This window comes from Hemiscyllium ocellatum, chromosome 35, assembly GCF_020745735.1.
Source record: "Hemiscyllium ocellatum isolate sHemOce1 chromosome 35, sHemOce1.pat.X.cur, whole genome shotgun sequence".
Classification (NCBI taxonomy): Eukaryota; Metazoa; Chordata; class Chondrichthyes; order Orectolobiformes; family Hemiscylliidae; genus Hemiscyllium; species Hemiscyllium ocellatum.
Window position 1 is genome coordinate 46,186,004 of NC_083435.1, and position 72,089 is coordinate 46,258,092.

The following is a 72,089-nucleotide window of genomic DNA, read 5'->3' on the forward strand; positions in this document are numbered from 1 at the left end:
TTCCCACATCCCACACTGGCTGCCAACCCAGCAACGCAGATGAGAATATCAAACAGAGAGAAACTGTGGGTGTGCAGATGCATTCAATGGAAACAACAATGAAAGGAGCTTTAACACACCAGCTCACGAGATGAAGCTGCTATTTCACTAGTTCATGAATAAGGACATTAGGAGTCATGTCTGATGGTTTTTGCATTTTCCATACAACAGTATCTCAAACCTTTCTGAGAGATCCACATTCCCCTATTGCAAATTTATCACTTGGGAAGAATTAGTATCAAGCCAATCCGCTGAGAAGCTGTCCAGAGGGCCCTTCTTATTCAGCAGTACGCCAAGTCACGTTCACAGACTACAGCTTGAGTTGAAGTTTATTGTTAAATATTTAATTTCCAAAATCCATCTGATCACTTTTTGCTCAACATGAAGCTAGCAGGAAAGTTGTGTTCCTCTGGGTTATTTTGTGCTGTTCCATCATCGTCTCTCAAAGTGATCCTGTCATGGAGTGGAGTGTTGAACTAATCACAGTGCTCCCTGTCCAGGTAATAGTATTTTACAAAGATGGCAATGGCTGTACCTATCATCTTAAAGTTATTCAGAAAGTCCAATGATTTCAATCCGCAAGAACTGTAAATGCTGTGCTCACCCTATAGGCTGTGGAAACAGAGTGTTTTGCCAATGAAGGACAAAAATTAAAAATTACACGAAATCCTCTTAAATTGAAGAGTATTTTATGATCATTTATTTGTGTTCATTTTGCAGCTAATTTTCTGACAATCGCTATACTCTCCAGAGGAAAGTGTGGTCTATCAAAATGCATCACCCGTTACCTGGTGGCCATGGCAGTAGCAGATCTAATGGTTCTGATATTTGAAGTAATTCTGTTTGAGATTGAAGATGCTTATTTCCCAGATACTTTTCTGAACTATACCCCTCTTTGTAGCCTCAATGTGGTATTTCTTTTTATCTCTATTGATTGTTCTGTTTGGCTAACTGTGACTTTCACCTTTGATCGATTTGTTAGCATTTGTTATCGAAAGTGGCAACCCAAATATTGCACTGAGAAGAATGCCACGTTGGTGATAGCAGTGGTATGTGTTTTATGCGTTCTGCAAAATTCTCCATTCTATTTTATATTTGAGCCTGTGGAAATAATTGAAAATGTCCCATGGTTCTGCTCTGTAAAAGCAGACTTTTATGTCTTACCACAATGGGCAGCTATTTTATGGGTTGACACAGTTTTAACCCCATTCGCACCATTTGTTTTAATCGGGCTGCTCAACATTCTGACCATCAGACACATTGCAGTAACCAATAAATTGAGGAGTAAACTCCAAGGAAAGCGGGATACTCGTGATCATACTGACCCTGAGTTGGAAAACAGAAGGAAGTCCATCATTTTACTTCTCGCCGTATCTGGCACTTTCTTACTGTTATGGATGGTTATATTTATGTTTTTTATATCTGTGCAGTTTACAGACACACAATTTTTAGAAAAAAATTACAATGACCCTTACACCATTTCTGAACAATGTGGGTATATGCTTAGGAATTTGAGTACTTGTACAAACACCTTCATTTATGGAGTTTCACAGGGAAAGTTCCGAAATGAGTTGAAGAATTTTGTTCATCGTCCTCTGGCAATCATTTTTAAAATAAGGAAGTAAGTCAGTAGATTTAATATAGAAAGGTCTTTGATTGCAATCGCAGTGTTCGTATCGCTAAGCCAGGAGGCCTGTGTTCAAGTGCTACCTATTCCAGAGATGTGTTATAACAGCTCTGATCAGTTTGATGAGAAGCATGTAGAAATTAAATGCAACTGCATCCATTAGACTTTGCTCCATGGAATCACAGACTGGAATGGACAGAGTACGAAACTATCTATTCCCTATGTCAGTCGTCACAATGTTGTAGCAAAAGCAGACTTCATCCCATTATTCAAAATCGTATACAGTGGCAATTTTTGATACCAAAATCATCACTTTTCGCACCTGACATAAAATATACAAGATCTATAATCAACCAAGTCTGACTGGTCTCTTCTTTGCATTTGTTTTAGTGACACCTTCCAACAGTAACCTGCTCGAAGAAGTTTATTTCTTTGTTGAAATTGCCAACTGTTCCATTCAATTCATGAATATTCTTGAAGCATTGATACTGTTTAAGTCAGCGTAAAGGTCCTGCCTGGCCTAAAATATTCTTACCAATTTGCAGTTTTCCCCCAAGGTAAAGAGTAAGCTGCACTGACAAATAATATAACTGAACTAATTTGGTTAGCGTCTTGCTGGATTGTTCTCAGTCGTTTGGTTTGTTCCATATGTCATCATTTCAATGGGATCTGTTCCTCTTCCTAAACTGATGGCATTAACAGTGATCATTGTTAAGGTTCAAGACTGTTTTAAATTAAGACTCAATTACAGAATACTTACAGCACAGAAATCCATCTATCAGCTCTTATTGGCTGTACTGGCTCTCCCTAACGGCATTTCACTTCGTATTCTCCGGCCTACTGTCGGTAGCAATGCAGATTGTTGTCTTTAAACTAATTGTTGCCACTTGAATGCCTCACTAAAAACTGTCTCCACCTTAATCTCAGAGAAAATATTCCAGACCTTCACTATGTGCTCCATCTGAAACCAAACTAACGTCTCAGACAAATTCAGTATATTCGCCCTTCCTATTCAATTGTATGCTCCTATTAATCAAGGTTATGATATTGTACTGAGAGAAAGTGAGGACAGCAGATAGTGGAGATTAGAGCCAAAACGTGTGGCCCAAAGCACTGCTGGCCTGGCAGCATCTGATGAGCAAGGGAGTCATTGTTTCGAGCATAACCTTTGCATCAGGAATGAAGAGCAGGACTCCAGCTCCTCCGGTGCTGCTTGACCGTTTGTGCTTTTCTAGCACCACACTTTTTGGCTATGATGTTGTATCCCGGTTCGCACTGACATTTTGCATTGCCTCCGCTTCTAGCACTGTCAAGGGCAGTAAGGTTCTGAGTCAAAGTCAATGTGCGCACTGCGTGTTTGGCAGAAATTATCCAGTCCTCTTTCAACACAGGATCAGTCCGAGGTGACTGGAAGATTACAAATGTGACTCCATTGTTCAAGTAAAAGGCAAAGATAACCCGGGATCGACAAACCCGATGCTTTGAAGAAATTATTGGGAAAATGTACGTTTTGAGAGATGTAAGGTAACATAAGGCAGTCAACATGGCTTTCTCAAGGAAAGTCATGCCTGACAAAGTTGATTGCGTTCTTTCATGAGGTGACACAGATATTGTCTGAGGGCACTGCTGAGAATGTTGCACATTTCGACAAACAAAACAGAAAATTTGCAGCCCAGGAACAGGCCTTTCGGCCCCCCAGGCCTGAGCCGATACAAATCCAGCGTCTAAACCAATTCCTAAGCATGTGTCCCTCTGCTCCCCACCTATTCATTCATCTGTCCAAACGCATCTTAAATGAATCTACTGTGCCTGCCTCTACTACCTCTGCTGGCAACGCATTCTAGGCACCTACCACCCTCTGTGTGAAGTACTTCCCGCGTTTATCCTCCTTAAATCTTTCACCTCTCAACTTGAATGTTCAGAAAGCATTTGATACAGTGCCACATGGCAGACTGGTGAGTGAGGGACATAGATAAGCTGCAGAGCTGGGCTGAGAGGTAGAAAATGGGTTTAATATGGCAAGTTTGAGGTGATTCAGTTTGGAAGGACTAACAGAAATACAGAGTACTGGGCTAATGGTAAGATCTTTGGTAGCATGGATGAGTAGATATATATCGGTGTCCATGTGGATAGATCGCTGAAATTCGCCACAGCACCAAATGTTTTGACTCTGAACTCCAGTCCTTACTTTCACCCAGATTGATAGGGTTGTTAAGAAGGCATATGGTGTTTTAGCTTTTATCAGTAGAGGGATTGAGTTTCGGAGCCAAGAAGTTATGTTCCAGCTGTACAAAACTCTGGTGTGGCTACATTATAGAAAGGATGTGGAAGTGTTGGAATGGTTTCAGAGGAGATATACCAGGATCTTGCCTGGTATGGAGGGAATGTCTCATGAGGAATGACTGAGGAACGTGAGGCTGTTTTCGTTAGAGAGAAAAATGTGAGAGGTGACTTAAAAGAGACATATAATATGATCAGAGGATTAGGTAGGGTGGACAGTGAGAGTCTTTTTCCTCAGATGTTGCTGGCTAGCACGACCGGACATAACTTTAAATTGAGGGGTGATAGATAAAGGACAGATGTCAGAGATAGGCTGTTTACTCGGAGAGTAGAAAGGGCATGGAAAGTCCTGTTTGCAACAGTAGTGGACACGCCGACGTTAAGGGCATTTAAATGGTCATTGGATAAACATATGGGTGATAATAGAATAGTGTAGGTTAGACGGGCTTCAGATTGGTTTCACAGGTCGATGCACTGGAATTTTCTATGTTCTACAGAAACCGGTCAGTGTGTTCTGTTAGCCTGACTCCACCAGACAGGTAAAGTGGGGACTTGGTTGACTTTGAATCAGACTTTAACTTGTGTGAATACCCGGGATTAGTGGGCTTGTGAATTAATGCATTTTCCCATTTGGGTCATCACAAGAGATTGGGTCTTTTAGTCAGAATTAGTGAAACAGAGATAACGGGTTTTTGTGTGGAAACAGCTCGTGATAAGTTTATAGGAGACCCTAGTTTCGGTACTGTTCCAATCTAGCACCTTATCCTGTATTATTTATCTTTTCTGAGCCAAACCTCTGTAGTGATTGGAATGGGGGCCATGTGGATCTCATTGACTATGAGATCTTTGATTGATGTTGTTAACCTGGGTCAAACAGGGAGTCCTGGATGACAGGTAAAAACAGGAGATTGAGGGAATTCTTATTCTAGGGACTTTCTCTGAGCTGACTGGTCAGATAGGATATGCAGTCCTTATATAAATGAATAGTGTCTTGGTGATGGGATAGCTGTCTCTGTGCATATATTTCAACATCTCACTGGTACTGCTTAATACTTATTTAACACTTGTGGCTCCCTCCGCCACTCGGGTCACTACTACAGGTAATGAACTGAGTGGTGTTACCCTTTCACCAATGCCCACAGGTATTGGTCCGATATAATGTTTAATGTTGTAAAGTCCATGTCTGGGCATACCATCAGTTCTGGGCTGAACAACACACCTCTTGCCTCGTGTATTAGTCTCACTTTCTCCTAATCCCATCCATTTATTTACTCCTGTGTGACATTTCGGTTGTTGCTACAGTGTGCAATGTGTTCTCTTCATTTGCTCAGGCCCTTCCCGGGTACATACAACATGTTTAGACAAATGCAGGGTTACGTGGAAGAACTGGTTCAGATACTGTGTCAGGTTTTCCTGAATGTCTTCAGCAATTATTGCATCATTTTATAATTTTGCACAGCTGTTTTTGGTTGGAAATGGGACGAAAGACTATTTTAAAGCCAAGGAATTGCTGCACTCTAGGAATAGCAGGCCTTGATTTCCAGTACATTTGGATGCTCTTGTCGATGAAGAATTCTGAAAGGAAACAATGAGGATTTGGTTGTGAAATTAGTAAATGACAACAAAGGTAAAGGACACCTTGTGAACTGTGCTGAGGAAATGGCACTGGAAACTACAAAGTGTTTCCTGCAGGTGGCAGTCTTGTGCCTGATACTCATCGGTCAACTTTCAGAACCCAGCCGAATAAAATTAGTTGGTGAACTGGAGGAAGCATGGCTGTCAGAGCTGGGAAGGCAGAAACGGTTAAGGTAACTGGCATGACATTTGGATTTAACTGAAATGCCAGGGCAACCAGGAAATACGGATATTGGCCAATCGAGATTAGGATTTCGATTTATGGTGAAATTAAAACTTTGGACCAGCACTTTTCATACTCAGTCGATGGGTGTGGTGCTGGAAAATCATAGTCGGTCAGGCAGTATCTGAGGAGCAGGAAAATCGACATTTTGAGCATAAGCTGTTCATCAGGAATGTATGTCCTATTCTGTATTTTGGATTCCACCTTCCTGCTATTTCCTTTCAGACTCAAATGAGTTTTTCAAGATCCATTCAGAAGATTGTCTGTAGATTGTACAAGACCATTACCGAAAATGAAATCAGGTCACCTGGTTATCCTTCCAGGTGTATATGTGACAATCCAATATCCAGAAACTATTCCTTTTCAGGATAATCAAAGCTAAGGCAAAAGATTGAAATATGTCTTGGTCTATTTTTAACTCGTTATGGACCAGAAATTGAACTGCAATCTGATCAGGGCCTCTAATTCATGTCAAAAGTGTTACATGGCATAAGTGCCATTTTCGGTTTAATAAAAAGTCTTCTATGTGTCATCCACAAACATAGGAAGCTTTGGCCAGATATCACAAGGATCTGAAAAAATCAGTTGAAGTGTGAAAATACCCACATGATGAGGAAAAGTATTTACTGTTTGTTGCCAGCGATTGTCCAAGTGAATGCACTGTGTTCAATCATTTCAAATAGATTTATGGGCGATCTGTTAGTAAGTTGTTGATTAAGGACCCATGATGAGTGATTTTGCATTTAGTTGGCAATGCTCCCACTACATGCCAGTCGATGACACAATTGTCCAATTAAATTGGTTAATGGGTGCGAACCAAGTGGGCTGCTTTGTCCTGAATGCTGCAATCATTCTGTGTGCTTTAGGTGATGCACTCTTGCTGCATCCAGTCAGACTCCTGAGTTGACACTGATGGATAAAACACATGTGAGAAAATTGATGTGTTCCTCGTTGCAGAGTCGAAAGTGTGTTGGTTGCGAAGTAAAGCACGTTGGATAGCATCCGAGTTGCAGGAGAGTCGACGTTTCGGGCAAAAGCCCTTTGTCAGGATGAAGCATTCCTGATCAAAGGATTTTTCCTGAAACGTTGACTCTCCTGCTCCTCAGATGCTTCCTGAGTTGCTGTGCTTTTCCAGCACCACACCCTCGACTCTAATCTCCAGCAGTCCTCACTTTCGACTCGCTGCTGAATGCTTAGACTTTGATGAGCTTTCATAATCAAATTTATATCTTTTGGTCTTGTTCAGTTTCCAGATATTTATTGTGTGTGCAACAGTAATGTCCTGTGAATATCCCCCCGCCCATCCCAGGAGGGGGCATGTGAAGTCTTTGGCAGGTAGGATCATGGAAAATTTTAAAGATTTCTAGATGTATGTCAGGAATAAAGGAATGACCAGAGCAGGATTAGGGCGTATCAAGGGCAGTAGTGGGAAGATGTGCATCGAGTCTGAAAAGATCAGAGACGTGCTGAATGAATATTTTTTGTCTGTACTAACACAGGAAAATGACAATGCTGTCGAGGAGAATACAGGGATACAGGTTTTTAGACTGGAAGGGATTGGGGTTCATAAGGAATTAGCAATTCTAGAAGGTGTGAAAATAGACAAGTCCTCAGGCCAGATAGAATTTTTCCCAGGATTCTCAAGGAATCTAGGGAGGAGATTGCAGAGCCTTTGGCATTGAGTTTTGGGTCATCATTGTCTTCAGGAATAGTGCCAGGAGACTGGCGAATAGCAAATGCTGTCTCATGATCAAGAAGGGGACTAGAGACAACCCTGGAAATGATAGACCTGTGAGCGTTATTTCTGTTGCGGATAATAAATTGGAAAGAGTTACAAGAGTTGGCATTAATAATCATAAAGAAAGGAATAAATTTATTTGGGATAGTTGACATGGTTGTGTGAAGGGTTGGTCGTGCCTCATAAACCCTGTTGAGTTCTTTGAGAAGGTGGCCAAACAGGTGGATGAGGGTAAAGTGGTTGCAGAGGTTCATATGGATTTCAGTTTGATAAAGTTCCCCACAGTAGGCTATTGCAGAAAATACAGAGAAATGGGATTGAGGATGATTTAGCGATTTTGGATCAGAAGTTGGTGAGCTGAAAGAAGACAGAGGGAAATGCTCATCCTGGGGTTCTGCAAGGATTTGTTTTTGGGCGAGTGCTATTTGTCATTATTATAAATGACCTCGACGAAGGTGTAGAAGAATGGGTTTGTAAATTTGCGATGACGCTGAAGTTGTTAGAGTTGTGGATAGTGCTCAAGGATGTTGCAGGTTACAAATGGACATAGATAAGTTGCAGAGCTGGGCTGAGAAGTGACAAGTGTAATTTAATGTGGAAAAGCGTGAGGCAAATCAGTTTGGCAGGAGTAACAGGAGGGAACAATATTGGGCTCATGGTAATATTCTTGTTTGGATGAGCAGAGCGACATTGGTGTCCATGTGCATAGATTGCTGAAAGTTGCGACACAGATTGATAGGGTTGTTAAGAAGGCTACGGTGTATTAGCTTGTTTTGGTAGAGGGATTGAGTTTTGGAGACATGAGATCATGCTGCAGCTGTAGACAAAATCTTTGAGGTGGCCGCACTTGTAGTATTGCATACATTTCTGGTCGCTGCATTAAAAGGAATGATGTGGAAGCATTGGAAAGAGTGCAGAGGACATTTACCAGGATGTTGCCTGGTATGGAGGCAAGGTATAATGAGGAAAGGCTGAGGGACTTGAGGTTGTTTTCATGAGAGAGACGTGACTTAATCGAGAAGTACAAGATGATCAGAGAATTAGATAGGGTGGAGAGTGAAACCCCTTTCCCTTGGATGGTGATGGCTAGCATGGGAGGAGACATAGCTTTTAACTGAGGGGTGATAGATATAGGATAGATGTCAGTGGTAGGTTCTTTACTCAACGATTCTTAAGGGCGCAAAATGCCCTGCATGCAACAATATAAGAATCACCAACTTTAAGGCATATAAATGGTTATTGGATAAATATACGGATGAAATTGGAATAGTGTAGGCTCGATTGGCTTCAGATCGGTTTCACAGATCAGCACCAAATCAAGGGCTGAAATCCCTGCACTGCGCTGTGTTGTTTGATGTTGTATGATCTCCACAAACACAAATCTCCTGTTATGGTCTGCTCTCACAATTTTGTTTGTTTTTTTTGAGGAAATTACGAAGATGATTGATGATGGTAGAACAGTGGATATTATCTGCCTTGATCTTACTAATGCACTTGGCAAGGTCCATCATGATGGGTTGCTCCTGGTGAATAAATCCTATTGGATCCATGGCGAATTGGTAAGTTGGATACGAATTTAGCCTGGTCATAGAAAACAGAGTGTAGTCGTGGAGTGGTGTTTTCAGACTGTTGGTCTCCCACGAGGATCAGTGCTGGGACCCCTCTTATTTGTCCCAGCTTAAAGGAGGCAAATGTAAAGGAGGCAGACAGCAGAAGAGATTCAAAGACTTTTAAAATGCCAACATGAAGAACCGTAACATTGACATCAACAACTCGAGAGAAATGCCAAGGACAGGAAATTTTGGCAAACCATCATCCGAGAAGGAACAGCAACTTTCGAAGCCAACATATGGGCAGAACAAGAAGAAAGGAGAAGAAAACGGAAACGGAGTCAGCTACAATCAAAGCCCGATATGTAACTGCTGTCCAGAATGCGGAAGAACTTTCAAAGCGAAGATTGGACTCTTCAGCCACCTGAGTGCCCATGTATAAATCAATGGAACGAAGACCATCATCCTCGATCTCGAGGGATAGACACATTGTTGTTTGTCAAATATATAAGTGATTTGGATGAATTTTGATGGAGTGACCAGGGAAGGCGACATTGCCATACAGTGGACATACTCCATATGAATTTCAGTGAGGCCTTTTTTTAAAGATTTGTTGCGATTCCCTACAGTATGGAAACAGGTCATTCGGCTCAAAATATCCATACAGATCCTCCACAGAGTAACCCACCCAGACGCATTGTCCGACTTTATATTTATTCCTACCTAAGGCACCAAACGCTATGGGCAATTTAGCATAACCAACCCACCCAACCTGCACATCTTTGGATTGTGGGAGGAAACCGGAGCAAACCCATACAGACACAGGGAGAATGTGCAAACTCCACACAGACTGTCACCTGAGGTGGGAAATCGAACCTGGGCCCCTGGCACCGTGAGGCAGCAATGCTAACCATTGAGTCACTGTGCTGCCTTTGATATAGCTCCATATCATAGGATGCTCTGGAAGGTTAGATAGCATTGAATCCAGGGGGAGCCTGGCAAATTGGATACAGAATTGGCTTGATGGGAGGAAGCAAAATGTAACCATGGAATAAGGCTTGTTGGACTGGTGGACGGCTTTAGGGTTTGGTCTTGGTCCTCTTGATGTTTGTTATCTGTACAAATGATTTGAATGAGAATATACAAGGCATGGCTAATAGTTTTACAGATGACATTAAGATATGAGGTATCGTGGATAATGAGGAAGGCTTTCAGAAATTGCAGCAGGATCTCAATCTGCTGGGGAAGTGGGCCGAAAAATGGCAAATGGAATTAAATATAGGTAAGTGTCATTTTGGAATGTCAGATCAAGACAGGAATTTCATGGTGATTGATTGGGCCATAAGGAGTATAGTGGAACAGAGGGACCTTGGAGTTCAGGTGCATGGTTCTCTGAAAGTGGAGTCACGGGTGGACAGAGCAGTGAAGAAGGCATTTTGGCCATTGGGCTTCATTACCTTCATTGAGGATAGAAGTTGGGAAGTTATGTTGTGGTAGTATAGGATGTTGGTAAGTCTGCACTTGGAGTTTTGTGTTCAGTTTTGGTCACCTTGCTATAGGAAGAATGTGATTAAACTGGAAAGAGTACAGACAAAATTTACAGGGATATTGTCAGGACTCAAGTGTCTGAATTGTCGGGAAAGGGTGGGAAAACCCGGACATTTTTCTTTATATTGAATGAGACCAAGTGAGGATCTTGTAAAAGTGTTTAGGTTCACGGGGTGGCATGGAGAGAGTGAATGTGCTCAATTATCGTCTCAGAGTTGGCGAAATCAAGATCGAGAGGGCATCAGTTTAAGGTTAGAGTGGAAAGAGTAAAAGGGGACCTGAGGGACAGCTTTTTGATACAAAGGGTGGTATACATGTGGAATGAACAGCGAGCGGAAGTGGTTGAGGTGGTTACATTAATGATATTTAAAACTTATTTGGACAAATACATGGATAGAAAAGATTTAGAAGGATATGGGTTAAGTGCAGGGGATTGGGGTGAGCAATGATGGACATTTTGGTCGGTATGGAGAAGGTTGGGTCAAAAGGCCTGTCTCCATGCTGACTCTATGAATGTGCATGTTTGCAAATAATATGATAATTGGTAGAGTTGTGCATAGTGAGGAGGATTGTGAAAGGATACAACGTGAGATAAATCATTTGGAAAGTTGGACAGAGAAATGGTGGATGAAATGTAATCCGGACAATAGTGAGATGTTGCGTTTTGGGAGGTCAAATGCATGAGGACAGTTGTACAGTGAATGACAGGTTCGGGAGGAGCAAGTCTACAGCTCCCTGAAAGGAGCAAAATAAGCAGATTACGTGGTAAAGAAGGCAATGACATGCTCGCCTTTATCAATTCAGCGTTGAAAATAAAATTTAGTCAGTCATGTTACAACTTTGTAAGACTTTAGATCAGGAACGTTTGTAAAATTGTGTGCAATTCTGGTCATCAGATATTCTGGAAGAATATGAAAGCTGTGGAAATGATTCAAAAGAATTGATGAGGATGTTGCCTCAATTAACTATAGGGAGAGATTGGCCACACTTGGATTGTTCCTGCTAGAGTGTGAGATACCGAGGAGTGACCTGATTGAAGTATACAAAATAATGAGACAAATGGACAGAGGAATAATCAGAGTCTTTTTTCCTGACGGTGGACATATTTAAAGTGAGATGGAGAAAGTTTATATGAGATGTGCAAGGATACTTTTTCACACAGAGAGTGGTAAGTGCATGGAGTGCATTGCCAGAGGCGGCAGGAGAAGCAGATACTTTGCCATTGTTTAAGGGGTACCAATATAGACACATGAACAGAGGGGGAGTAAGGGATACAGATGACGTGAAGCAGCTGTGAGTATTTTAGTGTGGCATTGTGGTTGGTGCAGACATAGTGGGCCGAAGGGCCTGTTCCTGTACCGTTCTATGTTCTATATTCCAACATTCTCCCAGGCAACGCAATGCAAACCTAAAAAGTTCGGACGAAAGAAATGCCTCCTCACCTCACTCTCAGTAGTCTTGCTGACAGCATTGATATTGTGAACCCCCAGTTTTTTTTTTACATACTAATGAAACAATGCCCTTCTTGATCCTGTCAAATTATTTCGAAGTTTGAACATCTCAATAAGATCACTCGTTCATCTTCTCTGCTCTTGTGACATGAAGCCCGAACTGTCTGAACATTCCCGGAATCTAACATCCCTATTACTGGTATCTTTTTAATGAATCTCCTTTGTTCTGTCTCCAAGGGCTTCAGCCGGCTTTCTTTAATAATATGTCTAGAACTGAACACGAATGTGGTCTGACGGATGATTTGTAGAGGTGCAGCATTACCACCTTACTTTTATATTCTGTGCTTCTATTTATAAACCCAAGGATCCTATAACCTTATTACATACTGTTTCAACTAGCCTGGCTGCCTTTAGAGAGTTATGTTCGTGGACCCTGAGGTCTCTCTCCCACCTTTTCTCGAACCTCCAATTCATGCTGCCCAACAAACACAAATATATCTAATTTTCTAACCACCTTGCAATGTAAGGTGCATTGTAATTCTACATGAATTCTTTCTGAAAATCCCAGTATGTACACATCCGCATTACCCTCAGCTCCTGCCTGTGTTACTTCGTCAAATAACTCCGTTACACTTCCCAGACACGACCTGCCCCTTGCAAAGTCACTTTGACTGCATAAGATTAATTTGTTTTTCTCTCAGGAAGTGTTTATTGCGTCCTGCATTATAACACCTACCAGTTTCCCCATTATTGACGTTAAGCTGACAGATTTGTAGTTTTCTGGGTTGTCCGTTGCCATTTTCTGAAACAACAAGTTCACATTTGAAATCCTTCCAATCCTGTGTTTCGAACGGCTGGAAAAGTTCTGCCAATGCCTTGCTTCTTTTGCTTCTTTACCGCTCTCAGTAATTTCGGATGAAAGCCATCTGAGTCTCGTGACTTCTCTGCCTGGAAAGCTGTCAGCCATTTTGTCTTCCTCTTCTTGATCTTTTACTTCACATGAACATAAATAAGAATAACCACATTGATAATGTTATGGTATCAGTAGGATTATGCGTGATCCAAACTTCCTCACATCCACTTTTTTGAATTGTCCCTAGAATCCTTGATTCCTCCACTGATCAAGAATCGCCTCACCTTAGCACTGAATTTACACAATGATTCTGCCCGTACAACTATTGGAGTTAAAGAGTTCCAAAGTCTCTCCACCCTCTGAAAGAGAACTTTCCCTTCATCTCAGTCTTAAATTATTGCCTCTTTATTTTGACGCATCAATGATGAGAGAGATGAGACAGCAAATCACTGAGCCGTCTACAGATATTTCCTAGGCCTGTCTCAGCACAGAATTGGCAGATTGCACATGTGATACTGTTGTTTAAGACAGGGACAAAGGATATGTCTATTGTCCCTAGTGTATCTGTTAGGTTGTGTTTCAATGTGATAGCTTTGCATCCAGCTGTAATTCCAGTGATTATTCCCCAAACCTGTTTAGTTTTTACTCAGAAGACTCCTCACCTGGGTCATTTTAGTGAAAATTGTCTGAACTGCTTCCAATTAAATAACATAATTCATTCAATAAACCAATTGAAATCTCTCAAGGCAATCCCGAAATAGTCTCACCATAATATGCGGTCAATATATAGTTCACAATAGCACAGTCTTTTTTATTTTCAGACATCATTATGGACAATAGGGATTGGAGGGGCCGGGGGTGGGGTGGGGAGTGGGGGTGGGGGGGTGGTGGTGGTGGTGGGGGGGGGGGGGGGCTTGGGGGGTGGTACCGGGGGTGGGAAGGAAAAGGATAATTTGACTTCTCAACATGATCATACCGACAGGCACTCGCAAGTGATCTTTTTGAACTTTTTTCAACATGGACGAGCTGATTCTCTGAGTCAATTGAACCATGGCATCTGGAATGTTGAGGATTTCCAGGACAACTTTCTTCCCAATCTATGCCTCGGTGCCATCACACCCAATGTCTCTGTCTTGCCAGTGGAACAGTAATGGTACTTGGTGAAAGGTTATTGCTTGACTCGTCTATGGATTACACACCCAGTCTATCGCTCTCTTTGTACAACAGTTATGCCACTTCACTGGAAGCATTTCTGAACTTGAATTTTCGGTAAAGTTCATTTATTTATGAATTAGATAATAATTGCACTCATTCTTTGAAGTTTCTGAGTTTCCAGTATACCTACGCCTCTCTGCTCCCACTCCAACCCCAATGCATACCAATTGCTTAGTGTCCAAAAAGAACCCTGGTTATGCATAGCACAGATGCATGCATTCACCCAGCCTGGAATGAAAATTAGAAAGAGAACCGTGGGCTTCCTGAACAATATCAAAAAGGGAACAGAGAAGGCCTATGGAGACATGCGTTATGGAGTCATAGAATTATAGAAACATACAGTATGGAAACAGACCCTACCGTCCATCTCATCCATGGTGACCAGAAATCCTATTCTAATCTAGAACCATTGGCCAACATTTGGCCCATATCTCTCTGAACCATTCCTATTCATATCCCCATCCAAATACCTCTTCAATGTTGTAATTATACCAGCCTCTGCCACTTCCTCTGCCAACTCAGTCTATGCACACATCACCTTCGTATGAAAAAGTTGCTCCGTAGGCCCCTTATAATTCTTTCCCCTCTCACCCTAATCCTATGCCCACTAGTTCTGGACTTGCCCACCCCGGGACAAGACCTTGTCTGTTTACCTTATCCGTGCTCAGTTATGATTGTAGAAACTGCTATGAGATCACATCTCAGCCACTGTCGCTCCAGAGAAAACATGCCCAGCCAATTCAGCTTCTCTCTATAGCTCAAATATGATAAATAATAAAAGCTTGAAAGTCGGAAGAAAAAAATCAATTTGTTAGTTGAAATATTGACATTTGGACTTGACCAATTACATTGCATACTGATAAACGCAATATTTGAGCTGCATCAAGTCCCAACCCGTTCACACCTGAGGCACTGTGAATATTTCTGGCACCAAATGCTTGATTTTTAAATTAGATTTGGATGGAATAAAGTGAGAATTACCAAGGATTAATAGGACAGCAGATACAGGGGAAAAGCACTACTTGTTTTTTTCCAAGCCACTCAACTCCATTGATGGGGTGATATCACTGGCTAAGCAGCACAAAAGGTATGTAATGGTTTAAGATGAGAGATCAAGCTCACCTTCGCAAGGACAACTGGGGATTGGCAATACATGCTGGCCCAGTCAGCAGCAGTTGCATCCCATAAATAAATTTCTGTGTCTTCCAGGTTTTGTGAGGAACAAGTGAATTGTTGACACTGTACCACACAGTTGTGAATCGACAAACGTGAGGATTGGAAGCATTATCGAATTCAGCAAATTCAGACAGTTTTTGAGTGCAAGTGTGAACTGGATTGTGAGAGTGAATTGCAGAGAACATGTAAACTGATCATAACAGCTTCATCATGATGTGAAGACAAAAAGACTAGTAGTGTTAAATGTAAGTGCTTTAGAGACATAGAGTGACAGAGATGTACAGCACGGAAACAGACCCTTCGGTCCAACTTGTCCATTCCGACCAGATATTCTAACCCAATCTAGTCCCAACTGCCAGCACCCAGCCCATATCCTTTCTCACCCTCCCGATTCATATAACCATCCAGATGCCTTTTAGATGTTGCAATTGTACTAGCTTCCATCACTTCCTCTGGTAGCTCATTCTCTGCATCAAAAGGTTGCCCTTTAGGTCTCTTTTATATCTTTCCTCTCTCACCCTAAACCTACGCCCTCTTGTTCTGGACTCTATCACCCAGGGAAAAGACTTTGTCTATTTATCCTATCCATGCCCCTCATAATTTTATCAACCTCTATCAGGTCATCCTTCAGCCACCAAAGCTCCAGGGAAAGCAGCCCTAGCCTATTCAACTTCTCTCTATAGTTCAAATCCTGCAACCCTGGCAACATTCTGTAAATCTTTTCTGAATACTTCCAAGTTTCACAATATCTTCCGCGCAGGAAAGAGACCAGAATTGTATGCAATATTCCAACAGTGATCAAACCAATGTCCTGTACAGCCGCAACATGACCTCCCAACTCCTGTACTTAATACTCTGACCAATAAAGGAAAGTATATCAAATGCCTCCTTCATTATTCTATCTACCTGCGACTCCATTTTCAAGTAGCTATGAAACTGCACTCCAAGGTCTGAAACGGCATGGAATTTCCAATGGGGAACAAATAAATGACAGATACATTGAAAGTTGAATTTCGTTTTGTCTCCATGAAAGAGGGCGCAAACAACATCCCAGAATTATTCACGAGCCAAGTTTAGTAATAAGACTGAAAAGATGAAACCAGTATGAGTAAGAAAATGGTGCTGAGGATATTATTGAGGTTCATGGCTGGCAAATCATCAGGTCCTGGTAATCTAAATGACATAGCAGGAAAGGAAAGGAAGCGATCCTGAAAATAATAGATGCATTGGTGGTCATCTTCCAAACTTCTATCGAATCTGCAAGGTTTCCTACAGATTAGAGAGTAGTCAATCTAACAAAAAGTGAGGGGTGGGGAAAACACAGACATTACTGACCAGTCAGTCAAACATCAAGATGGGGAAAATGCTCAGGATATTATAAAAGTTTGACTTCAGAATATTTGGGAAGTGTTAACTGGATTGGACAAAGTCAGCTTGGATTTGTGAAAGGAAAATCATGTTAACAAAATTATAGAATGTTTCTGATGATGTAACCAAATCGAATGGCGTTCCAATGGATGTGGTTAGTTTAGATTTTCGCATGGGATTTAGTAAGTTCCCTCATTTGTTGTTAGTGGGAGAAGTTTAAGCACGTGGGATAGGGAGTAATCATGGATGAATAATTGATTGACAAACAGGAAACAAAGAGTGCGAATATATGGGCCTTTTTCCGAGCGGTAGGCAATGGCACAAGGATCTCTGCTTGGGTCCCAGATATTCCAGATATATTTAAATGACACCGGTAATGGAGCCAAATACAACATTCTCAGGATTGCTGATGCCAAATGTCTGGGCAGGCTATTGAATTGTGTGTAGGATGTAAGGAGGTTTCAAAGTTACTGAGACAAGTTGTCTAACTGTCCTATAATGTTTCTGTATTGGTTTGACTACTATTTTCACCTTTGTTTCAAAATCCTGGATATCCCGTTGTTGCTGTTTCGCTAGCATCACCTGTCTGATACCTGGAGTGCCCAAGCGTCATCTCATTTCATCCATTCCACTGAGTTTCTCAATCCACATGGTGCCAATCTCCTGATCCAGACTCATTTTCTAGTTAGGACTGAGAAGGAGATGGTGTATGCATTGTCATACAGGCATTACAAAAGGGTGGTTGGTCGCTGTTGTTGGTGTTGTTGGGGGTTGGGCAAGGAAGGGTTGATCAAACTTAGAAATGGACCTTTCAAGAGAGAAATTCAGAAGTGTATCAGTAAATTCCTGAGGCAAGGCATCGGTTTACGTTCTATTCCGCGTCTTCAGTTTCACAAAGGTCCATTCTCCTGCTCATGAAAACACTCTCCTTCCAGGTTACAGAACTTCAATGAACTCAGCATCTGTTTTGGGTTTCCATAATGTTGTTTGAACTAAAAAAAAAGTGACTCCCTTCACAAATATTGGTGCCCACATTTCAAAAGATGCTCCTGTGAAACTTCGAATGTTTAACTGATATTAACATTTGGGAATTGAATACTTGAATGTGACATAATTGTTCAGAAGTCGAGTATTCTGAGACAAGAGAGGTACCGATACAGCTTTTGATCTTGCGGTCAAGAGGAGGAATGAATGATATTTATGTCACGATGAAATGAAAGCAAAAGATTTGAGAAGGATATATCTTTAAACATTCTAATTAAGATTTACTCATAATGTTACAGTATTGTCAATAAATATCAAATAAAAACTAGTGAAGTTTGATTACCAGTAGAAACTTTTCTTTCAGGACTGGCAAGGATTATTAACAGTAATCAATTTTATTTCCAGTGATAAAGGTTTTTAAAAACGAGGTATGTTGATGGTAGAGGAATGACAGGAATCCACCAACATCTAGAAATGCACATACTGTGCTAATGCCTGTCTCAGCCTCGAATAGAGTGAATAGCTGATAGAAATAGAATTAGGGAAGGTGTTCTGTTGAGGTAATAAGCAGTTATGGGGTAAAGTAGAAAGCAAAATAAAAATGCAATAGCCTCTTCATAACTACATAAATGAACAAGTTGGCACAGGGTGTACAAGATTGAAGAGGTAAACACGTGGCTCAGAGATTAGTATTGGAGGAATGTGGTGGGATTCATGAGACATTGGCACCAGTACTTGAGGAAGGATGGAGCTATTCTGTTGGAATGGGCTCCATCTGAGTCATGTTTCGGGCATAAGCCCTTCATCATAGCTTATGCCTGATACGTCGATTCTCCTGCTCCTTTGAAGTTGCCTGAACGGCTGTGCCTTTCCAGCATCGCACTTTTTGACTCTGATCTCCAGGATCCGCAGTCCTTACCTCCACCTGAATCATGGTGCTTTCAGAGTTTTTGTGAAGTACATAGCCAGGGCTGTGGATAGGACTTTAACATGAACAACAAGGGGAGGGGGAGTTCAGTTGCACGGAAAATTATGGAAAGAATGAATGGGGGATGACGGGGAGTGCTGAGCAGAAGCAGAAGTTTCCAGAATATGTAATTGGACAGAGTGTATGGAAATGTTCAGGAATGTAACTTGAGGCATTGCAGAGACGGGGACAACAATGAGAACGGGAGATGTTAAAGCAAGACTGAGCGACGTGTACCTAAATGCATGCAGCATATGAAACAGGATATATGAGTTTGTGGTGTAGATTGAAATTGGCGGGCATGATGTTATAATATCACAGAGAGGTTGTTGCAAAGGTGTCAGGGTTGGGTACTAAATATCCAAGGGTTCAAATTCTATCGAAAGAACCAGCTGATGGGCAGAGGTGTCGAGTTGCCTCGTCAGTGAGAAATAAAATTAAATCTCTCGCAAGAAGTGACATAGAAGGCGTAGAATCTCTTTGGTTAGTGTTGAGGAACCACAAAGGAAAAAAATACCATGATGGGAACCGTATATTGGCCTCCTGGCAGTACTTAGGATGTGGGGAGGAAAATAAATTAAGACATAGAAAAAGGATATCAGAAAGTCACCGTGACAATAATCATGATGGGCTCCAATATGTAGATATAGTGAGAAAATTAGGTTGCTAACAGATTTCAAAGACAAATAATTCGTGGAATCTCGATGACGTTTTCTGAAAGCAACTTGTGGAAGAGCTCAAATCAAAACTGGCATTTTTGGATTGGTGATGTATAATGAGGCAGAATTGAATTCGGGGGCTGAAGGCGAAGGAACTCATTAGAGACAGTGTCCTTCGTATGGTAGAATTTACCCTATGCGACAACCGAGTAAATATATCGACAAAGACATGAGGGAGCAGTTGGCCAGAGTTGATTGGAAGGGAAGGCTAGCAGGAAGACGGTGGAGCAGCAATGATGGTGGTTTTGGAGTAATTCAGGAGGCACAGCAGAGATATGAGTAAGCCAGCTTGTAATATTAAAGAAGATGTAAAACGTTTTTTTAATGTCTAAAAGGCAAGACATAGGCTAGGGTTGACATTGGATCACTGAACAATGACAGATGTAATCATGGGGAATAAACAATTGGGGGAAGGAACTGGATATATACTTTGCATCAGTTTTCAAAGTGGAAGACACAATAAAATGACTTGAAGAGAGTCGGGGGCAGAGGTGAGTATTGTGGCCAACGCTAAGGAAAAGGTGCTGGTGAGCTGAAAGTCTGAAGGTACATACATCTGATGGACCTGGCGCAATGCAAAGCATAGTTCTGAAGGAGATAGCCGAGGAGATTGTGGAGGCAGTGATGGCAATCTTTCAGATATCACTGGAGTCAGGGTGAGTCTCAGACCACTGTGACATAGCTAATTCAATACCCTGTTTAAGAAAGGAGAGAGGAGATAGGAAACTATTGGCTGGCTCGCCTGTCCTCAGTCATTTGTAATAGTTTACAGCTCATTGTTATGGATGAGATTGTGAAGTACCTGGAAATACACTGGGAAAATATGGTTGAATGAACGTGGCTTCATCAGAGACCTTGCCTGACAAATCTGGAAGAATTCTTTGAAAAAGTTATGAGCATGTTAGACAATGGAGAATCAGTGACCAGATGTATTTTGATTTCCAGAAGACTTTTACCAAGGTGTTGCACAGTAGCTTGCTGAATAAAATGAGAGCACAATGTGTTATGGACGAGCTATTTGCATGGATATAGAATTGGCAGACTGGTGGAAGGGGGACTGTCAAAGTGAACGTGTCTCTCTCAGGGTGGTCGCTGGTGACAAGTGGAGTTCCATAGGGGTCTATGTTGTGAGCACAACTATTCACATTATACATTAATGATCTGGATGAAGCAAGAACAGGCATTACAGCTATGTTGGCAGATGATATAAGCATAGCTGGAGGGATAGGTAGATTTGAAGAGTTGGGGAGATTGCAGAAGGAGCTGTTCAAGCTTGGACAGTGAGCAAAGAAGTGACAGATGGAATACAATGTGGGAAAGTTTGAGGTTATACATTTTTAGTAGGAACAATGCAGGCATAGAGTATTTTCTAAATGGGGAAAGCTTTCAGAAATCTTAACAACAAAGGGGCTTAGGAGTCCTTGTTCAGGAATCTCTTCAAATTAACAAGCAGTTGTACTTGGCAATTTGGACCCAAATGCAACATTAGCATTGCTTTTGAAATGGCTGGAAGGAGAAAACGGAAACCTTTGGCAGAAACCTGCTTACAGACAGGAGAACGTGCAAACTCCACACGGACAGTCGCTGGCGGCTGAAATCAAACCGGGGTTCTTGGTGGTCTGATAGAGTTAGTAAGGCCACCGTGATAGTCACAGAGCCACTAAAATGCTTTTCTGTTATATCCTTTCAAATGTACTACACATGTTTTTTTCCATTGAAGAACCTGATAATAAGGAACATGTCGCCATCTATTCTTCATCTCCACTCAATTTTGAATAATGCCCGTCTCAATACTCATAAACATCGAAGGATGTTGTAGAAAATTAACCGCAATCCATCCACAATCTCTGAAGATATTTAATTGTCAGTCCATGGAGTGTGTCAAAGCATTCTGTCAGTTGTTTCATTATGGGGAAAGTACTACCGGATGATGGTAAAAGAACAGGACTCTGTATCACAAGACATATAACATTAATATGGTGGATGCATTTGGAAACGTGTTCTCTGCTTAACCTTGACAGGTCTCATTAATTGATGGGATACATTTACATTGAGGGAAGTGAGAATGGAAATCAACTTTCAGTCTTTCTTGCAATTGGGGGTAGTTGGCAGAGTACTGGGGAGTTGGATGCATCACCATCCTGTTCAAAAATGATAAAAGAAAACAAAGTATTCACCTGAAAATGAGAGTTTGGGAAACTCTGATAAGGAGTAAGTCAGAATAAAAGTCATAGGCACATGGAGTTCAAGAGAGTTAATTAGTGGGAGACAACGTATCTTTCTCAAAAGCTTGTTAAACTACCTGACTGGAGTCACTCAACGAAGCAAGAATGATGAGGGATATATTGAGTTTTCTGTGAATTTCCAGTCAGGCATTTCACACACTGCTGGGTAAGATACTTGTCAACAAAGTGAGACAGAATACAATGGGCAGTAGCATCAGGGATGCAAATTGTATTAGTGGCAGTACATAGAGAATGGTTAATGGGTGGGGAACTTTGTCTGTGGTCTTTACTTAATGTCAGTTTTGGGAAGCTACTTTTTCCCTGAGATATCAGATATTTTTGTACAGGATGCAGTTTTAAAGTTTTCTGATTGCACTCGAGCTGGAAGCACTGTGAACTGTAAGGTAGGCAGGGCCAATTTCAGAAGGATATAGGCAATCTGATGGAGTGGGCAGCAGATGGAATTTAACACAGAGATGCTGTATTTGATTGAATCAGATTAGGAAAAACGTTCTGAGTCCCCTATGGATAATAAATGATGAGAAAGATATAAGCAGATGCATTTACAAAGTGGTATGATGGAATAGCGTAGTGATTTGAATGGGAGCCTTCTACGAAAATTGTTTGAGATAATGAAGCATACAGAGCTATTAGGGAAAGTTGTTTCTCGAGAGTGTTCAACAAAACTTTCACAACAATTTGTTTCCCTCTCATGGAGATATGGGACATTTGCATACCTAATTCTGTGAATGATTCGGATCAAGTGAATTAATTGAGAGTCCGGAATGTTTAGGGAACTTTGATCCTTTGGGAAAAAGAAAAACAAGGAATGCTGAACTGTGGAAGGAACCACTGCAGTCCTGCAGAATGCCCGGAGAAATTCACGGTATTAATAATAGATAACTGAGAAGTAGTTATGGGCTCCCTCTAAAAAAGATATACTGTGGAAACATCCTGCAATAGGAATGTGCAAAATAGTCTAGAGACTTTTGGCTGAAAGATGGCTGAGTTGCTGTTGGTAATTTTCAATGTCTCGGTAGGAACTGAGTGAAAATCACACAACACCAGGTTATAGTCCAACAGGTTTAATTGGAAGCACAGTAGCTTTCGGAGTGACACTCCATCATCAGGTGGTGTAGCGTGATTTTTAATTTTGTACACCACAGTCCAACACCGGCATCTCCAAATCAGGTAGGAACTGATCATGAACTTTTTTTTAGGTTGCTCCCAGCCATTTCATCTATTTCCGTAGCTTGGGAAGTAAAGCCAGAGGATATTTAAACAGTATCTTTAAGTCCTCCCTGAATTTAGCCTGGGAGGCTACATAGATTATGGTGTTTGTGCAGGAACTCAAATCCTGTAGCATATATCCAGTTTGTTCCAGGATGGCGAAAGGGTTACTGTAGTTTGTCTGCAAGAATTCAACTTCAGTTATTTGTGCACAAATAAAATGAATAAGAATGACCATCCACAGTAGGATAAAATTTGCAGATATGAGCAGTAGTAACATAATGGATTTCTTTCTGTTCTCCAATTCTGAGTCATTATCACTGCTTCGAAGAGCCTTCCTGATCCGACTTGTCAGTAAAATGTGTTTGATGGTTAGACCATTAAACAGCAGAACCAAGAGAAATGGAATAAACGTTAGGAAGATGATATCAATCCATAAGTATGTGATCCATATCAGTTCAGTATAGCGGCTTGCTTTCACAATGCAGAACCACGCAATATTGTCAATGATCACCTGAGGTTCACTCACAAAATACCTTGGTATATTTTCCAAAATGCTCAGCCCCCAAATTGTTGCGACAACGACCTTTGCAGATTTTTCTGTGCAATATCGTGTTCTTAATTTTTGGCAACAAATGGCAACATATCGGTCAAAGGTGAAAGCAACAGTTAACCAGACAGAACATTCCACAGAGACGAAAATTAAGAAGAAATTCATTCTGCAGATGGCTGTGTAATCTAAGAATGAATCAGGGTAATAAATTCCATGGAGCTCAAAGAGAATGACATCAAATACGAGGCACAGCAGATCTGCCACTGCCATGGCAATCAGGTAAACAGTGATGCATTTGGAAAGGCCGCACTTTTGTCGCAAGAGGATCACAATGGTTACAATGTTGGCTGCAAATGAATGAGAGGGAGAGAGTGTAGTAAATGGAATTGGAGGAATTAAATGAAGTCAATCGAATGGAAATAAAAATAGTTTGAAAATGCAATTAGAAATTTGGAAACATGATGCAACTCTGGACTAAGAAATTCACATTCATGACAAATGCATTTCACCTTTTGTAACATCACTTTGTATATGAAATCAAGGTGAATTTACCATCGACAACTTAATTACATTTTTGCAGTGTGAAAATCCAGTGTTAGATGCATATTTATTGATTTAATCATGCCACTCATCACTTGAACAATCAATAAATGAATCAATACGTTCAGGCATATACTTCTGACTTTTAACCAACCTGGATCCATGCAGATTGATACGTTGTGCACTTGTCTCCAATGTGGAAAATTACCCAGATATATACTAACAACGAAAAGCAGGAATCAGACCAAACCAGGATCTGGGAAATCTCTTTACTAGCCATAATAGGATAGGGGAAAGCCTCCTGGTATTGTTGCTAGTTTATGAATCCAGAGACCCAGGTAATGTCCTGGGGGCATAGCTCAAATCCGATTGGCAGCTGTTGGAAGTTGAATTCCATAAAAATGAAAATCTGGAGCTAAGATAATACAATTGTTACATTTTCGAGGCAAGCCATTTGGCCCATCGAGACCACGCTGACCTCAGAAGAACGAGACCTTACACCCTCCCAGCCCCCAGACCCACCCAATGCATGCAATGCCAAATTTACCATGGGGAATCCAGTTCACCACACACACACAGTTGCCCAAGGTTGGAATCGAGCACATGTCCCTGATGCTGTGAGGCATTAGTCCAGCCACTGAGATACTGTGCCACGTCTATGTGTCAGTGTCTAATTAGATTAGATTACTTACATTGTGGAAACAGTCCCTTCGGACCAACAAGTCCACACAGACCCGCTGAAGCGCAACCCACCCATTCCCCTACATTTACCCCTTCACTTAACATTGCGGGCAATTTAGCATGGCCAATTCACCTGGCCTGCACATCTTTGGACTATGGGAGGAAACCGGAGCACCTGGAGGAAACCCACGCAGACACGGGGAGAACGTGCAAACTCCACACAGTCAGTCGCATGAGTCAGGAAATGAACCCGGGTCTCTGGCGCTGTGAGGCAGCAGTGCTAACCACTGTGCCACCATGCCGCCCACATGTATACCATGAAGCCATTGTTGGATAAACCTCGCCTGTTTCATGAAAGCCCTTTAAGGCAGGAAACAGCTGTTTTCACTTGGTCTGGCGAACACCTGAACCCAGACCTATAATAATGTGATTGGCTTTTTCACAGCACAGTACACAATTAAGGTTTGGAAGTGAATGCTGGCCTGGCCAGCAATGCTCACATCCTGTGAATGCATTAAAAGAAGCGTTCCAACAATCTGTCCAATACAACTCAGGATGCTCATCCTTTTTTAGTTGACAGCGTCAATACTGCTCAGGAAACTTGATGCCATCCACAACAGAATTGCTTGATAGCCAACCTAGCCACTGACTTTAACATTTTCCCCTCCATCACTATCTCACAGCGGCACCAACCAATGTTCACCACCTACTGCAGGAAACGTCTTTTGAATTTTCAGAGGGTATCTTGCATGTCCATGGCTATCAGCGATGAGGTTAGCGCAGAAAACTCAAGAGGAAAAAATAAACTTCACAATTAAGACTTTCTGTGCCAGATTACTGATGATGGAAAAGTGCAAGCATTTTGGCGTTCACTCACGATTACAATGTCAAAACATCAGGTCTTCCATTCTAATCAGAATCTGGTAACTCAAAACCATGCACTGCAGTGACTCACACTGGAAACGTATTCACATTCTCTCAAGATTATTCAATGAAAGAGAAAAAAAAAGCGTTTTATATGGCAGTGATGATCAAATGAATAAATTTCATCAAAATGATGTTAAGAAACTGGATTTAATGTTAAGTGTATGAGAGCGAGGAAATAAAGATAGGATGTCTTTAGATTTTCCGGCAGTTGACAAAAATGCGAACATTATGCATAAAGCTGGCAGCTCGGAAGATTGCAGTCTTTTATGATTAATGCCAAATTAATGCCAAAGTTAACATGAACTGGTCGAAAAGCTTTGGATGTCAGTTCACCCCTCCAACCCTCTAATTATAGATCCAGTGACGATGACATAACTTGCGTTTCAGTGATGTTGTTGCAAATTTGGAGAAATTCTATGTCTGTCATAGATTACACTATACTTTTCACAGACCTATATGCTCAGTAATTATCATAACGATGAAATATTACAATCACAGCAGCAGAGAATTGATTATTATACAGTTAAACATTCACAGAGAATAGTGACTACAAAATTTTAATTAACTGACTTACCAGGAACGCCAAAAATAGCAAGAATAGGATAATATACCTTTTCTATCTGTGTAATTATTGCTGCTCTCATTGTTTTGAATTCAAGGGATTAGCTTTAAGAACGTCCAAACAAAATCTGCTGACAGACACAGTATTGTATATGTAGATGATAGTAACTGTACATATACATTTGCGGGACCTCTGTGGAAATAATGTTAATTGCCAATAATGAATGTTAGCTGCAGCTATTAAATCACAAATGCGACTGTATCATTACGTTATCCCCAAGGTAGCGTCTTAATTTCGACATAAACAGTGACAACTTGATTAAATTCAGTCTGGGATTTTTCTATTAACTTCTGTTATTGCTGTTTACAGTCGAAACGATATCCATTGACAGCAATCTGTTTATTCACAGAAGCTCCAATTCAAATTTCTAAAAACAGGACATCAGTCATGTTTTGTGTTTTATCGAGTTTTGAATAAATTCAAGTATTTAATTTCTTTAAATCTTCTTTCAAATATTAAATAGTATTAACAATTTACTAAAGTGATAATGTTGTCATTTTGTTATTTCTGAAGTGTTCCATCATACTGCTTTGCTATGGATCACATTGGCAAAAGGTGGGAAGATGTGTTGGGTCTGAAGGATACTAAGATGGACAAATCCCCAGGACCGAATGAGACATATCCCAGATTGCTGAGGGAGGCGAGATAGGAAATAGCTTGGGACTTGCCACATACTTTTGTAGCATCCTTAAACTCAGGTGAGATGCTGGAGGACTGGAGGGTTGCTCATTTTGTTTTGAACCCATTTCAGATCCTTCTGTCTTTTTTGAATTCACTCGTCAGCAATGACATTGGCTTGATGGGAGAGAAAAAGCAAAATGATTGCTAATACATGTGTGAACGTTGCGATTCTCTCTGCTTCGCCCACTCCTCAGTGTGAAGGGGGAGGGGTATCAGAAGATGTGAACAAGGGTATACTAAGTGCGGATGGGCTATAACTGGAGCCATCCAGTAGAAGGTTTAAATGGGTGTAGGTAATCAAAAGAGAAGATCCGACTGGATATGCAAACAAGTTGTGTGCTCATTTTACTCAGCGGTATTTGTGGATATGGATCATAACAGGTTAACTGGACAGGGTCGCTTTATTTGGTTAAATATTTAGTAGCACAAGCTTTCGAATTGGGAAAGAAGGTGCAAGAGATTTTGACCCCAAATATGATACACATGATGACTTGTGGCTTGTAAGGTGAATGATTCAGGCTTGGGAAAACGAAGATCAGGAATTACATAAAGGCAAAGGGAATAAGAGTAGGAAATGTTTCCTGTAAAGGGTCTGGTCTGACGAAACTAAGGAGGTAGAGGAAAAAGTGGTGGTGTTAGTCTGTACCTCTACATACAGTGCCTGTGGGCATAGGTAGAGGAGAACCACAAGGGGACACTGGACCTCTGGTGCATTTTATAATTGCCTTCGAGTGAGTCACTTCATTTGGAATTGTAGCATTTTTCAGTAGCCGCGTGCACAGGCATAGAGACAAGGACTTACACAAGAAAAAGACAGTCGACTCATAGAGTCACACAGTTTAATTTGTCCACACCAACCTGTAGCCTAAAAACGAATTAGTCCCAATTGCTAGCATTTGGCCCATATCCCTCTAAGTACCTTCTATCCATGTTGTTGTCGAAAGAGTTTTAAGTATTATAATTATACTGGCCTCCACCACTTCCTTTGACAGCTCTTTCCATATGCACACCAGCCTGGTTGTGAACCGTTGCCCCACAATTCTATTTTAAATCAACCCCCTCTCAATTGAAAACTAGTCTTGGATTCCTTTACATTGGGGAAAAAAACTTAGCTATTCACCTTATCTATGCCCTCAAGATTTTATAAACCTAGGTAAGGTTACCCATCAGCCTCCAATGCTCCAGAGAAAACACACGCTCCAGAGGAAACACAAGACGACTAAAATTGCATACAGCATTCTAAAACTGGTCTCACCAATGTCTTGTATAGCTAAAAAACGACATCCATCCTCAATGCACCGACCAATGAATGCATTCATTATGATCCTGTCTACCGGTGACACCACTTCCAAGGAGCTATTGTTATAGACCAAAACAAACGCCCTCAAAAAAAGTACTCCAGCCCTTACCTTTGGTAGTTTTTATCAGCAGATGTAAAGTGGGTATTCCAGATGTTATGCAGCTGGCCCCGCCACTGAGACTTTACAAAAACAGAATTTATTTGTAAGATTACCAAATGAAACACAAACAAAAGGGAAAAAATATTGAATAACAACTTATTTAAAAACCCAGTCGTCTCTCTGGCAGCTTCATGATATTGTTCCAAGTTTTTTCAACATTCCCATTAACACCACTATGGCAACAAAAGATAAATTCACCCACAAGATCTTACAGGAGAGAAAGAGAGAGAGAGAGAGAGAGAGAGAGAAAGAGAGAGAGAGACAGAGAGAGATAGAGAGAGAGGGAGCGAGAGAGAGAGTTAACAGAGAGATTCAGCATGGAACTCCCTCCTCCATGTAATCGTTTCTTTGACCAGCACGTCAAAATGACTGCCTACTAAAGTCAAAACCAAATCAAACCAGAGAGAAGCTGAGCTGGGAGAACTGGCCACTACCCCTTCATTATACAAATGTTGCCTTTAAACGTTTTGCCTGAGATCTTATCTGTTCACGATAATCAAATTAATTCTAAAACCCATGAAAAACACACCTCCCAGAATCTCTGCGTTTTCGACCCATCTGAAAAAAAATCAAGGGTAACATAACTTTGTTAATTGAGCAGTGTCATCACATGTCCCCCATCAACCATCAATATCCAAAGAGTGCTTCATTTTTAAACCCATTAATCTTAAATTGTTTGTACACTGCGACACATTCCACATTACATTGACTATAAACATGCAAACATGTCCTCTAAATTCCATTACATTCTGTTTTACTCCTGCTATCGAATCCTTCCATTTCTCGTCCAAGTCTCGACAATGTGTGGGTCTTAATGTTTTTTCGTTATATCACTTGCAAAATTTTTAAATTTTAAGTTGTAACAGCAAGCTGCATCTAAACAGTCTGGAGTTTTTGTCTTTAAAATTTCCACAAACTTCAATGAGTCATGATCAATGCATATGGTTGTCTCAGATACATTACTGGCAACATAAACGTTGAAAATGTGTAATGCCACACTCAAAGTCTCCTTCTCAACGGTTGAACATTTCTGATAAACAATCAACGTCCTGGAGAAATACCCAATGGGTTTTTCTATCTTATCATCATCCTCCTGCAGGAGAACGACACCGGCACCAACATCTCTGACATCGATAGTCACCTTAAATTGCTTTGCATAACTATGTGTGGCTGACACTTGGGCAGTGGTGAAGACAGCTTTCAGGCTGACAAATGCCTTCTGACAGTCCACTGAAACTTCTTGCCTTTCTTTAGTAATTCAGTGAGTGGAGAAATTAAATTTTGGTATGAATTTTCAATAAAATGCATTCAACCCCAGGAATCATAATACTACTCTTTTTGTCGATGGTATGGGAAACTGACAACTTTCTGACCTAATGTACGCCATATACCATTACGGCGTATTTAAATTCCAGATGAGACTTTCTTGTCTATTTAGATTGATATTGGTAACTATTACCTCAATACACCTCAGAAGGTCCCTCAACATTCCTTTCTAGTTTTTGACCAGCCATTTGAGAGAAATTATCACTTTTAAACCTGAATACCTTGTGGCGAAATGGGAGCTTGATAGGGTGAAATGTGCTTTACTAATTGGATGGCAGTGAATGAATTGGTGGGTGACAGGTGAGTGAGAGCATAGGTAAGCAGTGTGATAATATTATTTTAAGGTTCGTTGATATCATGATAGACGTGATCTGAGATGTATTCCTGTTCTCCGTGCTGTAGTCAGGACCATTTTGGCTTTCAGAGATAATGGACAGTCAAGTGGGTTTTCAGTGAGTCTTCAGATTAACTAGATGTCAGAAGGTATAGGTAGAAATTTGGTGCATTAAGATTAGACCATGTTGCCTTGAGTTTCTTGTGATCTTACGTTGGCCAGCAGAGGGTAGGGTGTAATTCTGATTTAAGTCTTAACGGGGCAACCCAGACTATTTGTGTGGATCAGTATAATATTCTGGGGAACGTGTCTTAATGGATTTGTGCGTGGGACTAAACAAAGGGTCAACACATAGAACAGAGTACATTACAGAACAGTACATGTCTTTTTGCTCTTGTTGTTGTGCCGAACTCTGAAAGCAATATGAAACCCATCTAACCTATACTATTCCATTTTCATTTATAAGTCAATCCAGAGACTATTTAAATACCCGTAAAGATGGCAAGTCTACTATTGTTGTGGGTAGTACATTCCACGCTCATCAATTGAAAGATATGTTCCTGCGTGTTAGCCATCACCATACGAGGTAAAATGTTCTCACTGTCCACCCTACCTAACTCCACGATTAGCTTATATATCTCACTTAAGTCACCTCTCAAGCTTTTTCACTCTCACAAAAACAGCTTACGTTCCTCAGCCGTACTTCAGAAAACATTCCCTCCCTACCATGCAACATCCTAATAAATCTACTCTGAATCCTTTCCAAAGCTTCCACATCCTTCCTATAATGCAGTGACCAGAACTTTTTGCAATGCTCCAAGTGTGGCCGCACCAGCGTTTTGGACAGCTGCAACATGATCTCAAGGTTCCAAAACACAATCCCTCTACCAATAAAAGCTAACACACTGTATAACTTCTTAACAGCCCTATCAATCAGGATGGCATCTTTCAGGGATCTATGTACACGATAACCAATATCTCTCTGTTCATCTACACTACCAAGTATCTTACCATTAGCCCAGTGTTCATTATTCCTGTTGCTCCTTCCAAAGTGAATTACCTCACACTTCTCTGCATTTAACTCCATTTTCCACCTCTCAGCCTGGCTCTGCAGCTTATCTATGACCATGTATATCTGACAGCATCGTTTGGCACTATGTACAACTCTACTGACCTGAGTGTTATTCACAAATTTACTAATCCATTCTTCAACACCCTCATTCAGGTCATTTATTAAAAAAATGACGATTAACAATGGCCCCAAAACAGATCCTTGGGGTACACCACGAGTAAATGCACTCCAGGATGAATATTTCCCATCAACCACCACCCTCTGTATTCTTTCTGCTAGCCAATTTCTGATCCAAACCACTAAATCATCATCAATCCCATGTCTCCGTATTTTGTGCAATAGCCAACTGTGAGGAATCTTATCAAACGTCTTACTGGCGTCTATATACACCATATCAATTGCTTTACCCTCATCTGCCTGTTTGGTCATCTTCTCAAAGAACTCAATACAGTTTGTGAGGGACGACCTACCACTTGAGAACGTCACCAAACTGGTGGATGAGGGAAAACCATTGATGTGGTGTCAAGATCAAAGTCAAAGGCTTTGCAATCTCCTCTCTGGCTTACCAAAGAATCATAAGATAAATCCCATCCATCTCAGGGGATTTATCTGTTTTCACATTTTCCAGAATTGCTAACACTTCCTCCTTGTGAACCTCAATCCCATCTAGTCTAGTAGCCTGCATCCCAATAGTCTCCGAGACAAAATTGTTTTTTCCCAGTGTGAATACTGACGGAAAATATTCATTTAGTGCTTCCAATGTCCTCTGATTCCAGGCACAACTTCCCACCACTATCCTTGATTGGCCCTAATCTCCCTCTCGTCATTCTTTTATTCCTTATAGAAAGCTTTCGGATTTTCCATAATCCTCTCTGCCAACGACTTCTCACGTCCCCTCCTGGCTCTTCTTTTGTCTCTCTCGGTTTTTTTTCTGGCTAACCTTAGCTCACAAACGCCCGAACTGAGTCTTCACACCTCATCCTAACATGAGCCTTCTTCTTCCCCTTGACAAGAGCTTCAACGTCTTTGGAAAATACGGCTCCCTCGCTCGACCACTTCCTCCCTACCTGACAGATACATACTGATCGAGGACACACAGTAGCTGTTTCTTGAATAAGCTCCACATTTCAATTATACCCATCCCTTGCAAGTTCCTTCCCCATCCCTTGCATCCTAAATCTTGCCTTCTGGTATAATAATTGCCTTTCCCCCAAATATAACTATTGCCCTGCAGTATATATCCATCCCTCTACATAGCTAAAGCAAACATAACTGAATTTTGGCCACTTTCACCAAAGTGCTCACCTACCTCCAAATCTAACACCTGGCTGGTTTCATTACCCCGTATCAAATCCAATGTGGTCTCGCCCCTTTTTAACCTGTCTACATACCGTGTAAGGAAGCCCTCCTGCACACATTGGACAAAATGTGACCCATCTGAAGTACTTGAACTATGGTATTCTCAGTCTACATTTGGAAAGTTAAATTCCCCCTTAACAACTACCCTGTCACTCTCGCTCCAATTGACAATGGTCTTTGCATTCATTTTCTCAACATCTCCGGAACTATTCAGATGCCTATAGGAAGTCCCCAACAGAATGATCTCTCCTTTCCTATTTCTAACCTCAGCTAATACTACCTCAGTAGACGAGTCCTCAAACCTCCTTTCTGCCAATATAATACAGTCCTTGATTCACATTGCCACACCTCCCCCTTTTTCCCATCTTCTCTGTTCTTCCTGAAACATCTAAACCCTGAAAGCCGCAATAACATGACTGTCCCTGCTCTATCCATGTCTCCGAAATGGCCACAACATCGAAGTTCCAGGTACCATCCCATCCAGCCAGTTCACCTACCTTATTCAGATGCTTCTGAGTTTGAAGTAGACACTCTTCAAACCAATTTCCTTCTTGCCAGTGCCCTCTTGCGATTTTGAAACCTTATTTCTGACCTCATTCTCTGAACTTCCTGGACATTGGAACTACAATTTAGTTTCCCATTCCCTGCTGAATTACTTTCAACCCTCCCGAATAGCATTAACAAATTTCAACCCCAGGATATTGGTCCCCCTCTGGTTCAGGTGTAGACCATCCTGTTTTTAAAGGTCCCACCTACACCAGAAACAGTCCCAATTATCAAGGTATCCGAATCCCTCTCTCCTGCACCATGCCTGTAGCCACGTGTTCAACTCATCTCTCCACTTATTCCTCACCTCACGAGTACGTGGCACGGGCAACAATCCAACTGGAGAAAACAGTTATTAAAATTATATCAACTAAACTTCACAACCATATGGCTCCATATCATATAGATGTCATCTCCAGTGTCCTTCTTCTTTGGCTGAACTTCTCCCTGGTTTTTCTCCTGTCGTTTCCTGCAAAGATGTCTGCTATGAAAAAGTTGTTTTGAATGGCAGTCTTTGAATGGCATTTTCTGTCTAACTTCCAAATTGCCTGTTTCTTTATGCCCCGAACATCGGATCATCTCATTGGCTCAAGGTTTGCAAAAACAATAAAATCAAACTCGATTGGGTTTGAGTATCCTGTAGCATAATTTGAACTGATTTATTAGAATTAAATTCTTGTCAAAACAACTCAGGTATCTAGTTCGCAGCCAAATGTTACATGTTTTCAATGTTTCAGTACACTCTGAGTTTTGTAGCTAGTCATATGACATGTGCTTGTTAGCTTTCAGTGCAAGCAGCACTCCCTCTCTCTTGAAGGTCTTCAACTGCATAACAGTGGATAATTCTGAAAACATTGAATATGTTGTGTTTGTGTTTATTTATGGCTGGCCTAAAATATGGAAATAGCAGTTTTAAATGCAAGGACTTCTTTATCACACAGGTTACGACGAGGCTGCTATTGCTGATGTAAGTTCAGTGAAATACTGCAGTGTGGCGTGTAAGTAGGATATTCACAGGAGGTGGAAAATCTTCACAGAATAGATTGCATCTATGAGAACTCTGTTCCTTTTTCACACAATTATCAAATATCGGAACACATTACAGATGTGGTTGTTGTGTCAGTGTCTACCCCTTTGTCGAACTGTTCATTTTTTCCAGTGCTGTACACATTCCCACAAACTCTGTAACTTTGTCCCTTCTCACTGTCATCGAATTGACTTTCAGGTATTAATATTAACGAAACCTTTTCATGTGTATTCAGATACTGTTTACCAAACAGAATAATATATACATATAAAAATTAAAATTTGCAATACGGTAAATGTATATACCAATGATCAGATGTCATTTCCATTGTTCAAATGCACCAACTGTTTTAGAAATTACTCAACTGATAATCGTCACTGTTTTGTCGACTGGGCTCATTCTCAAAACATGGTCTCAAACATGTTGAACAGCTAAACGAACATAATGTACAAGGTTAAAGGCGCAGGGTGAATCAATAAGTATGAAATAGGTGATCAAATAGCTGCCGGCTCTGCTAATATGTAATATACACATCAGTAGGTCCAAGAGAAAGGTTACTCATCTGCAGCTGTTTTAGCTACTAGTGAGGGGAACTGGACTGAACGAGAATTATGGTAAACTTGCTGAGCTGCCAAAAGTCACGTACAGAAAAAGGTGATACTTTCAAATCAGCTTTAGCACAAAATGTATTGAATATAGTGCTTGGAAAGTAGGAAAGGTACTTGAAACTATGATATGGAGCCATATGTAAAATGAATAATGTTGAAGAAATAATGACGAATGTTCAACGCAAGAGAAATTGGAATTTGGTTGTGATGTGACGGTGCACTTCATGGTAGAGATCACGGAGATGATGGGACAATATAATTCAGATTTGTGAATTCTCAAAGTATGCCCTGGAAATCTGACACACTGCAGCCAATTTGTATTGTTTGCTCCAACAATGCACATTGGAACGAATATTGCTCAAAGGCATAAAAAAGAAGATAGCATTTATTGTGGACCTATCTCCACCTGCATGGCTGAGATGCATCCCTGTCCTCCACTCTTTTGTCATCTGCTTTATTCTGTTTCGCTTCTCACATCGTACTTTAGGGTTTGTAATGTTGGCCATGGTTTCATTCTCAACAGTGTAAACCTTTCCCTCTGGTTAGCAGTCACCTTGCCACTGAAAATAGTCTGCTGCGCATAAACAAAATTCATGACTTTAATAAGCTATTGGAATATAGTTTAACTTTCTCTACCATGACCAGAAAGCCGATAATCATTTTAATATCCTTAAAAGTAAAGTTTTATTTGTACAATGATATTGTTATCATATGTGGTCTGCATTCTGACCAAGCATTTGCTCTCTCTGTATGTGGGTTACCAAGTATTGAATGCAACAACACCAAAAAAACAGCGTGGGCCTACCCGCTGATTCACATGCATTATTGGAACGTGCTTGCTGATATCAGCAAAGCTATATTTCTGGCCAACCTCCGACCGAAAATAAACATTCTGACTTCGAGCTGGTCTTAAAGTTTTCTGCAGGTTTTCTGCAGAGAAAAATAAAAATGAGGTACGAAGGTAAACTGGCCAAAAATACAAAGGGGGATAGTAAAAGCTTTTTTAGGTATGTGAAATGCAAAAAAAAAGGTTAAGACTAAAATTAGGCCCTTGAAGACAGAAACAGGGAAATACAGAACAGGGAAGAATTGAATTGGTACTTCAGATCTGTGTTCACTAGGGAAGACACAAGGAATGTCCCTGAGGTAACAGTGGCTGAAGGACCTGAACTGAAGGGAATTTATATTTGCTAGGAATTGGTGTTGGAGAGACTGTTAGGTCTGAAGGTTTATAAGTCCCCGGGGCCTGATGGCCTACATCCCAGGGTACTGAAGGAGATAGCTCGAGAAATCGTGGATGCGTTGATAATAAACTCTCCAGAGTTCGATAGATTCGGGATCAGTTCATGTGGATTATAAGAAAGGTGGGAGAGAGAAAGAAGGAAATTATAGACCAGTTAGTCTGACCTCACTGGTGGGAAAGATGCTGGAGTCGATTATAATGGATGAAATTGCGACACATTTGGACAGTAGTAACAGGATAGGTCAGAGTCTAGAAGTTTTTGAGGATGTAATCTGAAGATGGACAGGGGAGATCCAGTAGATGTAGTGTACCTGGACGTTCAGAAAGCTTTTGATAAAGTCCCACATAGAAGGTTAGTGAGCAAATTAGGGCGCATGGTATTGGGGGCAAAGTACTAACTTGGATTGAAAGTTGGTTGACTGATAGGAAACAAAGACTAGTGATAAACGGCTCCATTTCGGAATGGCAGGCAGTGACCAGTGGGGTACCACAGGGATCAGTGCTGGGACCGGAGCTTTTTACAATATATTTTAAGGACAAAGAAGATGATATCAGTAATAACATTAGCAAATTTGCTGATGATACTAAGCTGTGTGGAAGGGTGAAATGTGAGGAGAATGTTAGGAGATTACAGGGTGCCTGGACAGGTTAGGTGAGTGGTCAGATGCATGGCAGATGCAGTTTAATGTGGATAAATGTATGGTTATCCACTTTGGTGGCAAGAACAGGAAGGCAGATCACTACCTAAATGGAATCAATTTAGGTAAAGGGGCAGTACAGAGAGATCTGGGTGTTCTTGTACACCAGTCAAGGAAGGTAATCATGCAGGTACAGCAGGTAGTGAAGAAGGCTAATAGCATGCTGGCCTTCACAACAAGAGGGATTGAGTATCGAAGCACAGAGATTCTTCTGAAGCTGTACAGGGCCCTGGTGAGACCACACCTGGAGTGCTGTGTGCAGTTCTGGTTTCCAAATTTGAAGAAAGACATTCTGGCTATTGAGGGAGTGCAGCGTAGGTTCACGAGGTCAATTCCTGGAATGGCGGGATTACCTTACGCTGGAAGACTGGAGCAACTGGGCTTGTATACCCTTGAGTTTAGAAGACTGAGAGCGGATGTGATTGAGACATATAAGATCATTAAATGATTGGACACTTTGGAGGCAGGAAACATGTTTCCGCTGATGGGTGAGTGCCAAACCAGAAGACACAGCTTAAAAATACGGGGTAGACTACTTAGGACAGAGATGAGGAGAAACTTGCTCACCCAGAGAGTGGTGGCTGTGTGGAATGATCTGCCCAGAGGGCAGTGGAGGTCCAGTCTCTGGATTCATTTAAGAAAGAGTTGTATAGAACTTTCAAGGATAGTGGAATCAAGGGTTATGGAGACAAGGCAGGAATAGGATACTGATTAAGGATGATCAGCCATGATCGTATTGAATGGTGATGCCGGCTCGAAGGGCAGAATGGCCTACTCCTGCCCCTATTGTCTATTGTCTATTCTCTATTGTATTACAGAATGGGGCAAGCAGTTAGGGATTCAAAACCCACAGGCAAACAAGTGTGGAATTTTCGAGTAAAACGCGAGGTCTGCAGATGCTGGAGATCAGAGCTGGAAATGTGTTGCTGGTTAAAGCACAGCAGGTTAGGCAGCATCCAAGGAACAGGAAGTTCGACGTTTCGGGCCAGAGCCCTTCGTCAGGAATAATTGTAGGGCTCTGGTCCGAATCGTCGAATTTCCTGTTCCTTGGATGCTGCCTATCCTGCTGTGCTTTAACCAGTAACACATTTTCAGCTCAAGTGTGGAATTTTGCAAATATAAAACATTATAGCTGTAGAATGACGGCAATGATCCAAGTGATTAACTAATGTCCTTCAAGAATGAGAATATGTCATTTCTCCACTTCCACACAATGCAATGCATGTTGTGGAAATCTCATTTCCACATTGGTTACAAGATACACTATTATTTCCTGATGTGTGTGTATAACGAGTCTTCCGAGTGGGCATTGGCACCTATTTGCTTGTTTTGTTTTAAAGTTCCTCCGCGGGATGTGGGTGTCTTGTTCTGCATTTATTTCTTTTTTTGTTGCCCATCAGGAGTGTTCTGTCCACTCTCACTAATTCTATGCTCTTCAATGTCCTTCCATGATCTATCTTGTGGTGTCCATCTGCATGCTGAATGCATTCTTTCCACCCTTGGTGAGGCTAAGTGTTAGGTTTCCCTGCTTTGATCAATTGGCTTCTCACGATAGCCCTCCAGAAATTGTTTCTCATTATTCATGGCAAGCCAATAGTTAGAGTCAGAGTCATCGAGATATATAGCACAGAAACAGACCCTTCAGTCCAACTCGACCATGCCGACCGGATATCCCAACCCAGTCTAATCTTAACTGCCAACACCGGCCCTTTTTCCCTCCAAATCCTTCCGACTCATATACCCATCCAGATGCCTTTTCAATGTTACAATTGTACTCGCCCCCTCTGGCAGCTCATTCCACACACACACCACCTTCTCCGTGAAAACGTTGCCCCTTAGATCTCTTTTATATCCTTCCCCTCTCACTCTAAACCTATGCCCTCTCTCCTCCCCACCGCATGGAAAAGACTTGTCTATTTACCTGATCCATATCCTTCATGATTTTGTAAACTTCTATAAACCCCCCAGCCTCCGACGCTCGAGGGAAAAGAGCCCTTGTAAATCCTTGTAAATCTTTTCTGAACCCTTTCAAGTTTCACTGCGCCTTTCTGATAGGATGGAGACCAGTAGCACACGCAATATTCCAACTGTAGCCTAACTAATGTCCTGTACAGACGCAACATGACCTCCTAACTCTCGTGCGCCAAATTTTAATTTTCAAATATGAGTTGACAAAAAAGAGAGTGACCATTTGAATACTCTTCAGTATTACTTTTTGCTTTTAAAAAAATATGCTGTATATATATTATTGCAAGAAATGCAGAAATTGAGAATTGGTATCTGCAGAAACCTAACTCTGGAGGCTCCTAATCTAACCATTATTGGGTATACTCAAGTGTCAGATAATCTTCTCTTTGTCAGTCGAGATTGGCTTTTTGAATGCGTGGATGCTGTCACATCCGTGTCAGTCATTCCAACAGGATGATCAATGGACATGTCTTACAAAACCATTCAAAATAAGATGAAACTGAAATTTTGACAAAAGAATGGTGTTCAGCATTTGTTCATTTTCTTATTGAGAGTTGACATGCAGTTCAAAACATTTTGTTGTATTATTCAGCGTCGGAGAAAAGATGGTGCAAGTCATGCTTAACATCAAGCATGATTGGCAGGTGCTGGTGTTGGACTGGAGTGAACAAAGTCGGAAGTTGGACAACACCGGGTTTTCATCCAATAGATTTACTTCAAATCACAAACATTTGGAGGGCTGCTCGTTCGTCAGGTCAAGATGCCTTCACCTGACGAAGGGACTGCCCTTCAACCAAAACCTGGTGTCTGACTAATGGTTAACTTCGGGCATCCATTTGTTTCAATAATAAAGCAAATACAAGGAATACAAAGTCGCACCTTCTCGAAAGAAGGTATTTCACTGTTGTATATGATGAAAGGAAGTGGTTCAGATCATTATACAAAACAAAAATAAGTCTCATGTTCGGTAGCAGTGTAAAATCTACGAGTGAGTCATAAGGTATTGACAAAGATAAATAGACATGAGTAACTAGCCAGATGCATTAAGATACTCGAGCAGGTTTTAATTTCATGCAAGAAGAACAGAAGTTGAAATAAATATTGCCCTCGTCGAGGCAGTTGTGATTATAGTAAATTCAGAGAAATAACTAAGTAAAAGGAAGGTATCAATGATCGGGTGCATTGATGTAAAGTACGAGACAGAAAGCCTCCAGGAAATGAGAGGAACATCTTTCACTCTGAGGGTGGTGGAAATCTGGAATTCATGAACCCATTGTAATATTGAGGAACAATTTAGATTTACATTTGCAACGCCAAGGCATTGAAGGCTGTGAGTCAAATGATGGCAAATAACATTAGACTTTGTAGGTCTTTGTTTTCGATCTGCGTGACAATATGTGCTTCTCTGCTGTAGATCTCTATGAGATAGAACGATGGAAAACTTTTTGTTCAGTATATTTCCGTGGCAGGAGGCGCAAGACACATTCAAAAACAAGACCAATCGAAATGGCCGAGAGTAAGAAAGGAGCTAAAATATACCATTATATCATGACATTACGTCTCTATCAATGCCTACAAATTATTGGCTTTGCTGCTGTAATCAACTTCGCCAGTGAACACTTTTTACCTCATGCTTTCTCTGAATTTATAGAATGATCCAGTAAATTTCTCCCACCCTACCCTTGCTTCGAATTTTCCTTTAGATTCTTAAGCATTTGTCAGTCCACTTTCATCCTCAGCAGCAGCACGAGCAAATCTGCTGGCAAGGATATTTATCTCTATACTCCTCCAGGTTTGACCATCAATTCCTTCATGCATCAGGTCTCCGGTTCCAGTTAGATTCCCCTAGAAATAGGATGCTCATTCTTTTACACCACCCTCCCAGCCACCTGGTTCATTTTCCAATTCTCCGATTTCTACACTCACAGGAAGATGGGACTGGAAGTAATCTGGAGTTTACCACTTTGGGGGCTTGTCACAACACTGAAGTGCCCGACATTAAAGGAACTGCAACTGCTTAGAACCAAAATTTATTGAAAAGATATTGGATCAGACAACAATTGTAAGTTAAAGTTACAATGGTTCCAGAGGACGACAAAGCCTCTTTCTGATCTGACAGGGGTGACTGGTGCTGGTTAAACGTGAGCGTCGCTACACCTCAGGTGAAGCGAAACATTGAAAAGTACAGTATTTCATGGTAACCTCGGTCAGAAAATAAGAACTTGCATTTCAGAAGTGGGTCTGTGTGCAGCGTTGATTATTGAGATTCGTGTTCGGACCACTGATTGCGCTGAAACAGTTCAGCAGGACTTTCACAACCCCCATTTTAATCACTGTTGCATTAATTGCTATGCCTTTAACTGCGAATTTAATATAGAATTTTAACGTCAACTCCAAAAGCTTTCCCTTTCTGTACCAGATATGGCATATGTTGAAACGTAATAGCAGAAAATATTGGACAAAACCTGCCGTCTGTCAGCACTTATGGAGAGAAATCACATTGATGTTTAGAGTCAAACATATTTCTTCTGTGGGCTTCAAGTGACATGGTGGTGCAATTGCCAATAAAATACTATAATCATAAATTTAAAAAATCAATATTCCCGATTTTAAACCCAGTTAGCAACTTATTCACGTTTCTTGATTTTCGAATAATGTTGCTCTGTCACCACTGAGATGCTTAATGTCAGTGGGACTCAATAGGACACTACCAAAAGCGAGCTTGAAGTGTATGTGCGAATCTGCATCTGGATGTACCTAGTGACATAACGTTAGTAAGTTATAATCATGGCTTGATGCTTAAATACGCAACACATTTGATTGGAAAGGTAGTTAATTGCTAACCGAGTCAAATTTCCAAAGCCAAACACAAATGAGAAACAGACCAGGAGATCTCAAGAACACATTTTCACTGACGTTGTCTGAATATAAATAAGTCACCTCTCCAAGTCGGAATGTGGAACATTCCACTTCAGCCATCTGATCCCAATCCTGTGGATGTCTGTGGAAGATGAGGAGAGTTTTGTTTATGATGGTTTGTAACTTGGTGATAACTCAGTTCATTAAAGTTCAAGCTTCAACCAGCAATGGAGATTACAGAGGTAAATGGCTATAAATCTTTCCATCACCATACCAATGCCCTCGATCTATCAACACTGAACTGTAAGATGTGAATGTTTCTGGCAAACGCACATTTCGTTCACTTATCTATTTTTCTGAGAGAAACTGGTGTTTTCTGTATTGTTAAGGATAGTCAGTCTGATGTGGACGCATGTACTGGAGGGTTAACCGTCTCAGTGATGGTGATGTAACACAACTTTGGTTATAAGAAGGATGATGAGTGAAATGGCATGTATTGGTGTTCATGTCTATCTGTTGCCTGAGGTGGTGGGTTTTTACACTGTGTCAGCACTGTGTGTTGTTGTTGGAAGAAGTGTAAATTATAGACAGTTGGTGAGCAGCCAGTCAATCAGATGCTCTATTCTATATATTTCATACTCCTTGAATTCAACTGGATCCAGACTCATCCACAGCAATTTACATCCTTTCCATTAGTGGATAGTTTTTTTTTCACGAAACAGTTGCTCAGTTGCTGGACTGTTAAATCCTCTCTCTGTGATCTGTGGTTTTTGATGGTTTGATACTTGATGATAATCCAGCTCATTATGGTTCAACCTGCAGCCAGCAGTGGAGTTGCTGGAGTTAAATGGTTGTAAATCTCTCCATCCCCACACCAAATCTCGTGATCGACCACCACTGAATTATGATATATGATAACTTCTGTTCATGGGTTGAGTCACATTATGCTTCTGGTAAACATTAAGACTGCTCTTAATGGGGCATCATGAAAAATGTTTATGCTTTGAATGTTAAGTAGCGATATTTAAATTGGCATTGTTTCGAGGCGAGAATGCTATAAACTGTGGCATGTTCGATTGCCAGTAGTTGCTGTCAGTTTTCTTCAGGAGGAAGCTGAATATTTTTTTTTGCGAATCACTCTCTGACACTGCATGGAAAGGACATAACCCAGCATCCTGAAATTAAAAAAAAATCAGTTTCAGTATTCAGGATTCTCAGACCTTCCAATAAATTATTGACGTTTCTCCATGGCCCGTGAAACACGTGATAGACTTCTGGAAACTGGCTAGCGTCGAGATGCTGGACAGAAGTGATTTTGCATTGTCACTAGTCTCAGAACCAGAGCGCAGTGGGATTCTTTCAAAAAGGAGGGCAAAGAGTGAATCTGAGGATTTGTGCGTTGGTAGATCTGTGAGGATATAAAAACCTGATGAAGGGCTAGCGCTTAGAAAGCTTGCAAATTCAAATGCAACTGCATGACTATAATCTTTTTTTGTGACTTCTGACGTGACTGTAAATATAGAAGGAACAGGTTAATACATAATGCATTGTAGTCTCAGACTAAGTGAATGAACCTCGTATATTAGGTCTACTTTCATTAATGGATCCAAAATTAACAAATAATTTATTGTGTGGTTTTGGTTGCAGAAGTCTGTAATTATCTTGGGTTGGGATTGTGCCGTGATGATGAATGTTACTTTGGAGATAAACATTCCAGAAGTCTCCAATGCATCTGCAAGTTACCATGCTGCAAAGTGTAGCATGAACAGGTTCCCATCGAGCTGAGCTCTCCAAGGTGAAACCTTTAGTCGGAGGAAACAGAATTATTTTGATCATGTATTGTAAAACTGCACTAATACTTCCATGGTCAGCATCCAACAATAAAGAAATGTCATACCAATCATGAATTCTATTCTTCTGTGTCTTGTTTCTCTTAAGAATGATTCGAACATACAGCACAGTACAGGCCGTTTGGCCCTCGAGGTTGTGATGGTCTTTTATCCTAATCTGAGATCAAACTTACATACATACCCTTCATTGTACTAAGATCCATGTGCTGATATAAGAGTCGCTTAGATGTCCCTAATTTATCTGACTCTGCTAACACCACTGGAATTGCATTCCACGCATCCACCACTCTCTGATTAAAGAACATATCTCAGATATCTGCCCTAGACCTTCCTCCATAAAACCTTAAAATTATGCTCCCTCGTGATAGCCAAATCCTGGAAACAAGTCTCCAGCTATCCACTCTATCTATGCCTCTCATCACGCTGAACAAACCATCTCTCATCCATTCTCGCTGTAATGAGAAAAGCCCTCCCTCCCTCAGCAGTTCTTCATAAAACCTCTCTCTAGTCCTGCTAAAACTCATCCACAACGTCTCTAAAGCTTCCACATTCTTCATAAAATGAGGCATCCAGAACTGAACACAATATTCGAAGTGTGGTCTAACCAGGGTTTTATAAATCTGCAGCATAGCCTCGCAGCTATGCTGCAGTTCTATAAAACCTATCGCCCTGCGAATGAAAACTAATAGTCTATACACTTTCATAAGAACGCTATCAACTTGGATGGCAGCTTTGAGGATTCTATGAACTTTTTTTTAGATTACTTACAGTGTGGAAACAGGCCCTTCGGCCCAACAAGTCCACACTGACCCTCTGAATAGCAACCCACCCAGACCCATTCCCCTACACTTAACGCTACGGGCAATTTAGCATGGCCAATTAATCTAACCTGCACATTTTTGGACAGTTGAAGGAAATCTGAGCACCTGGAAGAAACCCACACAAACAGGGGGAGAATGTGCAAATTCCATGCAGACAGTTTTCTGGGGCGGGAATTGAATCCGGGTCTCTGGTGCTGCGAGGCAACAGTGCTAACCACTGCATCACCGTGCCACTTTGAAATCCTTTCAGATCCTCCACAATGCCAAGAATACTGCCTTTAACCCAATATTCAGCATTCACATTTGACCTTCTGAAATGAATCACTTCACACTTTTCCAGGTTGAACTTCATCTGCCATTTCTCAGCCTTGTTCTGCAATATTCCAATGCCTCGTTGCAACCTCCAACAGTCCTCCATACTATCCACCACTCCACCAACCTTCGTGTCATCAGCAAATCTACTAACCCACCCTTCCATTTCCTCATCCAAGTCATTCTTTTATAAAAAGTGACAAAAAACAGAGGTTCCAGAGCAATCCTTACTTTTAATAGAATACCTAAAGACTGGAAACCACATGCCGAAGATTAACCCACCCAGACCCTTTCCCCTATCCTATGTTCACCCCGAACTAATGTACCTCACCCTGGGCAATTTAGCACGGCCAATTCACCTAACCTACACATCTTCAGATTGCAGGAGAAAACCGGAGTACCTGGAGGAAACACACGCAGACACGGGGAGAATGCGTAACTCCACACAGACAGTTATATGAGGTAAAAATTGAACCACAGACCCTACCGCTGTGAGGCAGCGGCGCTAACTACTGAGCTACCATGCCACGCCAGCTAATTTCCCTGTTAACTGTCCATTATTCCTTACAGACTCTCTGCATGCTGCATCTGCAGTTCACCAGCTACCTCGCCCTCTTATCCGCAGCTCCGGTTCCCACCCTCATGCCAAAATAGTATAAACCTTCCCGAAGGACTCTAGCAAACATCCCATCCAGGATATTGGTACGCCTCCAGTTTGGTGCAATCCATCCTCCTTGTATAGGTCCCAACCTCCCGAGAAGTTGTCCCAATGATCCACATATTTGAAGCCTTCCATCCTCCAACAGCTCTGCAGCCACACACTCAGCTGCACTTGCTCTCTGTTCTCACTAGCCTCTCTAACCCATTACACCTGTAGCAATCCTGAGAATACTACTCTGCTGACCTTCCTTTCAGATTCCATTCAAACTCCCTTTATTCACTTTTCAGGTCCTCATCCCTTTCCCTATCTATGTCATTGGAACCAATGGGTATCATGATGTCTGGCTGCTCACCCTCTCTCCCTCCCCCTTATGATCCCTGTAGATTTGATTCAAGACATCCCTGAACTTGACACCTGGGAGGCAATATACAATCCAGGGGTCTCGCTTGTGACCATAGAATCTGCTGTCTGTTCATCTAACAATTGAACCTCGTACCATTATCCCTCTCCTATTCTCCTCCCTTCCCTTCTGAGCCCCAGTTCCAGGCTCAGTGCCAGAGTTCTGACAGCTGTGGCGTTCCCCTGTTAGGTTCCATCCCCTCCTCCCCGCCTGCAGTATCCAAAGCGGTATACTTACTTTTGAATGGAACGGCCACAGGGGATCGCTGCACTGACCGCCTATTCCCTTTCCCTCACCTGATGCCCCGATGCTTGTGTCTGAGGACAAGCTGCCTGGGTTGGAATTACGCTTAGAGACCATTTAGAGGTGATAGGAAATGGGGAATGAAATTTAAGGAACTGATGTAAGGCAGGGATCACAGAATTTAACACATTTCTCAGTTTATTTAGCCTCACTGGAAGCTGATATATCTTGTATCAGATTGGAAAAATGTTCAGCAGAAGTTTATGCCATATCAATTACTCTGTACCGCAGTTTTACTAAATGTATTCAGGAAATGGTGGTTGGAGAAGTGTGGAGGAAGCATTCAGTTAGCACACTGTCGCTAATTCAATAACCCTGTGTGAGTTTTATAGGACTGTAAGAGGTGCTAGTTATACTAGATCAAATCGATTTTCTACCCACATACAGAAAGTTTCAAGACAAAAGGTGGAGGGAACTGTGTTCTCTTTTAACCAGTGCCATACTAGCTTTCTTGTTGTTGGAAAGATGTTAACTGAGTATTGTTTAATATGTATTTTCATGTTGGGAATATTTGAAAGTTTGATTATGGCAACGGCACATGACAATGTTCTTTCGGAGAAACCTATACTGACATGAACTGCTTGGCACTGTCCTTTCTGGTCTTTCCAAAGAAATAAGAGGTGACATGAAAGCGCGAGAAGTGAATGCACAATAGGCATCGATTTTATGGATGGGTCAAATGAGTTGGCATTAATTTGGCGTGTATACCCTAATATGGGAAAAGACAAATTTGTGCACTCTGGCAGAAATTTAAAAAGGTCAAAAATAAATCAGTTTCTGAGTTTACAAAAAGATCTGGTACTTAGTTTCAGCTAAGTGAAACTGGTATACAAATGCAGCATGAAGATAAAATAACTATTTCCATTTCATGGAAAGTGAAAATATTGGATGTAATTATGCTTTGTGACAATTGGTATAAAAATGCGATGGACTTTTTATTCCTTTCCATCTCTGCTGTGGTGGTTGATACAACTGAACGGCTTGGTAAGCCGTTTCAGTGGGCCGTTGAGAGGCAGCCACATTACTGTGGATCCTCGGTCATATATTGACCCGACCAGGTCAGGATGGCTGATTTCCTTCTCTGAAGGACGTTAGAGAACCAAATAGGTTTTCTGACATTTTGAGTGTCATAATGTCCCCCGAGATTTAGGTAGACACGAGGGAAGGCGATGGCTCACATGGAGTTGTCACTTTTGGTTGCAGATGATGGAATTTGAAATCAATAAGCATCTGTAATCAAATGTCTAATGCTTACAATGAAACCGTTGATAATCTGCTTCACCAATGTACTGTCAGGAAGGAAACTGCTGTCCTTTCCAAGATTTGACCACCATATTATTCAAGACCCACAGCAAAGCTGTTGATTTTAACTGATCTATGAAAAGGGCTGAGCGAGCCACACAGTTGCATCAACCACTACAATATAGAAGGACATTAATAAAACATCCTCAGCATTAACAGTGAGAAACAGGTATAAATTATGAGCAAACCACATAGGATCGATGTGGATTTTACCAGGTTCCTCAATTCCCCTCCTGCACCTGTAATTTAGGTCCAAACTTCCAATTCGGCACCACCCTTTTGACCTGTCCCACCAGTCTGTCTTCTTTCCATCCTATCTGCTCCACCCTTCACTGAGATCTATCACTGCACCCAACTTCATCTCCCTATTGCATTCTCAGCTACCTTTCCACAGCCTCACTCGACTCCCCCTCCCCTCCCCAGCATTTATCTCTCAGATCCTTTGGGCCACCCCCTCATTCCTGTTAACAGTTTATGATCGAAATTTCGTTTCTCCTGCTCCTCAAATGCTGCCTGACCGGGTATCCTTTTCCAGCACCACACTCTTCGACTTAATTTTATGAGAGCTATCTCAGTGACTTGTCAAAGAATAGCCTGGCATAAGATCATATTTTACACACAAAGTCCAAGACAACACTATCATCGTCCCTGGTTCCATCTTGTACCACTGGCAGCTCTATTCCCTTGAAAGAATCTGCATTCATTTTAAGTAAACAAGACAGACAGCTTGCACACATAAATCCTGTCATAAACACGTCCTGAATGGGAGTAGATGGAGTGGGATGACTTTACATCGTAGATACATAAGAGCAAAGGGTTAGGGTCAGGCCCATCAGCACTTCTGTCCTGCTGTATTATTCTTGATCGTGTGTGATCTCTGCCTCAATGGTAGTGGGCAGGCGATGGCCTGGTGACATTATTGCTGAGCTGTTATTCCAGAGACCCAGGTCATGCTCAGGAGATCCATTTTCCAATCCATCCACAGTAGATGATGAAATTTGAATTCAGCCAAAGAATCTGGATTTAAGAGTCTAATGATGACCATGAATCTATTGTTGATTGTTCTAAACAAACCATCGGGTTCACAAATGCCCTTCAGGAAAGGTAACCGCCATCTTTACCGGATCTGGCCGACATGTGACTCCAGGCCCACAGCAATGTTGCTGACTCTTAACTGCCAACTAGGCAATAAATGCTGGCGTATCCCGCGACATCCTCATCCCATGAATGACTAAAAGCAAAGAAAAAGATATTCCTCTTCAATATCATGGAATCAGCAGCCTGCATGTACAGGAGCAGGGCGAGCAAGGCTATTGGGAAGGTTAATTTTCCTTCTAAAGACTTGCCTCGTGAATAGATGTAGCGAAGACTCAACAGAAGTAGGCATGGATATAGGGATTGCTGGGCATGTGAACTGATATAATTGGGATGTGGTTAAATGTGAAACACTACACATATAATGTCTCCCACCTGTCGTCCGCCTCTGACCAACAAAAAAAAACATAAGATTAGATTAGATTACTTACAGTGTGGAAACAGGCCCTTCGGCCCAACAAGTCCACACTGACCCGTCGAAGCGCAACCCACCCATTCCCCTATATTTACCCCTTTACCGAACACTACGGGCAATTTAGCATGGCCAATTCACCTAACCCGCACATCTTTGGACTGTGGGAGGAAACCGGAGCACCCGGAGGAAACCCACGCAGACACGGGGAGAACGTGCAAACTCCACACAGTCAGTCGCCTGAGTCGGGCGCTGTGAGGCAGCAGTGCTAACCACTGTGTCACCATGCCGTCCACTAAGTGGAGCCTTAGTGTGGTAATGCAAGGCTTTCATTGCTTTTTCTCTTCATTTACTCGATCTCTTTTGGCAATTTAAAGGAGAGAGGGTGGAGGCTAATGATGTGGGAGGTAAGGGTCACCACTGGTGTCCTGCTGACTTTGCCTGCGAGACTTGCTTCCAACCCCAGCTCCTCATATGCCCCGGTCAGGAACTGGGGATAGAGCGGGATGAACTTTGCATCATTCAGGAGGTTGTTGGGTGACAGAAAGGAGTTCTTGGGAGTTCGTCCCACATAAGTTCCAGGGCAAAGCTAGCTGTGTGACCGTCAGGAGTGGGGAAGGGAATAGGCAGACTATGCAAGGACCTTCTGTGGTGATTTTGGATACTGTTGGCAGGAAGGACCTATTAGGGAAAAGCTGCAGCAGCCTGGTTTGTGGCACTAAACCTGGTTCTATGGCTCAGAAGGTAAGTGGGGAGAATAGGAGAACAATAATGATAGGAGATTCAATGGTGAGAGGAACAGACAGGAGATTCTGGGGTCACGAGCGAGACTCTTGGATTGTGTGTTGCCTCCTGAGTGCTAAGGTCAGGGATGTCACGGATCGAGTGTACAGAATTCATAAGGGGGAGGGAGATCAACCAAAGGTTGTTGTGTTAATCGATTTCAGTGACGTGGCTAGGGAAAGGGAGGAGACCTGAAAAGCGAAGATAGGAAGTTAATTTACAATGTATAAGGCAGGTTGAGCAGAGAAGAAATCGCAGGATTGATACTGGTGCTACGTGCCATTGAGGGGAGGAATAGAGTACGAATGCAGATGAACATATGGCTGCAGAACTGGTGTCAGAAGGAAGGTTTCAGATATGTAGATCATTGGGACTCCTTCTGATGAAGGTGGGACCTGTACAAGGTTGCACCTGGACTGGAGAGTGACCAATGTCCTGGACGGGAGGTTTGCAAGAGCTCTTTGGGAAGTTTAAAACTAGATTGTCAGGGGAATAGGAACCTGAGTTACGCGTTAGATGATGCAGTAGGTAGTGAACAGCCAGATACAGGGTGGAGAGAGAGTGTGAGGAGGGATAGCCACATAATAAGGCAAATGTACAGCCAGTGTGATGGATTGGAGTGTGCCTATTTTATTGCAAGAAATATCAAGATTAAGCGTGATGAACTCAGAGCATGGATTAGTACTTGGAACTATGATGTCAGCATTATGGAGACTTGGATATTACAGGGTCAGGAATGATTGTTAGATATTCCAGGAATAGATGTTTCAAAAGGAATGGGGGTGGGGGAAAAAGGTGAGGAGTGGCATGGCTAATCAGGGATAGTGTCACAGCTGCAGGAAGGTAGATAATCGAGTACAGATGTGTGGAAGTCAGAAACAGGATTACTTTACGGGGACTTTTGTAGACCTCTAGTGGCAACACAGGCACAGAGGAGCAGAATGGGAGGCAGATTTTGAAAAGGTGCAGAAGTAACGTGGTTGCTGTTAAGGGTGATTTAATTTACCTACAATTAATTGGAACCTAATTAGTCCCAAAAATTAGGATGGAGCCGTTTTTGTCAGGTGTGTCCAGGAAAGGATCCGGACTCAATATGTAGATAGTCCAGAGAAAGTGGAGGCCATATTGGATTTGGTGCTTGGCAAACGATTTCAGGTGTCAGATTTCTTGGTTGGAGAGCATTTCGGTGATAGTGATCACAACTCCAAAACTCATAGAGATGGACAGGAGCAGATGGTATTGGAAAACATTTAATTGGGTGAGGGAGGAATTACAATGATCTTAGACAGGAACGGGGATGCATAAATTGGAAACAGATGCTCTCAGGGAAATGCATATCAAAAATGTGGAGGTTGTTGAGGAAGCACCTCCTCAAACTGTTGGACAGGTTTGTCGCACTGTGGCAAGGAAGGGTGGGATGTTGAAAGAACCTTGAGTGACCAAGGATTTGGAAAATCTAGTCACAAAGAAGAAGAATGCTTAATTAATTTTGCAGATGCAACGATCAGGCAGGATTTCAGGGTTTTGCAAGGCTGTCAGGAAGGAACTGAAGAATTGACGGAGGAGAGCTAAAAAGGGGCATAAAAAACTTTGGTGGGTAGGAAGGCATTTGGATGGGAATATGAATAGGGTTAGAAGGGATATGGCCTGGGTGCTGGCAGGTAGGACTAGATTGTGTTAGGATATCTGGTCGGCGTGGACGGGTTGGACCGAAGGGTCTGTTTCCATGTTGTACATCTCTATGACTCTATGATTAAGGAAAACCCTAAGGCATTCTACACCTTTGTGAGGAAGAAGAGGATGGCCAGGCTAAGGATAGGGCCGATTAAGGATAGTGGAAGGAAAGTGCACCTGAAATTTGCTTCAGTATTCACTAGTTAGGGAGACCTACCCGTGTCCCCTGTTTGAGGATAGTGTGAAACAGACTGATATGCAAGAACGGGTAAGGAAGGAGGACGTGCTGAAAAGTTTGAAAAACACGAGGATAGATAATTTCTCTGGACCGAACAAGATGTACCCTAAGTTAATATATGAAGCAAGTGAAGAGATTGCCGCACCTTTTACGATGATCTTTGCATTGCCACTGACAATTAGAGTAGTGCCAGATGATTGGATGGTGGCAAATGTTGTTCCCGTTTTCAAGAACGGGAATCAGATTTATCCGGGGAAATACAGACCAGTCAATCTTATGTCAGTGGCGGGTAAAGTATTGGAGACGAGTCTGACAGACAGGATTTATGATCTCTTGGAAAACCATAGCTTGATTAGAGAAAGTCACTATGGCTTTGTGAGAGAATGGTCATGCCTTACAAACTTTATTGAATTCTTTGAGGATGTAGTAAAACACGTTAGTGAAGGTGGAGCAGTGGATGTGTTGTACATGGATTTTAACAATGTGTTCGATAAGGTTTGTCATGGTAGGCTAATTCCGAAATTAAGAGGGCACGAGATACAGGGAAATTTGCCTGTTTGGATACTGAATTGGCTGTCTCATAGAAGAAAGAGGTGGTTGTTGATGGAAATTATTTTGATTGGATCTCGGTGACCAGTGATGTTCCGCAGAGATCGGTTCTGGGACCTCTGCTCTTTGTGATTTTCATAAATGTCTCAGATGAGGAAATAGAACAGTGAGTTAGATAGTTTGCTGATGGAATAAAGGTTGATGGAGTGGTGGATAGTGCGGAGGGCTGTTGTAGTTTGCAACGGGACATTGACTTGATGCAGAACTGGGCTGATAAGAAGCTGATGGAGTTCAACCTGGAAATGTGTGAAGTCGTTCACTTTGGAAGGTTGAATTTGAATGCATAATACAGGGTTAAAGGCTATCCATGTGTAAGAACAGAAATCTCAAAGTTACCACCTAATTTGATTGAGTTGTAAAGAAGGCATATGGTGTATTGTGTTTCATCAGCTGGGGATTGAGTTTAAGAGCAGCGAGGTTATTCTGCAGCTTTATAGAGCCCTGGTTAGACCACACTTGGAATATTGTATTTAGTTGTATTTGCCTCATTACAGGAAAGCTGTAGAAACTTTAGAGAGAGTAGAGAGATTTACGAGGAAGTTGTCTGAACTGGAGAGCATGTCTATGAATAAATGTTGTGGGAGCTAGGGCTTTCCTCACTGGAATGAAGAAAGATGAATGGTTACTGGATGGAGGCATACAAAATGTCGATAGAAAAAGAGGGATTGGAGAGCCAGAGACTTTTTCCCATGGCTGAAATGTCTATCACGAGTGACATTTGAGATTGGATGAAGATTTAGGGGAGGTGTCAGAGGTAGGTTCTTGACTCAGAAAGTGGTGGGCCCGTGGAATGTACTGCTAGCAGTGCCAGTAGAGTGAGTTGCATTAGGGGCACTTAAGCAACTCTTGGATAGTCACGTGGATGACTGTAAAATGAAGGGTATACAAGTTAATGCGATCGTAGAGTCTGATAACAGGCTGGCACATCTTCGAGAGCTGGAGGATCTGCAGTATTCTATGTTCTACGTTTAAAGCAAGAAATCCTTGAGATTCACACAGAATAATGTAAGTTAAAATTTAACTTGTCTGAAGACAACTTGCTAAAGAACAGAGAAAAGCATGTACCTTTATTTCTTTCAGTCTTGATGAAATTAATCATTGCCAGTGAATAAAGAAAAACAAGTAGCGATTTCATCATCTTCGTCTGTGTTAATGAGTGTAAAGATTATCTGGTGTGGTTTTGAATCCAGGGTTGGATTAGCATTTATATTACATTCATAAGGGTTCTTTGATTTATGCTTTGACATTTCCTTTTGGACCAACGATGCATTTGCCATCAGTCAGCCTAAAATGGCGTTTCTATACATGAAATATTGAATGGGTTTGTGCGGTTGTGCATTAGTTCTGGGCGCTAATATGCATTAGCACAAATGAGAGAATTTAACTCATCTGCAAACACAATGTATTATCCATCAGTAAATAAATTATTTCAATGCGAGGAAAGAGGTATAATTATGGAAGATGGATCCAAAATTGGAGGTGTAAAGGACAGCGAAGAGGGTTACTTCAGATTACAACAGGATCTTGACTAGATGGGCCAATGAGCTGAGAAGTGGCAGATGGAGTTTAATTCAGATAAATGCAAAGTGCTGCATTTTGGGAAAGCAAATTTAGCAGGATGTATATACTTAATGGCAAGGTCCTAGGGAGTGTTGCTGAACAAAGAGATCTTTGAGTGCAGGTTCATAGCTCCTTGAAAGTGGAGTCGCAGGTAGATACGATTATGAAAAAGGCATTTGGTTTGCATTCCTTTATTGGTCAGAGCATTGAGTATAGGAGTTGGGAGGTCATGTTGCAGCTGTACTGGACATTGCTTTGGCTACTGTTGGAATATTGAGTGCAATTCTGGTCTCCTTCAGATCAGATTGTAAAACTCGAGAGGGTTCAGAAAAGATTTACAAAGATGTTGCCAGGTTTGAAGAATTTGAGCTATGGGGAGAGATGAACAGGCTGGGGCTGTTTTCCCTGGAGCGTCGGAGGCTAAGGGGTGACCTTGTAGAGGTTTAAAAAATTATGAGGGGCATGGATAGGGTAAATAGAAAAAGTCTTTTCCCTCGGGTGGGTCCAGAACGAGAGGACATAGGTTTAGGGTGAAAGGGGAAGGATATAAAGGAGATCTACGGGTCAACTTCTTCACTCAGAGAGTGGTACGTGTATGGAATGAGCTGCCAGATGAAGTGGTGGAGGCTTGTACAATTGTAACATTTAAGAGGCATTTGAATGGGTATAAGAATAGAAAGGGTTTGGAGGGATACGGGCCAGGTGCTGGCAAGTGGGACTAGATTGGATTGGGATATCTGGTTGGCATGGACGGGTTAGACGGAAGGGTCTGTTTCCATGTTGTACGTCTCTATGACTCTCGGTATTCCCATTCTAGCTGTGTAATAGATTACTGGGCATTGATGGCTGATTATATTTCCAAAATGGCATTTGTTGCTTCCTTTCTGACACACTGACCTCTAGATTATCCTGGGATGGACATAAGGATGTTTGTTGACTTCACCCCCAACACCTTCCTTTGGCCCTAGTGATGCTCCCAGTGTGCCCTCTTGCATGCATCATTGAATGGTCTTGATTGTTACATTAGAAACAGGGTTGTTTGTTTCAGGAATTTCCAATATAGGATTCAGCAAAGTTCAAATGTAAATGATAGCCTCTATCGCCTCTTTAAAATCCTTGTTCTGAACCTAATCGATTTTTTTACATTGTAGTGCTCAGGAAAATTATGGAGGCAATTGTCAGCGTTGATAGCACACTTTGACCTCCAAACGTTTTAACAGATCCATCATAATCCACTCTCCATTTTGAACCGAGTGGAATTTTAAGTGTTGTGCTTAAAAATTCCTGTTTATGTATAACCTTTTAAAAATAAAATCTTATATTTATTGCTCTGCTTCTTTATTTGACTGCCGAAAATACATTGTCCCACATTCGTCTGGATCGACCCCCTTTTGTCACAATTTGGCAAGTTGACCAGTTCATTGATGAGATCTGCAACTTTTTTGTTCTGTGGCAACAGATACATATCCATTTTGGTGGGAAAACAATTATACAAAACGTCTGTACCAAAGTCAAATAGGCTTTGCTGACAAAAGAAATGCGTCGATCATCAACTAATAGTCTAACCACATAGTTAATATTTGACAAAATTTGTTGATAGTCATCAGAAATCAAAGATGTTCACATTTTCTAGCAAGTCTGTCTTTAAAAGTAAAATCAAGCAACGGAAAACTCACTCCTTAGTGTAAGACATATTTGAAGTTGTATATGACCCTGAAAAGTTTCAAGGTAATGCTCACTCTGCCATGCCATTTGAACATTTCCAGTGTATGTACAAGAGAAGTCAGGAAGAGATAAATCTCTATTTAATCTCCCAAAGCAATTATCGCACATGTCCCATTCTGACTAAACTTCTTTCTTCACTGATCCTAAAAAAAACCTCACTTGTGTAATGCACCACAGTCACACATTTTAATGCTTCATGGACCACGTCTATATAAACGCCCCCATGGCATATAAACACTGTTGGATATTGTATTATATTATCTCTGCACTGTGCAATGAAACACTCCCATTCTAGGTTGAACAAAAACCATCGCTACCATCTCCCAAGACAAGTTCACAGAGACGATTTGACAAACATTGTATAAAGCTATGCACAAGATCTTCTGAAAGCTACGATGTATATATAAAACAGAGGGGAGAAAAGAGTTCATCTGCAAAATGCACTGCCTCATGAGGCATGTCCAGATTAAATCCAGAATAAGATGCTATGCATGGCACAGTGCTCCAAACTGTTAGTTATTTACATCAAATAAAGCTTCATGCTCCATTTCCCATGAAACTTCAAAGTTTCATACTGCTGAAGGCAGAGGAGAAAATCAAGTATACAAAGAGCAAAGCTTGACATACGTCGTTACATCAAAATAGAAATAAAAGTTACACATTTGAGCACCATTTGCAACCATATGAAGCATCAACTGAAACAGTTTGCTATTTATAAAACAAAACTTCCAGTTTACTGTGCTACTAAATGTCATTGCAACAAATGTAGGTTTAGATGCAGAGCAATGGCTATAATGCAGACACACCTTGGTTAGATAAAACATGCACAGTAACTACCCTGCCACACAGCCCCAATGAACATTACCATACCGGTAAAATTACCAAAATGTTGACCAGCCACAGTGGATGAACTCTGATTGCACAATTCTCAACATCACTTCCATAAGATTGCGTTTATACTGACTAAAGCTGCTTTGACGAAATGCCAAACATTGTCAGGGCTGGTACAGAATGGTGTAGATATTGAACAATGTTTCTTTGCAGTATTACAAATTCTGAATTGGTAAATACAGCTGGGTATCAAGATAAACAGTAAAGATCATTTTAAATTTCAGTTTCCATCCCAAGTCAGGGCCTCAGTATCCCAGCCCCATCTTGTCTGCCCCTATTGACATCATTCAAATTTCTTACTTTCTGGGCCATCCACATTTCTGTTCACTACGGACATCCTGTCTTTACTCTTCAGCAGTGGTGGCACTTGGGAAAGTCTTCACCAGGGTGACAGGACTCGATTTTGCCTATAAGAAGGAACCCAGTGAAGCTCTACTCACACAAGATGGGGAAAACATCAGCAATTTTGCTGATGAACAAATGAGTTTAATTTCATCTGTTCAACATTAATGTGAAACTGTAATTTCAAAGAGAATCTCGTTTCCACATTTTAACGGTTTTTAACTGTTTTTCCACGAATGCACCATCCCTTCAGAATCATGCTTGTCTGGAATTATTGGCAGGTTCCAGGACTTATTCCTTGGCAGCACTGACGCTACTGTGGGGAACAGCTCGAATCCTACTTCTGGTTAACTTGTTTAAGTTACTAGAGAGGATTAGAGTTACTGTCAACCTTGCTAAAGGGAATATGATTAAATGTTTACCAGGCAGTCTGATCAAGAGCTCTTGGCAGTCTAACCCTCTCTCTTTAAGAAGGTAGGACTCTCGGACTTTTGAGCAGGAGCTGGTCATTTGGCCCTTTGATCTTGCTCAACGTACAATATGATCATGATCGATTTAATTGTATAATCTTCACATTCTTGTTTGCTTCACGTAAATTCTCTGTACATACGCCCCAAAATCAACTTTTCTTATGCTGTGCATTTATGTAATTGGAGTACAAATGTGAATGAAGTCAGGAACGTTTAATTTCAGTTAGATCAGGTCCCTGCATAACATCACAGTTCAATATTCATCCATTATTCTTGTGCCTGTGTTTTTGAGCTATTTGGTAAATTCCATATATTTGCAATGTTGAATGTCGATTGTTTCCCCCACCCTCATGATTGTACATTTGCTTTTCATTCGTGATATTGCTTAAGACACCATTTTAGCTCATTACAATCTAGGTCATATCATATCACTGTGTTTAGCATTGTCTCCTCATCCCGCCTTTGCCCTGTTTCCTATTGCCTGATTGAGCACTGTCTGTTTGGCTACGATGGCACAACTGGGAACCACGTCTCCTCATTTATTTTGGCAACATTGTTGTGACATAATGCTGCCGTGGTAGTTCTCAGTTTCCCTTCTCTTTCTGATGTAAGGATCCACAATTCCGAGTGGCACTTGGGAAAGTCTCCACTTTATCATTTCTTAATTTTTGTCATCAGAATTAGGCATATTACTCCAAAAAGCGCCAATCAACAGTTTTGTAAAAGGACAACAAAATGTTTTAGGCGTTTTTACAAGCCGCATAAACGCATACTGGCAGTTGATCATGCTGTGCATGCAATTAACGAAGTTATCTTGTAAGCTGTTAAAACAAGTATCCTATTTTTTCTAGTCAATCTGCTTCGAGATGTTATTACAAATCTCTGGAGGTCGTGGGGCTTGAACCAGGGCCTCCATTTCCAGAGGTAGAGACAATACCACTGCACCAGAAGAGGGTTTATCTCACAACCTTTACGTGCGTGACACGAATATTTGATATCGTATCCAAATGACCCTGTGGAAGTTGAAAGAACTTAGCATACTGCTGCATGCTGGGATACTTGACCAAGGTAAAAGATATCTTGGGTCTCAGGCTCGCAAATTTATTGGAAAAAGTACTGCTAGAAATAAAGAATTATGTTGTGTAATTATAGTTTGATGACATATATGAAGTGTATTGTAAGATCATCGGGGGAGTGCATTTTTAGCACCATAGTGTCTGTCCTTGAGCAACATCAGATGTGATAGCAGCACTGTGCTTATCTTTATCTTGAATTATTGTAAAGTGTGGAACGGAAACAAAGATGTTTTTATCATTGTGTAAGTACAGGCTGACTGTTCAGCTCCAGAGAGTGCTGAGATACAGGGACAACTGTACCAGCGTCTTCATGAATTCACGAAAAATAAAGCTTCTTAAAACAAGACTCGAAATGTCAGTCTAACAAATTTCTTTGACAGACTCTTTCCATGGTCTGAAGTTTCGAAATCCCTAACTCTTTCTGTATTAATTATCTGTTTGTATTCTTTTTTAATTTCTGGAAGATCGACCATCAATCCCCTTCATCTGAAATATTGGATAAAACACCGTGGACAAAGCTGCCACATATCTCCAACAGAGGATTTTGTTTGGGAGTGTTGTTCAGCCTGGAATTCTAATTTACACCTCCACTCTAAAAATAACATTCAACCAACACAAACAAGTCTCTAGCCCCAAACAGCTTTTATCCCGCTGGCTTCTATCATTATGGGGACTCCAAAGGTGCGATAGGCATTTAACTTTAAACGAAATCTACTCAACGTTCTCTTAGAAATTGGAAAATGAATTAACTTAGAAATAACAAGAGAAATATAATGGAAAGCTCAGAATTGGCATGAAGATAAAGGGTCCAGATCCAGTGTTTATTTTCGTGGGGTGTTCGAAGAGCTAATTACAGCAGCAACTTCAAGATCATTTCAGAGAACTATCCGAGAGCTTACGAACAAGAACCACGATTTATAGGCCTATTCGGAAGCAGAGGAACGAACGGCATCAGAACACGATCAACTGTCATAAAATTGACAAACTCCAAAAGCCAACTGACTTGACCGACACGCGAAGGTGTCAGAGACATCTTGAGGCAAACACTGGGCCTGCAAAACGAGCAGAAAGTAAAGAAAACTAGGTATTTACCTGAAAGATCTAACACTCACCTGAACACATCTGCCGACTCAACCCACACTGAAAAACCTATGAGGTCTTATGTCTTGATCCAGGCTCCAGGTCCGGCAATCAGGAACATTCTGGCATATTTCCAAATCACCATTTCCTCTGTGGTCAGCGTAACCTGCTGGACCTCAAAGTTCTGACTTAGCTAGTTGGGAAAGAAAGGCAGGTGGTGACAATAGGAGGTCCGATTAAATATTCTGCCATTAAAACTATTGTTATTAAGACCTAATAGTTGTCAATCTGGCTACTGTGCACTGAATAAGCATTATTGTCCTCTGTGTATTTGACTGTGTCAATTTCCCTCTTCATTGCATTTCCCTGTACAGTATATGTTGCATTATACTGATCTTCTGTATTTTTAATAAACACAGGGATTCTTTTTCTCTGAAAAAACCTGTCTACTGCCTTCTTCGTTTCAAATTCCCTATATAGGTCTAATGTCTAAAACCAGGGATTTGGGAATGATTTAAAACTCTTAAAAATAAAAAAAACTGATTGCAAACTACAGCGCTGCATTTTAGCACATAGTGCCAAACACTTTCACATTTCAGAATACCGTTTAATTTCCACAATTGGCACTTTTAAAAATACCTGTTAATACAATGCACAATTATAGAAAATATCAAGTCATCCAATTTTTTTTTGTTTACAGTATTCTTAACAACTACGAAGTGTTTGAGTTGAAACTACTTTTAAGATCTTCATTCAGTGCCAGAGAGTTAATAATCCGAGTATCGTTACATTTTGTGAAAAGGAACCCGTTTTGTTATGCTTTCTAAATCTAGAAATGAATCTCAAATGGACAAAGCGTCAAATCAGTTTGACCCAGGAGTAGACAATCAATTGCTGTGTACAAAATGCAATGGTGTCTTGACCCTGATAGGCGTAATGTTTTGCCTCTAATGATTCATGCAGCCGGGCTTTGCAAAATGTCCTCAAACTAATTGAATTTCTCTATGAGGGCAAAGAACCAATCCAAAGACATAAATATCATAGAATACACATTTTGCTGCCTCATGATAAGTTTACTCCCAGAATAATCGTTGCTAATTATTCAAGAGGAAGTGTATGGGATTGCAATCCATGCTTGAGATCCACCTTACATTTTCGGATTGATGTAGTGGATTAGATGGGATATGGGTCCCTTTACAATCTGACCATCGATGGCCATGAAGCAAGATCATGCCAGAGGATATTAATGCTCTTCTAGCAGTGCATTATCTATGCTGTAAACTTCAGAATTACTGATTCCTTCAATCATGCAAATTGAATTCTTGAATTATTATCCAAACTGACATTTCTCAAATCAAGATGTGTGTAGGGCAAGAATGTCAGTCAACAGCTTTCAACAAAACAGACGGTAAGTCAGCAATTGGATTGAGTGAATTGGTTTTTGGTAAGACAAACATGGGCAGTTTATTGGTGGGTCTGGGAGATTTGTTGAACAGAGAGACTGAGGAATGCTGATACATCGTCCCATGAAAGTAGCAGGAGTCACTCAGGGTAGTGTCCTCGGTCAAAAAACTCTTCAGCTGCTTTATCAATGACCTTTCCTCTGTCATAAGGTCAGAAATGAGGATGTTCGTCCATGGTTGCAGTGTTCAGCACCATTCACGACTCCTCAGATACTGAAGCAATCCGTCCTCAAATGCAAAATGATCTGGACAATATCCAGGCTTGTGCTGCCATGTGGCAAGTAACATTTGCGCTACACAAATTCCAGAAAATGACCATCACCAATAGGAGACACTCTAATCACCACCCCTTGACATTCAACAGTCTTGCCATCACTGAATACTCTATATTGAACAATCTTGGGGTTACCATTGACTAGAAATCCGACTGAACTCACCACATAAACAGTGGCTACAAGAGCAGTTCAGAGACTCGGTATACTGCGGCGAGTAACTCACCTCCTGACACTACAAAGTCTATCCACCACCGACAAGGCTTAAATGAGGAACATGATGGTATACTCCCCACTTGACTGGATGGGGTAGTTCCAACAACACTCAAGAAGTTTGATACCATCCAGGACAAAACAGCCCACTTGTTTGGCACCACATCTACAAACATTCAATCCCTCCTCCACCAGCGCTCAGTAGCAGCAGTGCATAATGCCTACAAGATGCACTGCAGAAATTCACCAAAGATCCTCAGACAGCACCTTCCAGACTCATGATCACTCCCATCTAGAAGGACAAGGGCAAGAAATAATTGGGAATACCACCGCCTGCACGTTCCCCTCCAAGCCACTACTAACCTGACTTTCACAGTCATTGGGTCAAAATCATGGAATTTCCTGCCCACCGGCTTTCTGGTCAACCCACAGCAAGTGAATTTCAGCAATTCAAGAAGGCACCACTTTCTCAAGGGAAAATAGGGAAGGGCTATCACTGCTGGGGAGCCCGCGACACCCAAGTCCCAGAAATGAATTTTTAAAAAATATATTTACCCCACGTTTCGAAGATAACAGAATGAGTTTAGCGTCAAAACCTTGAGAAAAATGCCATTAATACAAAGGTAAACAAAGTGGAAATGATCTCGACTGCTGTAGTTGAATTGAATCACACGTCACTGATGCAAAATCTTTAAAAATGTGTTTTTTTTCTCCCTTTTTTTGTTTCAGGACGCTTTCGAAATCTAGTCAGAATCTAATATTTGCTTTCCACTCTAAGAAGCAAGACAGTTTATGAAGAAAATATCGAGTGGTGTGGTCGAAACTGTGAAACTTTGGATGCATCATTCATTGTACTCATAAATAAATAAACCAAACAGAGGATAAAATAAACATATGACTGGATTCAGATAAAAAACACAGTTAGTGAAATAAAAATAATAGCATAGCTGCCTACGGGTTAATAACTAGACCAGCTATGGAGTTAATTCCATTTGATGGACCAATTGGCTGTAATAGAGAGAGGTCATGATCAGTGACGAGGAAATAGAATAATTTTGACAAATACGTTTTGTAGAATTGGAAGCAACACAGACACTTAGCAGGAACGACTGCACAAATGTTGTTCCTGGTGAATAAATGGTAACCTCATTGAAACCGAGAAATAACACATTTAGCATGAATACCTCAATCTGGAGAATATTTGTTACGGAAGTGCTAGAGGAGTCTTTAATTTACAATAACATTGTTACAGTGCAGCCTGTTTTTTTTAAAAAAAACCGCGATTATCTGATCACAAAGGCATTTTCCGGGCACACAAACAGCCGTGAGGATTGCATAGTCACTTTAATGTTTTATAGAGAACCCGTTCTACATCCCTTGCTGACGTATAAAGCCTGTTCATTTTCTCTGACTTTGCAATGCTCCTGATCATGCATGTGACATCACTTACACTGCAGACTGCTATGTGGAAAGAAATCTTACCATGAGCAAGAGAGCTTCCTGCATGGTTGCAGTTAGATTCCTTGGAAATAGATCAGAGAGCAATTGACTAGCAGTTACAATTAATTCTTCCAGCGTAAAGTAACGTGCTATGACACAGCATGTATAAAATCATATGTAAAATTAAGCAGAGAAATGGAAATAACTAAATTTTAAAATGTCTGGGAAGACGTTGGCCCATCAGAATCGTATTGCACTTAGAGTTTCAGAGTAGGACTGCTCCAAAAAAAAAAGTGCACATCGGGAATGACACAGTGTCACAGTGTTAAAGGTAATGCACCTGGGGACTTACTGCACAGTATAATATAAATGATACTGCATAGGGGGAGTCAGGGAAAGGCACTGTATTAAATGCACTGCATACGGCAAGTCATAAAATGAGGCTACCTTAAATATATCCCAATGACGGAACCGAAAATGTTGCACATAGCGACACATATGTGCACCACTGCTGGATACAGCCTTCAATGGAAATTTATTCTCCATTGACTTCAGACCCCAATAAATTTTTGTTTGCAATCAAACTCTTCTGAAGATTACCAATTGCCACAATCCCTTATATCCCTGCACATCATTTTGCCATAAGTACACAGAGTGCACTCTTGGGATAGAGTTAGTTGGCTATTGCCACGAATTGGTCAAGAGTACTGCTATTGACAAAGAAGACCGAACTTTGAAGTACTTAATTTACAGACATGGCTTGTGATAAGTAAAGGATAACTATTGACGAGGGATGTCTGTACTTAACTTATCTGTCGAACATATAAATTTTTATGCATCTTTTCGTGACAATATTGGCAGCAGTGGCAGCCCACATTAATTTTAAGTCTACACTTCAATCTGAATATAACATTTATCAACTGATTGAAGTTTTCATCATTTTTCGCAAGAGTTTCTGTAAATGTGCTAAGCAATGTCTGTCCACTAGTCATAGATTTTGGATTTAAAAGACCATAGAAATCTATAGTGCTGATAAAGGACCATCTGTCAATTGCAGTCATCATGTATCTCTTTATCCTACTTCAATTTCCCAACCTTCACCCTGCACCTTTGTATGCAATGTTGGTTCAAGTGATGACCCAAGAACCTCTTTCATCTGTCGTGATTTCCACCTCTCTCATCTTACATGGAATGGATTCCACATTGCTCACATTCTACATGAAAAGAAAATCTTCCTTTCATCTCCTCTGGCTTTCTTCCCTTTATCTTAATTCTACACCCTCCGATTACTGATCTCTTTCAATCCACCCAATCTGTGAAATAGTTCCTTTCCATCCACCCTATCTGTGCCCTTTGTAATTTTTGCACCTGAGTCAGGACCCCATTTCGCTTCTTCTGTTTGAGCGATAAAGTACCTATCCTACCTAATATATTTCATTACAGAAACATTGCAGCCTACGTACCAATTCGTTGAATTTACTCTGAACACTGCCCAGTGCAATCCCATCATTCTAACAGTGCAGGGACGAGAACTGCACACAGGTCTCCAGCTGTAGCCTCAACCACGTCTTATAAAACTCCACCATATGTCACTGCTCTTGTCTTCAACGCCTCGCCTTGCACCTTATTCACATGCCGTGGTTGCTTTCAATCATCTGTGGATGGGTATACCAAGGTTCTTCTAATCCTTTTTAATACCTAGTGTCCTACAATTCATCAGATACATTTTATTCCTCCACAAAATGCATCCCAATGCACCCAGTCTTACTATGGCTGTGCTCTTGCCTCGATCTAAAATGTCTTTGGAATTTTCTGAATTGTACTTGGTGTTTCTTTTACATGACCCTTCTTTGCATTCTTAATCTCTTCTTAAATTTGCCACCTGAAACTTTTATACTCACCGAGACTTTCTGCTGTCCAGAACTCTTTGTATATGCCAGAAGTATGCTTTATTCCTGATCCAATTCTGCACATTCTATAACATGCTTGGTACTCTAGAGAAATTGGTACCACTCTTCACATTTGCCAGGATATGGTCCCACTGCACCAATAGATAATTCCTTTTTCCCAGGTGATGTTGGTCAGATCTGGCCTGATCATCCTAAAATCAAAAATTTTCATTTATGCTCCATTTTTGTTCTTTTAGATGACTACTTTAAATCTTCGTGAGTTACAGTTTTGAACATTGAAGTACCCTCCCCCTGACATTGCTACCACTTGTCAGATATTGTGCCATATCATTAGGTCCAGCCGTTCTTGTAGAACTTTTGCATGCTGACTTCAAAAGCTTTCCTAAATGCATTTAAAGAATTCCACCCCTTCTAAGCTTTTCACATCTTGTCTATCCCAGTTGACATATGGAAGGTGAAATCCTGGAGTAACATTATCCTGTCGTACTTATAATTCTCTGAAATGTGCGTTTGTGTCTGCTCATCCGACTCTCCTAAATTGTTTGGGAGTCTATTGACTATTGCCAACATGTGATTGCATCCTTTCTTTTTAAGATCTATGTATATGTTACAGTTGAGGAAGATTTGAAGAGACCATTCTTCCTTATTGTGCTATTTATTTCGTTGTTCAATGTTGCGATTCCACATCCTTTTCCATACTCGTCCCCTCCTCCGTCTCTCCTAAAGATTCTCTCCCCTGGAATATTGAACGTTGTGTTCTGCCCACCCTCAACCAAAGTTCCATGATAGTAGAGAGGTCATATCGACATGTTGCAATAAGCAACTTCAACTCATTGGATTAAAATAAATCTATTCAACTATGCCAAAATCTGTTGCACGTTAAATAATCTATATGGGATCTGACTGCTGGACAGAGTTAGCTTTTCTTTTATATTTGGCTATGTATCACCCACTACTTTACCTTGACTGCAATATATTTCCCTGTCCAACTAATTTAAGCCTGCACCAGAACAAGCACCACATCTTCTGCCATACATTCACATCCACGATTTGTGCGATCTTATACTCACCAGCAGATTGCACCGAGGTCAAAGCATTTGAAATTTTGCTTTTCTTTCTCGTACAATTCTTAAATTATTATTGCAGGACATGATCTTCCTCTTTCTACCTATTTTGTTAGTTTGAGTGTGAACGAAGACTGCTGACTCTTCACTTATGACCTTCAAAATATCTTGCAGTCATTCAGTGACATTCATGACACCATTCACATACCACCCTGTTGTGACAACTGCAGGTCCAAAAACACCCCCACTGTTCAGTCTCCTACCACTGTAGCCGTCACTCCGTCTGATCTCACAGTTCTAATCAGGGTGATAATCGCTGAGCAATGAAATTTCCCAGGAGTGAAAATGCAGCAATCTGACATTGTCTGTCTTGATTTCTCATTGACTTGAAACCTTTGCGAATCTTCAATTTAAATTTAAAGGAGTGGTCACAGCCTCGAAATTCTGCAGTGAGCAACTCAACTCAAGACCACCTCAAATCCTGTTCTCGATTTTAGAAACACCAGTTAGAATCTGGATGGAATGCACCTTTTACAGTCACTTCAGCTCATTTCTGTAAGGTTCTCTGAGACAGTGTCCTCGACCCAACCATCTTCAGTTTAATTATGAATGCTCTTCCTTTCATCAACGGCGATATTCACTGATGTTTGCATACTATTGACCCGTATTCGTGAGTCATCAAACACTAAAGCAGACCATGTCCAAGTGCAGCACTTAGAAAATATCCATGTTTGGTCTAATACCTGACTTTCATGACACATTCATGCCACATAAATACCCAATGACCATCTTCAACAAGAGCTTGCTCGCTCTGTGTGCTTAAATGATGCTTAAGGAGTGACATTGTCTTAAATTTTGAGGTCACCATGGATTGCGTGGAACCTGAGAGCTCCAGAACTCTGCAAACCTGACTTAGAAACTTTCCGCTGTCTCTTTTGCGTCGTGCAACTATTTTATTCAATGTTTTACTTTTCATTGAAACCCTTCACTCATTAAATTTATAGATTCACGTTATTTTCACACAAGTAGCAGATTTTTTTTGAGTTACTGTGTTGGCCGATACCCCAAGCATCACCTCAAGTTTCTCTTTTCACTCTCTTCAGTTAACCATAAGATATGTGCGGCAACTTGCCAAAATTTTTCAGTTACATCTTGCAAACTTATGATTTCTGGCACTTATAATCAAAAGCAAACAGATGAAAGTGTGCACTTAATGTTCTCTTCAATGACTCTAACCGTCCTGACTTGGAAACATAGATCGGGTGAATTGCGATTCATTATCAAAAATGAGACTGGCCAGAATTAAATTTGTACTTTTTCATTTGCGAAAAATTTCTGAGATAGATTGCATAAATTGATCTGCCTGATTTCAGTCGAGATTTATGCAGAAGGTTGGAAATGGAAGAAGTCATGTTCGACTGCATCTTGACATTCACCTAACAACCTTTGTTATCAAGGGGCAGACACTATTTATCGGTTAGTTTAGCATGAATATACGATAACTTTTTTATTTTATTTATTAGGTTTTACACAAGTCAAATTTCTGAGCCTTTTGGCGAAACGTATAACCGCGGGAGAACATGGTGTACCTGGTGTAGCAATGAATAAAAGGTCCTAAGAGATTAATAATTTTGAAGGATGTCAATACATATCAGTTAGTGACACCATTATGTTAGAGACAGACGTCTCTTTCTCATGAAAAGGTCATCCAAAACCGATGTTGTTAACCTTATGCTGCCATGGACTGAATGACAAATAAGCCGAATATTACCCTCACTCGTCTGTTAGCAGATCAATGTTAAGTGGAGTTTAGAAGATAGATTTGAAAGATAAAATATTCAGAATTCAGGAGAAAGCATTTCCACTCAATACAGCGAAAGGCTCGGGCGCGGGAAGAGTTAGCTGTCAGCTGTCAGCCAGGTTAAGTTGTGTTAACTGGATATGGCCATTCAGACCATCAAACCTGCTCAGTCCATCAATGAGATCATAAGATAATCCTCAACATCATTTTCCTATCTTAACACGATATCCCATGATTACCTTATTGATTTAAAGTTTGACTATCTCAGTCTTGAGTATGTTTAACATCAGAACCTCTGAAGCTCTATGTGACGAATGTGAAACAAATACAGTACCTAGAAGCAGAAATAGCTATTCAGCTGTTTGAGTCCGCTCTACCACTGAAAGTAACGATGGCTGATTATTTGTCTCAACGTGACATTCCCAATTGCTATCAATATCCAAATAAAAACGATCGTCTTTTTTAATCCATCAAGTTTGCAGGCTTCCCCAGTTTTCTTTGATAACTAAAATCAGAGATTGAACAGCCTCTTAATGAAGAAATGCTTCCTCAGCCTGACCCTAAATTGCTGAGTACATATCCGAGATGTTGCGAGTTTCGGCTGGCACGGTGGCTCATTGTTTGGCGTTGCCTCATCAAAGTACCAGTGGTCCTAGTTCAATTCTAGCCTCGGCTGACTGTGGATGGCGTTTGCAGATTCTTCGGTGAGTGTGCAGGATCCCTCTCACAATCCAAAAAAGTGTGGGTTAGGTGAATTGGACGTTTTAAATTTCCCATAGTGTTCAGCGATGTGCAGGTTAGGTGTGTGTTCTCTTCATTTGCTCAGGCCCTTCCCGGGTACATACAACATGTTTAGACAAATGCAGGGTTACGTGGAAGAACTGGTTCAGATACTGTGTCAGGTTTTCCTTAATGTCTTCAGCAATTATTGCATCATTTTATCATTTTGCACAGCTGATGTTGCTTGGAAATGGGACGAAAGACTAATTTGAAGCCAAGGAATTGCTGCACTCTAGGAACAGCAGGCCTTGATTTCCAGTACATTTGGATGCTCTTGTCGATGAAGTATTCTGAAAGGAAACAATGAGGATTTGATTGTGAAATTAGTAAATGGCAACAAAGGTAAAGGACACCTTGTGAACTGTGCTGAGGAAATGGCACTGGAAACTGCAAAGTGTTGCCTGCAGGTGGCAGTCTTGTGCCTGATACTCTTCGGTCAACTTTCAGAACCCAGCCGAATAAAATTGGTTGGTGAATTGGAGGAAGTATTGCTGTCAGAGCTGGGAAGGCAGAAACGGTTAAGGTAACTGGCATGACATTTGGATTTAACTGAAATACCAGGGCAACCAGGAAATACGGATATTGGCCAATCAAGATTAGCATTTCGATTTATGGTGAAATTAAAATTTTGGACCAGCACTTTTCATACTCAGTCGAGGGATGTGGTGCTGGAAAATCATAGCCGGTCAGGCAGTATCCGAGGAGCAGGAAAATCAGCATTTTGAGCATAAGCTGTTCACCAGGAATGAATGTCCTATTCTGTATTTTGGATTTCCACCTTCCTGCTATTTCCTTTCAGGCTCATATGAGTTTTTCAAGATCCATTCAGAAGATTGTCTGTAGATTGTGAAAGACCATTACCGAAAATGAAATCAGGTCACCTGGCTATCCTTCCAGGTGTATATGTGACAATCCAATTTCCAGAAACTATTCCTTTCAGGATAGTCAAAGCGAAGGCAAAAGATTGAAATATGTCTTGGTTTATTTTTAACTCGTTATGGACCAGAAATTGAACTGCAATCTGATCAGGGCCTCTAATTTATATCAGAAGTGTTTCATGGCATAAGTGCCATTTTCGGTTTAATAAAAAGTCTTGTATGTGTCATCCACAAACATAGGAAGCTTTGGCCAGATATCACAAGGATCTGAAAAAAATCAGTTGAAGTGTGAAAATACCCACATGATGAGGAAAAGTATTTACTGTTTGTTGCCAGCGATTGTCCAAGTGAATGAACTGCGTTCAATCATTTCAAATGGATTTATGGGCGATCTGTTAGTAAGTTGTTGATTAAGGACCCATGATGAGTGATTTTGCATTTAGTTGGCAATGCTCCCACTACATGCCAGTCGACGAAACAATTGTCCAATTAAATTGGTTAATGGGTGTGAACCAAGTGGGCTGCTTTGTCCTGAATGCTGCCAATCATTCTGTGCGCTTTAGGTGATGCACTCTTGCTGCATCCAGTCAGACTCCTGAGTTGACACTGATGGATAAACCATAGGTGAGAAAATTGACGTGTTCCTCGTTGCAGAGTCGAAAGTGTGTTGGTTGCGAAGTAAAGCACGTTGGATAGCATCCGAGTTGCAGGAAAGTCGACGTTTCGGGCAAAAGCCCTTTGTCAGGATGAAGCATTCCTGATAAAAGGATTTTTCCTGAAACGTTGACTCTCCTGCTCCTCAGATGCTGCCTGAGCTGCTGTGCTTTTCCAGCACCACACTCTCGACTCTAATCTCCAGCAGTCCTCACTTTCGACTCGCTGCTGAATCCTTAGTCTTTGATGAGCTTTCATAATCAAATTTATATCTTTTGGTCTTGTTCAGTTTCCAGATATTTTTTGTGTGTGCAACATGGTGAATTGGTAAGTTGGATACGAATTTGGCCTGGTCATAGAAAACAGAGTGTCGTGTGGAGTGGTGTTTTTCTGGCTGCTGGTCTCCCACGAAGATCAGTGCTGGGAACCCTGTTATTTGTCCCAGCTTAAAGGAGGCAAATGGAAAAGAGGCAGACATCAGAAGAGATTCAAAGACTTTTTAAAAGCCAACAGGAAGAAATGTAACATTGATATCAAAAACTAGGAAAAAATGCCATAGGGCTTATACCCCTGGAGCAACCCATCATGAGGGACCTTGCCATGTGCATTAGTAAGATCAAGGCAGATAATATCCACTGTTCGACCATCAATCATCTTCGTAATTTCCTCAAAAAATTCAAACAAAATCGTGAGGCGACCATAACAGGAGATTTGTGTTTGTGGAGATCATACAACATCAAACAACACAGCACAGTACAGGGATTTCAGCCCTTGATTTGGTGCTGATCTGTGAAACCGATCTGAAGCCAATCGAGCCTACACTCTTGCAATTTCATCCGTATGTTTATCCAATAACTATTTATATGCCCTTAAATTTGGTGAGTCTTCTACTGTTGCATTCAGGGCATTCAGAGCCCTTAATAATCGCCGAGAAAAGAACCTATCACTGACATCTGTGGTAAACTTTGGCAAACCGTCATCTGAGAAGGAAGAGCAACTTTCGAAGCCAACAGATGGGCAGAACGAGAAGAAAGGAGAAGAAAACGGAACCCGAGTCAGCTACAATCAAAGCCCGATATGTAACTGCTGTCCAGAATGCGGAAGAACTTTCAAAACGAAGATTGGACTCTTCAGCAACCTGAGTGTCCACGTATAAATCAATGGAACGAAGACCATCATCCTCGATCTCGAGGGATAGTCACACTGTTGTTTGTCAAATATATAAGTGATTTGGATGAATTGTTATGGAGTGACCAGGGAAGGCGACATTGCCACACAGTGGACATACTCTAAATGGATTTCAGTGAGGCCTTTTTTTAAAGATATGGTTCGATTCCCTACAGTATGGAAACAGACCATTTGGCTCAGAAAGTCCACAGAGTAACCCACCCAGACGCATTGTCCTACTTTATATTTACTCCTACCTAAGGCACCAAACGCTATGGGCAATTTAGCATAACCAACCCACCCAACCTGCACATCTTTGGATTGTGGGAGGAAACCGGAGCAAACCCATACAGACACAGGGAGAATGTGCAAACTCCACACAGACTGTCACCTGAGGTGGGAAATCGAACCTGGGCCCCTGGCACCGTGAGGCAGCAGTGCTAACCACTGAGTCACTGTGCTGCCTTTGATATAGCTCCACATTGTAGGATGCTCTGGAAGGTTAGATCGCATTGAATCCAGGGGGAGCTTGGAACATTGGATACAGAATTGGCTTGATGGGAGGAAGCAAAGTGTAACCATGCAATAAGGCTTGTTGGACTGGTGGAGGGTTTCAGGGTTTGGTGTTGGCCCTCTTGATGTTTTTTATCCATATCAATGATTTGAATGAGAATATACAAGGCATGGCTAATAGGTTTACAGATGACATTAAGATATGAGGTATCGTGGACAGTGAGGAAGGCTATCAGAAATTGCAGCAGGATCTCAATCTGCTGGGGAAGTGGGCCGAAAAATGGCAAATGGAATTTAATATAGGTACGTGTGAGGTCTTGCATTTTGGAATGTCAGATCAAGACAGAAATTTCATGGTGATTGATTGGGCCTTAAGGAGTATAGTGGAACAGAGGGACCTTGGAGTTCAGGTGCATGGTTCTCTGAAAGTGGAGTCACGGGTGGACAGAGCAGTGAAGAAGGCGTTTTGGCCATTGGCCTTCATCACCTTCATTGAGGATAGAAGTTGGGAAGTTATGTTGTGGTAGTATAGGATATTGGTAAGTCTGTACTTGGAGTTTTGTGTTCAGTTTTGGTCACCTTGCTATAGGAAGACTGTGATTAAACTGGGAAGAGTACAGACAAAATTTACAAGGATGTTGTCAGGACTCAAGTGTCTGAATTGTCGGGAAAGGGTGGAAATACTCGGACGTTTTTCTTTAGAGTGAATGGGACCGAATGAGGATCTTGTATAAGTGTTTTGGTTCACAGGGAGGCATGGAGAGGGTGAATGTACTCAATCCTCGTCTCAGAGTTGGCAAAATCAAGATCGAGAGGGCATCAGTTTAAGGTTAGAGTGGAAAGAGTAAAAGGGGACCTGAGGGACAGCTTTTTGATACAAATGGTGGTATACATGTGGAATGAACTGCGAGCGGAAGTGGTTGAGGTGGTTACATTAACGATATTTAAAACTTATTTGGACAAACACATGGATAGAAAAGAATTCGAAGGATATGGGT